The 72,089-nt window shown below is 41.3% G+C and overlaps 1 protein-coding gene and 1 gene segment (V, D, J or C); one reads left to right on the top strand and one right to left on the bottom strand.

Moving 5' to 3' along the window:
- Positions 1-14,654: 14,654 nt before the first annotated feature.
- Positions 14,655-54,112, top strand: Stard3nl (STARD3 N-terminal like). The gene is made up of 9 exons (XM_041645713.1): positions 14,655-14,754; positions 38,312-38,594; positions 41,919-41,996; positions 42,490-42,567; positions 44,550-44,603; positions 44,703-44,820; positions 47,549-47,644; positions 52,678-52,751; positions 53,646-54,112. Exons 2-8 carry the CDS (start codon positions 38,370-38,372, stop codon positions 52,734-52,736), a joined length of 708 nt encoding a protein of 235 aa, XP_041501647.1. The 5' UTR covers positions 14,655-14,754; positions 38,312-38,369; the 3' UTR covers positions 52,737-52,751; positions 53,646-54,112.
- A 4,308-nt stretch (positions 54,113-58,420) lies between these two features.
- LOC121443963 overlaps positions 58,421-72,089 on the bottom strand; it is a 17,905-nt gene continuing 4,236 nt past the window's right edge. Inside the window, 6 exon segments of the C gene segment in view lie at positions 58,421-58,982; positions 60,762-60,806; positions 61,752-61,799; positions 65,174-65,221; positions 67,903-68,232; positions 69,976-70,031. Of these exon segments, the coding sequence occupies positions 58,840-58,982; positions 60,762-60,806; positions 61,752-61,799; positions 65,174-65,221; positions 67,903-68,232; positions 69,976-70,031 (670 nt within the window).

Raw genomic sequence — 72,089 nt, 5'->3', positions numbered from 1 at the left:
CATGTTAAGAAGGTAAGACCACAGTTACAAATCAGAAGAGAATTTTTAAACTACAGATATTCCAAATGACTAGTATTTAGAATAACACAAAATTCTTACAATAGAATAAAATTTTCAGGGACCAGCCTTGACAAAAATACTTCTTGCCAGGGTAGAGGCACTGGGATTTAGAAAATATTAGTACAGAATATGAAGATGCGAATGAAAATAATAAAATGGAGAATCATATAAGATAGTATCGGGACGGAATTTCAGTGAGTACTGAGATTTGCCCACGTTTAATTTCCAACTGCTTAAAATACCCCTGATCCCAAAAGGTAGGAGTAAGACGAAAAACTACATTAACAGGATACAAGGAAATTAACATACCAACTGAAGGTCACACGCTACTCTCACAGGTAAACATTCTGTTGCTAGAACAAAACAAGCCATGCTCACACCCTAGACCAAAACTTTCTGTAGTCCAATCACTCCGTGGATGGAATCCAAAGTTATCTCCTTAAGGGAACTGGGACTTAGTTGGATCCTTGTTTGATTAGGAGCACGCCAACCTGTCTATTCCCCGAGTACAAGGTCTGTCTATTAGCCACACCTGTTGACAATAACCTTGAGAGAGCAGAGCTCTCCAGGTACACCTAGGTGGAACCTTTGTTTGCACAGAAACACAATAACCTTGAAGGAATAGAAGTAAGTTCCAATTCTCTGTCCTTTGATTAACATGGAAATAGGCTCACATTTTTGGGCCTCCACAAAAAAATGAACAGTTCAATCACAAAACAGGAAGATGACATTTTGCAGAGAAGGAAATGCAAATGGCAAATGGCTGTGTGAAAAGTAAAAGATGGTCATGCCATTAGCCAGTGGGAGTAGGAGTTTAAGCCAGAGAATCACTGCATACTTGTCAGAATGTATAAAATAAAAATAATAACATTTAATGCACAATGGAACCTGGTCACTCATATGCTGGTTGGGATATGGAGAAACTGGATTGCTCATACTCTGTTGATGGGAATGAAAACGTGTAGCCCGTTCAGACAACAATTTGACAATTTGTTTTAGAAATCAGCCATGCAGCTACCTTTTAACCAAGCAAATTCCAGATCATTTAAAGTCAAAGAAATAATGTGCACACAAAGTCATTATATCATTCTTTAAAGTAGTTTTATTCGTAACATCACGTGGAACCAAAACAGATGTCCAGCTATGACTAATAAGCCAGAGGATAATCATATAATAGAAAACTGATTGGGAGTATACAAAAACAAACTTTTGCCATGTGCAGAAACTTGAAAGAATCCCCAGAACAGGAGACTCAATGTTATGACCATAATCCTTCTAAATTAATATATATTCCATGCAAATATAAACATAGAAATAGTGGGCTTTCCATTTGAGAAACTGATTACGCATTTATATGGAAATAAGTAAATGCCAAAGGAACAGAAAAAATAATTTTGAAAAAAGAAGACACATTTAGAATTAACTATTCCAGCTATAATTTCCTACTTCAAAGTTATGCTGAAGAGTCACAGATAGTGAGACACTGATATAAATGTGTGTATAAATAGATATATATTATATATATATATGCATTTATATGTACCCCCCACACATATATAAAAGTAGACACAATGATCAAAGGAGTAGAGGAGGCATTTTTCCAAACTAGACCTCCAATGAGAGATAGTTAACTGATTTTCAATGAAGATAGCTGCACAATTCAATATTGTAAAAAAATATTTTCAATAAATAATGATGGATATTTAAATTTCTGTATATAAGTAAAAAATACCTCAATCTAGAAAGTCTCTTGGGAAAATAAATCTTCTTGACCTAAGGTTCAGCAAAGATACCTTAAATAGCTATACAAAATCTAGAAACAACAACAGATAAATAGATTGTATTACAAAATAAAATAAAAATAAAAGATGATAGGGATATAATCAAAGCACTGTTTAGTTAAAAATCATTCATCAAAAATGAAATGAAAATCCCAGAAAAGATTATTCGCAAAGCCTGAACTTAGCAAAGAATTTCTGTTGAGAATATATAGAGAATGTTTGTAATTCAGTAGTGAGACCATGTTTCCTATTGTGGAGGGAGCAGTTTAATGTCAAAACTATACCCATTCTGCCAAATGACCTACAAGCCCACTGTAATTCTGTAGAAAACACAAAGGGCTTGTTCTATGAATGCAGTTTGGTGAGCTGAATAGGCTATTATGGAAATGCAGATGGACAGCAAACAAATTGCTCATGAGAGAAGGAAGCCAAAGATCCTTCTGCTTTCTCAGTTAATAAGAAAAATTCTCATTTCAAAGCAATAAACTTTGTAAAAGACCAACAGGATATTGTAGAAAATATAAAACAGACACACATGTATGAAGAAACTCCATGAATGGTGAAGAAACCATTGTTTAGGCTGACAAGCCATCTTCAGGAAAATAGAGCTCTTTTTTATGCTTTAATTTTAAGTTGATAAAAGTCTGAGTTAAACCAAAGCAAAATGTAGAAGATGTACCTATAAAACCTTAGAAACAGAAGAAAAAAGATTATTTTATAAAAGAATAAGGAAGAACTCTATTCAACAACAAACAAAAGCATAGAGAAAAAAGAAAGAACTAATATTAAAAGAACTAATATTAAAAAAGAAAGAACTGCATTAAAAGAAGTCACAGTGAGAAAATGACAGCAATGAGACAAAGATGGCCAACAAGTTTTAAGAATGTTACAAATATTGTAACTACAGAAGTTTGTCTAAAAGTATACCAATCACATATGAACAAGGATAAATGTGGTGCAGAAAACTCTGGTCAATAGACAAAGTGGTCAAGAAATACAAATTTCCTGAAAGAGGAAGGAAAACAGGTGCTCATTAGCTATCAGCGAAATACATAATAAAATTAATAAACTACTGTTGAGACCGGAGGCAAGGCTCTGAGAGTACTTAGAGTTGTTGCTCTTCCAGAGGAGCTGAGTTCCAAGCACTTACACTGCGAGGCTCACAGCCTCCTACAAGCCCAGCTACATTGTAGCTGCCACAAGGATTCTGACACCCTCTTCAGCCTTCTCAGACACCCACATACACATGCAAACACTTACCCAGACACATATATACACAAGCATTAAAAAAGGAAAGTAACTGCCATTATCCACAGAAAGACAAAAACTGTAAAACCTCTCCAACAGAATGTGAGGAAAAGTGAGTCTTCATCCGCAGAAGGTTATTGGGATAGATTGGTGCATAGTGCAATAATAACTAGGGAAAAGAAGTTTGCCTACATATCCCCTTTAATCTATCATTGTTTGTTTTTCTGAAGCTTTTGCATTTTTGTACCATGCATAAGTATATAAAAGGCACATTCTTCTGTCTCTCTAGCACTATGCTCATAATAATAAATCCTAAGAGTCACTGAAAGTGTGAAGTTGTGGTGCAGTCGTACAATGGAAAACTAAACTATGCAAGACTTAAAATTAATGCAACATGGTATTGGAGAGATGGCTCAATGGTTAAAAACACTAGCTATTCTTCCAGAAGACCAGGGTTCAATTCCCAGCACCCACATGGCAGCTTACAACTGTCTGTAACTCCAGTTTCAGGGTATTTAAACCCTCATCACCAATGTCCATCAAATAAAATTAAGTAAATTATAATTTTTTAAAAAATTAGTGGAACAGGGCTTACTTTTTTTTTCTAATATTTATTTATTATGTATACAATATTCTGTCTATGTGTATGCCTGCTGGCCAGAAGAAGGCACCAGACCTCATTGCAGATGGTTGTGAGCTACCATGTGGTTGCTGGGAATTGAACTCAGGACCTTTGGAAGAGCAGGCAATGCTCTTAACCTCTGAGCCATCTCTCCAGCCCCCAACAGGGCTTACTTTTGTCAGTAAAAATGAATCTTAAACACTCTGTTGAGTAACAGAAGCAAAGTATAAGCAGTACTTTATACTACATTCAAAACAACATAATATTTAAATTTTGTTTATAGATACCAATGAAAGAAAAAATAAAAGAGCAGAAAAAGAAAGAATGCAGTTTAAGTGTCTACATTGATTGGCCCTGCAAAGGAGGAAAGGGAATAATGGGAGGGAGGAGCGGGCAATGAATTCAGAAACGCACTAATGCTGTTGTCCTTGGTCTTGCTGTTGGTAAAGAATGTGGACACCTTATAACTGTACTTGAAGCAAACAGACTATATAATCTCCACTGTAAACACGCTCTATTTCTCCATATCTAAAGAATTAGAGACAGCAACTAACTCTATGGAAAGAAAGTGTTTAGATTTAAAATTAATACAGGAAAGAAAGTGTAGAAATTCTGTCAGTCCCGTGCAGGAGAAGCTATGCTGTAGCTTGGCAACAAGACAATTGTTTTCTGACACAGAAACCAAAAGAAAATACAAAGAGGTTCACAGCCCTGACTCTACAGGCTGTTGAGCTCTGGGACTGTAAGGAGGCCCAGGGAAGAGCAAGAGAACACACTCATCCACCAGAGAACAAAACGTGTTAACACACTCACTCCTGGCTTCATACCGGGAAGTGGTGTTGCTCACAAAGAGGCTCACAAGTGTGTCTGGGTGTGATGTGGAGGGGAATGCCCAACAAACTATGACTGACCAAAGCAGCAAGGAGCTCGAACTTTGAGGAAGCTCCGGGCAGAAGAAAATGATGTAGAAACAGCCCCACAAGCAGGAATAGAAAGCAGCTGCTGGCTGTATCTGCTCTGGGTGTTATGTAAATCTAGTTCACACTGAAATGCCATGAGGTCCCAATGGAGTGAAGCTGCAATCTGAGAGTGGGAGATGAGAGAATGAGCAACTGATAGATAAGGCAGGCAGGCAGGCAAACATAGTTTAGCCAAGAGTTTGTCCATTTTGTTAATCTTTTAAAAAATCTTAATTGTCTTAGCTTCTATGTGGTTTTCTATTACAAAATTTAATTATTTATTTTCTAATGTTTATTGCTTTCTTCCTCTGTAAATTTTGACATAGGTTATTATCTTTTCTGGTTTCCTGAGGCTTAAAGTTAGACTGTTGGCTTGAGGTGTTAAGATTCTTCTAATTTCTCTTTTCATGAAGCATCCAGGGCTCCTGCCATTGTTTTCCTATTGCTGTACTAGAACACAATTACCAGGAGCAACCTGGGGAGGAAGGGGTTCTTAAGTTCAGAGGTTATAATCCATCATCAAGGGAAGCCAGGCCAGAACTCAAGGCAGGAACCTGGAAATAGTCACTGAGGCAGAGCCATAGACTCTATTGCAGATGCTGTTTACTGGCTTGATCCTCAAAGTTCGCTTCGCCTGTTTTCTAACACACATAATGCCACCTCCTCCACCACCCACAATGGGCTGCCCCTCCCATATCAACCACTAATTAAGAAAATCTATCCATTCAGCACACGATTGTAGCTATTACTCAAATATTTTAATTTGCTCAAACCTTTTTTTTTTTTATGAGCTAGCATAAGGACTACGCTGGAGATTGTTCAATATGCCCTTGACAATAATGTATATTCTTGTGGTGGTGAACTGTATTTCCTGGGTATGTCTATGGCCAGTTGATATGTAAGTGTTTAAGTTGTCTGTTCCCTGTTGGCTCCTCATTGCTCTATTTCCTGCTAGAAGCAGATTATTGAAGGTTCCCACTCTAACCGTGTTGTCATTTACTTGTGAAAATTTTAGTTTCATTTAAAAATCTTTTCCAGTTTCACAAGATTCTTCATGTTTCATGATTTTTGTTTGTTTCTATAGATGCTCTGAGTTTTCTATGTGCATTTTAAACCTACCAATTCAAGAGCATATGTCAAAAGCTTTTGACTATTATTTTGTTGGCTGCTGTTAGTTATTCATATGTTTTGGAACTTAACTTTTCGCAGGTTCATTTGTCTGGTTTTTGTTTGTTTGTTTTGTTTTTGTTTTTATGTTTTATCGAGACAAGGTTTCTCTGTAGCTTTGGTGCCTGTCCTGGAACTAGCTCTCGTAGACAGGCTGGCCTCGAACTCACAGAGATCTTCCTGCCTCTGCCTCCTGAGTGATGGGATTAAAGATATGCGCACCACCGCCCAGTTTTTATATAATCAATGTAATACTAAAAAGTGTTAATGATACCTTTTTTTCAGAAATAGCTAAAAAAATCTTAAAATTCATATGGAGTGTCAAGAAATCATAAATAACTAACACTCTGTTCAAACCAACACACAAGCACCACAGAATTAAAGATCTATGTTTCCTGACTTAAACATTATAAAGCTGGAGTAATTAAAGCTGATACTGCAGAAAGAAGGGAGGCATTTGGACCAAAAGAACAGTAAAGATCTGAGAAAAAACACCTATGAGGCTTGCATTCCAATGATCATGGACAAAAGCCACAAACTATACTAGGAAAAGGTTACAGTGCTTAAGGCATAGCAAGAAATCAAATACCAGCATGCAAAACAATAAATGCGAGTGTTTACAATGCATATTAAAACTAACAGCAGATTAAAAGTGGAAACATTAGAGATAAAACTGGCATAGGTACAAATTTTTTGACATCAGATTTTGCAAATTTTTTTGTTCTATACCAAAACCATAGGAAATAAAAGCAAAAAAAAAAAATGGGACTACTTAAAAATGCTCATCAAAGGAAAATATAAACAGGGTGAATAAACATCCTGTGAAGGAGAAAATATTTGCAAATCATATTCCTTTTTAGGGTCTAGTGCCCAAATGCACAAAGAACTCCTGCAACTCAGCAACGAGTAAAAACAACTCAATGTGGTTGATACGGCAAAGGATTTGGAGGGATTGCTCTACCAAGAAGTACACAGATGAATGAGAGCATCTGTCTTATTTTTTGTTTTACCCATTGCTGTGGATAAATACAGATGCAGTTTAAGGGAGAAAGCATTTATTCTTACTCCCAGTTCAACAGTGTAGTTCACCAGGGAGGGAAATCAATGTGCCTAGATCTGGAAGCAGCCGGGCACATGACATCTGCAACTAGGAAGAAGACAATAGTGATGGCATGCTGGTGCTTGGCTCCCTTTCTCAGCTTCTATGGTCTAGGATTACAGCCAGAGAATTTCTGCCTCAACTAATGTAACCAAAATAATCACCCATGGGCATACCCATCTCCTGTCTCCAAGGTTACTCTCACTTCTGTAAGGTTGAAAACATGTATCACAGCATATCGAAGATTCTCAACAGAATTACTCATTGCAGAAATGAAAATCAAAAAATCAAAACTAGAATGAGATATTACCTCCCCTGAAAAAGCCCCATTATTGAGATGTGAAAAACTGGAATTCCTGTGCTCTGTTGATATGAATGTAAAATTATCTGTCAGGGAAGTGTATGGAGGTTATTGTTTTAAAAATCCCAATATATCTACCATAGGATTTAACAACCCCACTTCTGTGTAAATACACAAAAGAATTGAAAGCAGGATCTTCAAGCAATATTCTCATACCCATGTTTATCACAGTACCATTGTCAAGATGTGGAACCTCAAATAAAGTCCAAAAACAACATTATAAAGCAAAAATGTGCATATATGTATACAATACAGTGCAATTCAGCCTTAAGAAATAAACCCTGTGATGTCTTTACAACATGAGTGGACATTGACAACACTGAATAACATATATAAACCAACCATAAATAAACGAGTACTACATAATCCCACTGATAAGAGTTATCTTAGAGAAAAAGCCATAGAAACAGAAGCCCTGGGCTGGAAGAAGAGATAAGAGTGCTGTTCAGTAGATAGCTTCTACAAATAAGATGAGAAAGCTCTAGAAGTTAATTGGACCACAATTTAATTATCATTAGTACCAATTAACTATACGCTTAAAATAAGAGAAAGTTACATTTTATGTATTTCTCTTTATTACAAAAACAATGTGAAACCCTGTGGCCACTCTGAAAAAAAAAAGATTGCATTAAAGCAACACCACCCTTGCTTTCTACCTGCTTCCGATGCCATCTCTCTCTTCTCTGTGTTCTGCCAGCTTCAGGTTCAAGGGGTCAGAAATCACTGCCAGACTGGGGACAGGAACTAGGTAGAAAAGGTCATCTTTTCTTTAATAATCTGTTATTGACTTGCATCGGTCCCTGACTTCATCCCAGAAGGCGGTAAAGTGCTGATCAATAGACAAACCTGTTCATTCCAATTGTAAGCACAGAGCTGTGGATGATAACTAAGAGTTAGCTAGGAGTCGGCAAAGGGCATAGAGATGACAAGACAAGGCTGTCCACTCTCTCCATACCTCTTCAATATAGTGCTTGACGTTCTAGCAATATCAATAAGACAACATAAGGAGATTAAGGGAATTCAAATTGGAAAGGAAGAAGTCAAACTTTTGTTATTTGCAGATGATATGATAGTGTACATAAGCGACCCCAAAAACTCTACCAAAGAACTCCTAGAGCTGATAAACACCTTCAGTAATGTGGCAGGATACAAGATCAACTAAAAAAAAAATCATTAACCCTCCTATACACAAAGAACAAAGAAGCAGAGAGGGAAATCAGAAAAACATCACCTTTCATGATAGCCACAAATAGCATAAAGTGTCTTGGGGGTAACTCTAACCAAGGAAGTGAAAAATCTATTTGACAAGAAGTTTAAGTCTTTAAAGAAAGAGACTGAAGAGCATACCAGAAAATGGAAGGATCTCCCTTGCTCTTGAATTGCTAGGATCAACATAGTAAAAATGGCAATTCTACCAAAAGCAATCTATAGATTCAATGCAATCCCCATCAAAATCCCAACAAAATTCTTCACAGACCTTGAGAGACAATCATCAACTTTATATGGAAAAACAAAAAACCCAGGATGGCCAAAACAATCCTATACAATAAAAGTACTTCCGGAGGCATTCCCATCTCTTGATTCCTGTCCGCTTCTTCTCGGTGGCATCCTTGGAGCTGGCATAGACCATGTCGTTCTTAAGGCGTACACTCTCAGGGGCCCAGAAGATGAACTCCTGGTCCTCCTTGCTTTCTTTGGTCTTGTAGATTGCATCGAAGAGAACACAGCAGCAGTCCTTGCCTGGCAGTATCTTGACAAAAATGGTGTAGGTGTCGTCCACCGTACACCTCACAACTCCTACCGGGATCTCTTTGCCGTCCTCCAGCATGATGTTCTTGTCTTCACTCAAGCAGAAGATCCCCACATTGTTGTACTTCTTCACTTCTGGTAGTGAGCACTTGCACACTTCCATGTTGTTGAGCACCTGGATGATACCATCAGATACAGCCTCAGCAGGGGCCTGTTTCAGGAAGCAAGAGGGAGGAGACAGGGAGAGCTACAGAAGAAAATGAACAGCTGCAGCTGCTACTGGATCTGACTCTCTCCTAAACTTCTAAACAGACAAAAAAAGCAACAACAAAACCCTCAAACAAAAGAAAAAAGAAGAAAGAAAGAAAGAAAGAAAGAAAGGAGGGAGGGAGGAAAGGCGGATGGGTAGAAAGAAAGAAAGAAAGGAAGGAAGGAGGGAAGGAGGGAGGGAAGGAGGGAGGAAGGGAAGGCGGGTGGATGGAAGGAAAGAAAGAAAGAAAGAAAGAAAGAAAGACAGTAACTCTATCAGCTCCAGCTTGTGAAAACGGGTTTACCAGGAACAAGCGCCAAGCATTTAATGCTGTGTGTGTGTGTGTGTGTGTATGTGGGGGGGGGGAGGGTATGATTTATCTGCTTTCCAATGAACATTATAGAGAACATAATTTGTGGAGAAAACTTTGCACCAACGCAGGGCTGTCAAAAACTAGGGATCACTAACAATTTAGTCGAATTCTGTCATCACAGCAAGAACAACAGACAACAGATGCTTACAGTAAAACTAAAACTTTCCAATAAGAGAAAAAAAGCAATGAAGGTAACTTTTTTTGACAACAGTTCACGACAATGGTAAGCATCACTTTCCTGGATATTCTGCCATTATTTTGGCCCTTTCTCTCACACCACCACCAGAGCCTTCAGAAGCCTCTTCCTGCCAATGTAAACATTGTGTGAAAACTTTGTAAGTATAGCTGGGAAGAATAGACCCATGACCTCTGCGTGACTCCCCGGTACTTTGCAAGGCAAAGGCCTAATTTGACATGTGGAATTGGTGGTCTAACCAACCTTGGCTAGCAGTGGGTCCACATGTAAGGGAGATGCAGTGGCTCGCTACCCAGATCTCCAGCTCAGTATCATGGATGGTGAGTCATAGTGGCAGAAGGGTGCCTCCTTCCTGGCCGTTTTGACTCACTCAGTGGAGCAGGAGAGAATTCTCATTGGAGTTGTGGTCCTGAGTTACATGAGAGACCACATTGAACTAAATAGTTTCACCAAAATGCAACTGGATCCCTCATGTTTGGAGAGAACAGGATGGAAATGACCAAATTCACTGACTGTTTGGGTTGGCAACATTCTACAAAGTTCTAACATTAGCCATGGGCTCATAAATCATATTTTCTTTGTCTTTTCAACTTCTTAGAGACAATTTGCTACATGTGAATAAGATGCCTTCCACTTTAGTTTATTCTTCAAATGATGGTATCTCCTCGGATTCTGCCTGGGTTCTCCCTTCCCAATTTATACACTCTCCGTGGGTGAAAAAGATGTGTGCTGTTTGAATGTGACACAGTCTTTTTTGGATCTAGCTGAGCTTACCTTGGGGAACTTTGGTGCTGGGCAGTCACAGTCACCGACACCACAACATGGTCACCAACAAGAACTCAAGTCAACAACTTAACACGTTCACTTTCTTTTTTTTTATATGAATTAACAATTTTATTAATTTTTTATTTTTTTAATTTATTTATTTATTAAAGATTTCTGTCTCTTCTCTGCCACCGCCTCCCATTTCCCTCCCCCTCCCCCAATTAAGTCCCCCCCCCTCAGCCAGAAGAGCAATCAGGGTTCCCTGCCCTGTGGGAAGTCCAAGGAACCCCCACCTCCATCCAGGTCTAGTAAGTTGAGCATCCAAACTGCCTAGGCTCCCACAAAGCCAGTATGTGCAGTAGGATCAGAAACCCATTGCCATTGTTCTTGAGTTCTCAGTAGTCCTCATTGTCCGCTATGTTCAGAGGGTCCGGTTTTATCCCAGGCTTTTTCAGACCCAGGCCAGCTGGCCTTGGTGAGTTCCCAATAGAACATCCCCATTGTCTCAGTGTGTGGGTGCACCCCTCGCGGTCCTGAGTTCCTTGCTCGTGCTCTCTCTCCTTCTGCTCCTGATTTGGACCTTGAGATTTATGTCCGGTGCTCCAATGTGGGTCTCTGTCTTTCAATGTGTCGTCCTTGTTAAGAAAAATAAGGAAGCATGTACAAGAATAAATAAGCAATTATGTAAATGGTAATTTATAATAAAGATAATGGTATATAAATAAATGCTTATTTCTATATTTGCTTCTATGAGTTTTATGGCTTTAGCTCTTACACTTAGGTCATTTCTCATTTTGAGTTAATTTTTATATGTGAAATGAAACAGAGGTCCAATTATACATATGCTTGCCCAGTTTTCCCAGCACTGTTTGTGGAAGGGATTTTTGTTCAGTTGCCACTTGCATTATTTGGCTATAAAGAAGTGTAATAAGTTTTGAGATAATGAACTTAAAAAGATGTGTGATTAGGTTACTATCTCAGAGTCAGTCCAGTGTCACTGGACCTGTTACTTTGAGCATGTGGTGCACTTTTTGGTAACAGTACATGGCAGAGCAAACTGCTTCCTTTGTAACACAACATAAAGAATCTGTTACCTTTGCCCAAACGCAGTAATCCTGCCTGGAGTCCTTTTGTGAATGCCCCTTTCATATGCAATCAAAATTCTAGACAGCTCTCACATGAATTGATTTGCAGAATTCAATGTCTGTTTAAAATAAAAAAATTCAGGTATTGGCATTAGAGTGTCAAGGTCCCAGGTCTGTTTGACTTCTAGAGAAAGGGGGAAAGACTGCACTCTGGAGAGAAAACTTCCAGCCAGGAGCAAGATTTCCCACAGGTTGTCTTACTGCAGTTAAATCCAATAAATAAAAGAGCCCACATTCCTAACCCACTCTCCTTCTCAAGATGGACAGTTGTATAAGTTCCTTTTTATCTAGGAAATGCAAGTTAAACCGGGCAGTGGTGGTGTACGCCTTTAATCCCCAGCTTTCCGGGAGGCAGAGGCAGGTGGATCTCTGTGAGTCTGAGGCCAGCCTGGTCTACAAGAGCTAGTTCTAGGAAAAAAAAAGAAATGCAAGTTAAAGCCACATTGCGATGTCCATAACTATATGTGTACATACGTGTAAAAGATGAAAAGAAGTATAAACAAATACAACTGAAAATACTATCTTTGGAAAACTTTGGGCAATCAGATTTTTTTCCTTGTTTATGAACATGGAAATTGATGAAGCAAAAAAGTTACTGGGAGATATCCATTACTCTTAAGCACATCTGTTATTCTGAGGCACAGTGATATGACACTTCACATCATACCAAGATCAAATGCAGAGCTATAGGCACCAATGATCTGGTACAAGAATATCCATATCAGCATCATTAGTAATCACTTCAAACTTTAAATAACCCAATATTGAGAAACAGTAGAATGAACAAAATTTGAAATTATAAACAAAACTGAGAATGTTAAAGTACTACAATATTCTTTTAACATATATCAATATTACAAATATTGCTTTTCTCCTTATTGCTTAAAGTATAAGACAAAACAAACAAGGAAGGAAAGATCTATCGTGGCTCACATTTAGAGCACAATCCAACATGGCAAAGAAGGCCTGGTAGCAAGGGTGTGAGGCCTGTGGTCAGAGGCACCCACAGTCTGGAAACACACCAAGGTGAATGCGACTGCTTGGTTCCATTTTATTTGTTTGGGGACACCAGAACATGAATGTTGCTCCCCACATTCAGGGTGGGTTTCCCATTTCAATTAATGCAACCTAAAAACTTTCCCAAACATGCCCAGAAGTCTGGCTCCTAGGTGATTTTAGATCCTGGGAAGTTGATAATCAATACAGCTATCAAGGTAAAAGACACACTTGGAGTATGTACTATGTCTGAAAAGTCCAAGATCGGGAAAACTATTCACAGTGGTAATACTCTCAGAACAGTGTGTACTGTTAAATTACTAGGAAGAAGACTTCTTATGCATTGTAGCAATTCCACAAGCTGCTTTACCTTGTCACCCAAATGATTTCGCACAAAATCCCTGCAGTTAGTTTGTTTCTATACACACACCTTGTCCTTTTTTTTCATGTCTTTCAACTTAGGTTAAAAAAAAATCAAAATAGGACCTCCCACCTCCTTCCAGGTCTAGTAAGGTGACTGGGCAGGGAACCCAGTCTGCTCTTCAGGCTGATGAGAGAAGGGGAGTTGATTGGGGGAGGGGGGATATGGGAGGTGGTGGCGGGAAGAGACAGAAATCTTTAATAAATAAATAAATAAAATAAAATAAAATAAATATCCTTAGAAATAAAACCAGAAAAGGCACAAGCAAACTGCTATAGGAATTAAAAAGATATTGAACTTTGAAAAAAAAATCAAAATATGCCTGTTGTGTCTCTTCAAAGGGACACTACAAAGGATTATTTCAATTCCATGGGTGGAAACGGAGGCTGTAGCAGCACAGGGGACCTCATCAGAGGCGCCTACTGCTAGGACTGAAGGTGTATGCATCCTGAGACCCAGTGTGTTCTCTTGTTGGTGTCTCCACCAAAACCAGTACTTGGACAAAACTGGGAAAATGCATCCACACATGTTTAAGGTAGCATTTCTCCTACTAGCAATAAAAGAAATATACTTTATGTCTGAGGGCACAGAAGTGGCAAATTATACATATTGGTTCTAAGGACTATTGTAGAGCATTTAAAAAAAATGAGGCACACTTAAGGATAAATGAAGATCAGGACGTGAGTGTTAAATATTTTCACAAGTCAAAGCCCAGGAGCTAGGACCCATCACATAAAGATAGAGCTTTTAGTTAGTTCATAAACACAGGTTCCACCCAACTTGTAATGTTCAAAAGTTTTGCATGTATATAAATTCAGTTCTGTACTTTAAATATTATAAAATCAATTAAAATAGCTTTATAAGAGTATTTTAATTATCAGTATTATTTTTTAATAAACTGAGAATCTTCAGAACTGATGGGGCATTTTATCTTCCTTTACATCTTTACATTTTTGAAGGATGCAGCCGTGACATCTAATGGGCAAAATATAATCATCACTTTGTTCCCAATTTTGTGTATAACAATGATCAGGAAGAAAAGCTTTACGGAGTGGGAGAGCAGAAAAAAAGGCTTTCTATGTAAGTCTGGGCGATTTGAAACTTATTTGTGGCGTCCTAAGTCAGGTACTTGGTAGACAGATCGAACCAAGCTGGCAGGGCCTGAAATCCACCCTCAGGATTACTTTTCACCGGCTGCAGTCTAATCCTTATAAAGCGACTAAAAGAAGCTGTCTCCAGAATCCAACGGGAAGATAAAATCTGCTACAACCTCTCAGCTGTGATTTGGATAGCCTAAAGGGCTCTGGAAGCTCGGCCAGTTCCACACCCGCCCCTGCCTCCTTCCTGAGCCGTCTACTGGTGACGACAAGACTGACAATTCTTCAAACCAGTCCGCCGTCTGCTGCACCTCCTCTCTATGCCGGCGAGCGGCAGCGTCTGTGTGCGTGGTCAGCGTGTTGACGTCACCGGCGGGTCCCGCCCTGCAGCCCCGCCCCAGCCCGGCGGGCCTGGACCGCGGAGCCGGGTCTGCAGGCCAGCGGGCGGCTCGCGCCGCAGAGGAGGTAGGCTGTTTTCCTGAGCTCTGCTCGGCAGGTCGTAGAGGTTCGGGGTTCGCAGGACTCCCCACGCCTGGCCAGGACCGTGCGACCTGTGGGTGCAAATGCGGCGGAGTGCGGGAGGATCCTGGGCCCCGAGCCCACTCTCACACTCTCCAGGAGGCGTGCGGTCCAGCCTCGGCCCGTGCCGTGCACCCCCGTTAAGACCGGGATGACAGGCTACAACAGGCTGGCAGGTTACTGTCACCAGCCTTGGGCCTGCCTCCCAAAAAACCCTGAGATAACAAAACGAAACGAAATTTAAAGCATGAGTCACGAATGTTTTAGCTCTCCGCTTTGCTCACTCATCCTCATTCTGCTTTTTCTTTCCTTTTTTTTTTTTTTAAAATCTCGGTATAGTTCTTTCTCTTCTTCTTTTGGTTGGAACATGAGTGGACATCGTGGAACTTTTCTTAGTGTTCTCTTAATAGGGCAGTTGTAAAGGCATTTGGCTCTTTTCATAGATGGAATCACTGGATCCATCACTTGACCCAATACTAGATTGGGTAAGGTTAGTAAGACTGGACACAGTGACAGGTCTGTCGGACTTCTCAGTACACTAGAGTTTCTCCAGCATGTCCCGTCTGTTGTCTTTGTTTAAGGGTCCTAAACGGAATTCTCATCTTTGCTTCATTTGACCACCATCGTCTTCAGAGCAGGATTTGATGAAAAAGAACAATTTTTATTGTGTAATGGCTGTATTTATGGATCAGTAAAATGCTGGATAAACATGCCCGTGAAGGGACAGTGTATACCGTGCTTCCCTTTATTTCCACTCCCTGAAATCCATACATATGTACTAATTTGTATTGTTAGGAAGAATCCATTTTTCTTTGAAATCTTCCTGTTTCAAACATGGACCTTGAAAAGTTACATCATCAAATGCACCAAAGAAAGGAAATGAAAACTGCCTCAAGGACTTATCTTCTTAGGCTAGCGATTATCATTTGGATTTAATCACTAGCTAATTAGTATGATGAATATCTGTCTGTGCCATGTGCTGTTTTAGGTGTTGGAAATTGAGGATTGAACACTAGATAAGGCTCTGGCGCTCAGATTCCTTAGATTTTCATGAAGATAGAATATACATGCGAATAGAATCTTGGTTTTAGATAGGAGCGAATGCTAGACTATCAAGCAGTAGGACACGTTGGTGTGGCTGCGGTGTGATCCAGGAAAATGCCCCTGAAGAGGTGATGGTCTAGATGAAACCTGAATGCTTGGAGTGAGTCATGGGGATATCAGGAAGTTGTCAGTTACAAGGCAGAGGCTGGGAAGGAAGAGTTGGCATAGTGACAGGGGAGTCGTATGGCTCTAAAAGGAATCAGTGGGTGAGTGGACCTTGGTTGGAGGTGGTGCTGTAAAAGGAACAGGAATCTGAGGCCTGAGTGGAGGTGCTCAGACTCTTAGCAGCTTTCTTTTTATTTTGATTATGGAGAATTCATTTTGTATTTTTCTCTTTGGAGGGTCCTCTTAATGAAGAATGGCCCTCTTTTCCCTAGTCCTGTATCCCACAGTTACTTTTTTTTTCTGTTGTTGCTGTGTGCAGGACTCAAACACTCTGCATATCTTCAGCTTTTATCTCCTTCCTCCTAGTCTAGTTGTCAGTCATTTCCAATACAGTCTTGTGTGTTTGTGCGTGTGTGTGTGTGTGTAGTTTTTCGAGACAGGGTTTCTTTGTAGCTTTGGAACTAGCTCTTATAGATCAAGCTGGCCTCGAACTCCCAGAGAACCGCCTGCCTCTGCCTCCTGAGTGATGGGATTAAAGGCGTGCACCGTCACTGCCTGGCTTCCCACACAGTCTTTATCTGCTTCCCATTTAGAAAGCGCTGGCAGGCAGTCCTGCTCTGTCCAAACATATGCTACGAAAGTGTAAAAGTAAGTAGGTTAGCCTTTCCCATTAAAACTTGTATTAACGACTAAGGTTTGCTCTGTCTTTATTTAGTTCCTGCGGTTTTCTGGGCACGTAGCATGCATTCTGTTCCTTCAGACTTATTGCAAATACGAAACTTTTCATCAGTGATGGAAACATTCAGTAAGTCACCTCAGCTAGACTGATGAGGTCATTAGCTTTACTCCAGTCCGCTCCACATGCTCTCCGCTCTCCACCAAGCCTGTAACAGGGTCTGCGGGTTGCTGACATGTCTGTCACTGTAGAGCTCACGTAATGGACCCTTTCCGTGGAGAGGGGCTCTGGAACCGAGGTACGCAGTCTTGCCCACACTAGACGTGTACAGTGGCCAAGCATACCAATTGCTCACCTCCAGATTTTCATGCCAGTATTTTATTCTGTTCTTTTTCCTTCTTGGAAATCCCTTAGCAAAGAGTGTCTGCCTATATCAAAGTCAGTATCTAGAAAGCATTGTTCCTAAACTCATAGAAGGCAGTTTAAAGGCTAGGACAGTGCTTTTCCTTGCAATAAAATAATCTTCTTTTTAATTTTCTTCCCTTTTCTGAGGAAGTATATGTTAGCATTTTACATGAGCCCTTCCTTTTTGTTAGATTATCACTCGTGAGTGACTCCCAGACAGGGGTACATAGGGCTTGTGAGTGACTCCCAGACAGGGGTACATAGGGCTTGTGAGTGACCCCAGACAGTGGTACATAGAGCTTGTGAGTGACTCCCAGATAGTGGTGCATATCGCTTGTGAGTGACTCCCAGACAGGGGTACATAGGGCTTGTGAGTGGCTCCGAATACAGCGGTATATAATTGTAACACCAACTATATGCAGAGCTCTGGAAGGAGAAATCCCAAGCTGTAGGCCAGCCTGGACAATTTAGCAAGACTCTGTCTCCTGATTAAAATAACAGGGTAGGATTGTAGCTCAGGGAAAGAATACTTGAACAGCCCTGGATTTAAACCACAGTATATCACAATTTTTTAAATTCAAGTTTTAATTTCAGAGATAATTGAAAGAGATAAAAGTTGCTAATAGCCGGGTGGTGGTGGCACATGCCTTTAATTCCAGTGCTCAGGAGGCAGGCAGATCTCTGTGAGTTCAAGGCCAGTCTGGTCTACAAGAGCTAGAGCTAGAGCTAGTTCCAGGACAGGCTCCAAAACTACACAGAAATCCTGTCTCGGAAACAAACAAACAAACAAACAAACAAAAAGTTGCTAGTAGCTTCCCAGCCTGATCTTATTCTTAGATATGAGGTAATGTGGCACATAGTTTGCTGGTTCATTATTTCTGGTTCCAAGTAGAGGTTTTCCCATGACTGAGGAAGTAAGTACTTGGGTTAGCTCAGTGATGTAATTCTTCTCACGCTACTTTTAAAAAGTAGAAACCAGTTTATAAACTTTATGTGGTTGAGAAACCAGTTTGTTACACGATTGAGAAATAGTGTCGTGTGGTCCTACATTTGAAAAAGAGCTGTGAGGTCCTCTTACTTGATGAGCTACATTAGATGAATAACAATATTATAAAAAATAAAATCAGTAGTTTAATTTGCTTTCTGGCTACCCTTTTGACCTGTAATCATAATGGAAATTGAGTTTAATGGCTTTAGAATAATATTAATAGAATTGGCATCTTTCTTAAATGTCAGAAGATATTTACATTTATGCAAAAGAATTTTTTTGTACTCTAACCCAAAATAATCAAAACTGGATTTTAGACAAGTCTCAGTGTTTGTAAGGATACTCCTGCATCCGGTGCTCATATTCTTAGAGATCTAGGCTGTTAGAATCAGAGCCCACGTTGTAGGCATCCAGCCTGTGCCCCAAACACGGATCCTGATGGCTTCAGTGCCACTGTCCATGCAGTGACTTTTGCAGTGTAGAGTCCTCTAGGTTGATTTGCGCCTTCATTGCCATCTTTGAGGGAGGTGCTGGTAAGAGTTTCTTGGCTTTGATTCCACAGAGCTGTCTTCCTGTTCCAGCTTGAGTCTGATTTCTGTAGTCTCCAGCCAGTCCCTTTTGAGAAACTTAAATCTTTAGGTGTAAATGTTTAGGTGTTGAGAGCACATTGCTCCTGAAAAAGTCATGGTAAAATAGTTACAGTCATTAATATGGTTAATATAGGTGGAGAGCTGAGGTCCAGAGAGAGTGGCCTAGGGACTCTGGGCTACTTCCCTGGGCCTGGTGAACACGTAATGGCTTTTGTTGCACTTTAGAACTCTGGGCAAGCTCTTCGCTCAGGACTTGCTGATAGTTCCCTATCTTTGTGAACAGACTGACATAATGGAAGATAGTTCTTTTCCTATGAATGGAGAGCAAAGCCTCCGTTCTCACCCAGATCTTTGACTCTGGTTGTTGAAGTCTGGGGGGTCTTCTCTGTCAGGAACGTGGTAGGGCTGCTTTTGTCCTTTGAGTTTGAAAACTCTCTTCTGTTTTCTTTGGTTTCTCATAGTCTTCCCCTCCCCCGAATGTTTTCTGACTAGTTCATCTTCACTTTATTAAATGCATGATTTGGCTTAGACCCTTTTAAGTAGAAGCAGTTACAGATTTCTGTATCCTGTGTCGCCCAGAACAAAAGACTTTGAATATTGTTTATTGTTTAGTATAGTATACTCTTATTTTTGTTTTAGAAAAATATATTCCATAATTCTTTGACTTAAACATTTCCTGTTTGTCAATTTGATGACACAGAATCAGATAATTCCAGTAACATTTTTCTTTTTAAATATTCTTTAAAACTTTGATTTTTAATTGTGTGTGTGTGGGGGGGTAGGGTGTGGGCATATGCACCTGTGAGTTCAGGCACCTGCAGAGTCCAGAAGAGAGCATCAGTTCCCCTGGAGCTGGAGTTGAAGTGCTTGTTAGCCACACCCAGCAGCACCCAATTCAGGTCTCCTGCAAGGACATTATATGCTCTTAATTGCTGTGCCCCACTTCAGCTCCCAGTGAGAGCCTTCTGTTCCTGCCCTGTTGTAAATTCATCAAAGGTAACAGCAGCTCTTGAAGTGTTAGAACTTTCTCCAGCACAGGTGAAATCACCAAGCCAGGACTTGCTTTGGCATTGTTGCTAGTAATTAGCCGAGATTTTCTGTGTCAAGAGCTGTGTCATGGGGCTATGGGGCAAGGCTTTGTTATGGGGCTAGCCTTTGCATTGCATGAGGCCCACGGCCATCTCTAGTCTCTACCCATAGACAGACAACCACATGGCAAATGCCCCAGGGCTGGGAGCACATTCTACTCCCTAATGCCCTATCCCATAGGGTACCTCTGTTGTCTTTAATTCATTCTCCAAACGTCCCTCTGAGTTAGGTTGCAGTATTTTTGTCCCTATCTTGAAAAACATATATAAAAACATAAAAAGGGTAAGTGACTTGGCCAAGGTGGCAATGCTGGGATGTAAAATGAGGCAGGGCTCTTACTCTACTGTTATGCAGCACAGCCCCTCTGACTTACTACTGTCATTAATCTAAAGATCCCGTAAGTCAGAAGAAAAATTAAGTGCCAGCAAGAGCCAGCTAATGCCAGAAGTAAACACCCTGAGTGGGCGGCAAACTGGGGAGATGGAGAATATTGCCAGTTGCTGAGTTTTCAAGAGAAACTAGAAACCTGGGTTGTTTCATTAGTGAAAATGTTCATCTCTGCATATTGACAGTTGATTCCCTGTTTAGCAAGTGTGTAAGCCAGCAAGTAAACACAGCCTCCACGGTTAGTCTGAGGACCTTTTGGGGGTACATGGTAGTGCTTTGCTGACCTAAGGGGCTGTGCATCCACTACATGATGGAAGTCGGGTACATGCTGAGTGGGGGGCACAGGTGGCAGTGCGGATAGGTGAGTAGGCGTTGTTTGGTGTTCTTTTAAGGCAAGGGAGTGTGGACAGGAAAGCTGGTCATCTAACATGCTCTGCCCCGCGTCTGCTCTGGTGCAGACTAAACTGCCCGCTTTTAGCTGGGACAGGTATTGTTCATAACTTCATCTTTCATGACTTACACTTGCCCCAGTGATTAAATAAACATCTCGCGGGCTCTGAGAACACCTGGACTCTGGAATTGAGTGCTTCCATCCTGGAGAAATGAACCACAGCCGTACTTCACCTTGTGGAGAGTCTCTTACCTGGAGTTCTTGTTTACCTTTCTTTGAACAAGGAAGTTCTCTGCCAACGTTTTAGAAACACTGACCTCTTGGTGGCCTTTGGTGTTTGCCCTGCTGATCCCGCTCTCAGCGCAGCCGTATGGGCAACGAGCATTCAGCCCCAGGCTGTCTTTCACAGCTCTCTCTGACTGGTGTACACACTTCTTGTTTCCCTCGGGTCCCTCACCTGGGCTCCCCCGACAGAGGATGACTCGCTGCTGCTAGACATGCTTGTGCTTCATCCGTTTTAAGTTTCCACTTCACTGATACTTTCAACAGCTTTTCAGGTCATTCAGAGCCTTGTTTCCTCTAAGGTTAGCCTTTTCTTGATGGCATTTCTGGTCAAAAATGGCAGATTCTCAGCCTTCTTTCTATTATATCTGTTTTATTCTTTGTTTTCGAACTACTTGTATAAGTTTACACGAGGCTAGAGACAGAGTCTTTTCTATCTGACTTTACCTTACAGCACCCAGCACAATGTTGTGCATGCAGCAGGTGCAGTGAGCATGCCCGTCTGTGTGGCTGGTATGTCCCAGACATACATGCAGCCGGTGCAGTGAATCTGCCCGTCTGTGTGGCTGGTATGTCCCAAACATACATGCAGCCGGTGCAGTGAATCTGCCCGTCTGTGTGGCTGGTAGATCCTAGACATACATGCAGCAGATGCAGTGAGCATGTCCGTCTGTGTGGCTGGTATGTCCCAGGCATACATGCAGCCGGTGCAGTGAATCTGCCCGTCTGTGTGGCTGGTAGGTCCCAGACATACATGCAGCAGGTGTAACAGAAAACAAGAGAGCAGCCTGCCACCTTGTGCTAATACATGCTGTAGAATGGGTGTATCTTGAGCACGTTGTGACAAGTAAAAGACACTCCACACAATAGACAGCACTTCAGTCATACGAAATACTCAAAACAGATCGTGTTGTCAGGGCAGGGCAAAGGGGAGGAAGAGGGAGCTGCTGTGTACTTGCTATGAAATTTCCGTTGACAGTGCTGAAAATATTTTGGAACTAGAGGTGAAAATTGTACAACATTGAGAATATGTTCAATGCCTCTGACTTGCACACTCAATTTTTATAATTTTATATTATGTAAAGTCCACCCCAGTGTCAAAAGAGAGGCTATTTAGCTCATTGTTTTGGAGGATGGAAACCCATGGTCAGGCAGTCCAGAGCTCTGCCTCTGGCAAGGGTCCCTGAGTGTCTCAACATAGCAGAGGAATAGATAGGATAAAGCTCTGTGCAGAGATCACATGGTCAGACAGAAGACCCACGGCCTACAACTTCTCTTTTGCAACCTCGTGCTTTTTCCAGAACCAACCAGTCCCCGGGGACTGTGGTAATGCATTTCTCCAGTGAGCCAATCCCCACCAGGCCCTGCCTCTTACTGCTTTCACCACCTGTTGCATGGCTCTCCGCATTGAAAACCAAGATGCTAGCACCTGAGCCTTTGTGGGAGGCCCTCAGAAGCCCTTGGGATCAGGAGAGTGTTTTGAGGAGGTGACACTTGAGCTTCCTTGAGCAGTGGATAGGCTGTTGATAGTTAAGTGTTAGGCAGAATGGGCCTTCTAGGGGCTGAGGTATGGCAAAGGTGCAATGCCAAACCTGTACGAGGAACTCAGAGTTGTAAGCTCAGCTGGAGTGTTAGGAAAGGGAAGCTTTGTTTCTGAGCAGAGGGAGGGAGGAGTGCTGGGAAATTAGAAAGGCCAGGTTGTTGGTTGAGTGCTGATTGAGAAGAGGTTGGGGAGAACTGATAGGGGTTGTTTTTCACTAGTGAGGATGCCAGCAGCAGAGTCAATCTTAGCATGCTTTTTTATTAGAGCTGTAAATAAGACCTTACTGATGGTTTGTGCCTATTCTTAGATATTTGAGAGTATTTATAGATGGTGTGTATATATCGTAAGACCTTACTGATGGTTAGCAACTATTCTTAGATATTTGAGAGTGTTTATAGATGATGTGTATATGTTGGTAAGACCTTACTGATGGTTAGGGCCTATTCTTAGATATTTGAGAGTGTTTATAGGTGATGTGTATATGTTGGTAAGACCTTACTGATGGTTAGGGCCTATTCTTAGATATTTGAGAGTGTTTATAGGTGATGTGTATATGTTGGTAAGACCTTACTGATGGTTAGTGCCTATTCCTAAATACTTGGGAGTGTTTATAGGTGATGTGTATATGTTGGTAAGACCTCACTGATGGTTAGTTCCTACTAGATATTTGGGAGTGTTTATAGGTGATGTGTATATGTTGGTAAGACCTTACTGATGATTAGTTCCTACTAGATATTTGGGAGTGTTTATAGGTGATGTGTATATGTTGGTAAGACCTTACTAATGGTTAGTGCCTACTAGATATTTGGGAGTGTTTATAGATGATGTGTATATGTCAGGATCTTTGTTTAGTCACAAAATTTTGATTTTGTAATTGATTGTTTCTAAAATTACAAGATTAAACTTTCTGAGAACATTGCTACTTTAAAGTCTTTACAGACACCTAGTAAGGTTTTAGAGGTCATGCTACAGCCCAGCGTGGTGGAGCATGCTTGTCATTCCTGCACTAGGATTCTTGGCTCAAGGTTATCCTCTGATGCATATCAGGCTCGAAGCCAACCTGAGCTACACGAGACCCTGTATCAGAATGAATGAGAGAGGGGACCGAATGGAGGGAGGAAGGAAGAGAAAAAGAGGGAGGGAAGCAGGGAAGTGTTTTCAGCTCACTGCTTTCTTGGAATCTCAGCCTGGAGTTGCATTGTATCTCTGGCATTGTTTGTTCTTTCATGTGATTTCATTTTCTGAGGCACAAATTAGCCTGATAAAGATGATCCTGGAAATTGTACCTGATTCTTGTCATTTGAAGACCTAGTTTCTGTGTAAGTATGAAAAAAATCTAATGAAAAAAAGAGAAAGTAATACTTTTTTAAAAAAAATTCTAGGTATCAGTTTAAATCTAGCTATCTAGGTATTTCAAGATTGATATCTCTCGCTCACATTCACTACTATTGCAACTGCACGTATTTATCTGTGGTAGAGATTAGAAGATTATTTTGGAAAATGTGGCCATTGTGTGTGCAAAATGCATTGTAGGAAATAGCACACGCCAATTCTGCCTGTAAATACTTCGTCAGTGATGGAAATGGCTCATTCTTTATTGACATGCTCTAGTTGGTAAAGGTGATCTCAAGTGACTTCAGGGGAATTTGATATTGTGGTTTCCCAAGTATTTTTCCTTGAGTACTTCTTTTTTTTTTTCTTTTTTTATTGAGAAAAGGAAAAAAAAAAAAAACAAGTTTCCACCTCCTCCCATCCTCCCATTTCCCTCCCCCTCCTGCCACCCTACGCCCCCTCCTCCCACCTTTCTCCCCCTCCCCCCACTCCTTTCCCCCTCCCTCTCCAGTCCAAAGAGCAGTCAGGGTTTTCTGCCCTGTAGTAAGACCTAGGACCTCCCACCTCCGTCCATATCTAGGAAGGTGAACATCCAAACTGGCTGGGCTCCCACAAAGCCTTCACAATACATAGGATCAAACCCCCTTGCCATTGTCCTTTGCGTCTCATCAGCCCTCATTGTTCGCCATGTTCAGAGAGTCCAGTTTTATCCCGTGCTTTTTCAGTCACAGTCCAGCTGGTCTTGGTGAGCTCTCAATAGATCAGCTCCACTGTCTCAGTGGGTGGGTGCATCCCTCGTGGTCCCGACTTCTTTGCTCATGTTCTCCCTACTTCTGCTCCTCATTGGGACTTTGGGAGCTCAGTCCAGTGCTCCAGTGTGGGTCTCTGTCTCTATCTCCATATATCACCAGATGAAGGTTCTATGATGATATGCAAGATATTCGTCAGTATTGCTCAAGGATAGGGTCATTTCAGGTTCCCTATACTCTACTGCCCAGGGAACTAACTGGGGACCTCAGCTTGGGCACCTGGGAGCCCCTCTAGGGTCAGGTCTCTTGCCAACCCTAAAGTGGTTCTCTTAACTAAGAATTGTGGTTCCGTGCTCCCCTGTCCAACCTTCCTTTATCCCAATCCTCCTGCTTTCCCAAGGCCCGACCTCCTTCCCTTCTAACTTTTCTCTCCCCATCTCCCCTTACCCCCAACCCACCCCACCCCAAGATCCCAATTTTCTCCCCGGCAATTTTGTCTACTTCCCTTAGCCAAGAGGATAACTATATGTTTTTCCTTGGGTCCCCTTCTTACTTAGCTTCTTTAGATTCACCTATTGTAGACTCCGTGACCCTTATTTATGGCTAGAAACCAATTATGAGTGAGTACATCCCATGTTCATCTTTTTGGGTCTGGGATACCTCACTCAGGATAGTGTTTTCTATTTCCATCCATTTGCATGCAAAATTCGAGAAGTCATTGTTTTTTACCGCTGAGTAGTACTCTAATGTGTAGATATTCCATAGTTTCTTCATCCATTCTTCCATTGAAGGGCATCTAGGTTGTTTCCAGGTTCTGGCTATTACAAATAATACTGCTATGAACATAGTTGAACAAATGCTTTTGTCATATGATAGGGCATCTCTTGGGTATATTCCCAAGAGTGGTATTGCTGGGTCCAGGGGTAGGTTGATCCCAAATTTCCTAAGAAACCGAAACACTGACTTCCATAGTGGCTGCACAAGATTACATTCCCACCAGCAATGGATGAGGGTACCCCTTCCTCCACAGCCTCTCCAGCAAAGGTTATCCTTGGTGTTTTTGACTTTAGCCATTCTCACAGGTGTAAGATGATATCTCAAAGTTGTTTTGATTTGCATTTCCCTGATTGCTAAGGAAGTTGAGCATGACCTTAAGTGTCTTTTGGCCATTTGAACTTCTTCTGTTGAGAATTCTCTGTTCAGATCAGTGCCCCATTTTTTAATTGGGTTAATTCGCATTTTAAAGTCTAGTTTCTTGAGTTCTCTATATATTTTGGAGATCAGACCTTTGTCTGTTGAGGGGTTGGTGAAGATCTTCTCCCAGTCAGTAGGTTGCCTTTGTGTCTTAGTGACAGTGTCCTTTGCTTTGCAGAAGCTTCTCAGTTTTAGTAGGTCCCATTTATTCAATGTTGCTCTTAATGTCTGTGCTTCTGGGGTTATACATAGGAAGCGATCTCCTGTGCCCATCTGTTGTAGGGTATTTCCCACTTTCTCTTCTATCCTTTTCAGTGTGTTCGGGCTGATATTGAGGTCTTTAATCCATTTGGACTTGAGTTTTGTGCACGGTGAAAGATGTGGGTCTATTTTCATTCTTCTACAGGTTGACATCTAGTTGTGCCAGCACCATTTGTTGAAGATGCTTTCTTTCTTCCATTGTATACTTTTAGCTCCTTTATCAAAAATGAGGTGTTCATAGGTTTGTGGGTTAAAATCCGGGTCTTCTATACGATTCCATTGGTCGACTTCTCTGTTTTTATGCCAGTACCACACTGTTTTCATTACTGTAGCTCTGTAATAGAGTTTGAAGTCAGGGAATAGTAATGCCTCCAGAAGATCCTTTATTGTATAGGATTGTTTTGGCTATCCTGGGTTTTTTGTTTTTCCATATAAAGTTGATTATTGTCCTCTCCAGATCTGTGAAGAATTTTGATGGGATCTTGATGGGGATTGCATTGAATCTATAAATTGCCTTAGGTAGAATTGCCATTTTTACTATGTTGATCCTCCCAATCCAAGAGCAAGGGAGGTCCATCCATTTTTTGGTATCCTCTTCAATTTCTTTCTTCAATGCCTTAAAGTTCTTGTCAAATAGATCTTTCACTTCCTTGGTTAGATTTACCCCAAGATATTTAATGCTGTTTGTGGCTATCGTGAATGGTGAAGCTTCCCTGATTTCCCTCTCTGCTTCCATATCCTTTGTGTATAAGAGGGCGACTGATTTTTTGGAGTTGATCTTGTATCCTGCCACATTACTAAAGCTGTTTATCAGCTGTAAAAGTTCTTTGGTGGAATTTTGGGGGTCGCTTAAGTACACTATCATATCATCTGCGAATAACGAAAGTTTAACTTCTTCCTTTCCAATTCGAATCCCCTTGATCCCATTATGTTGTCTTATTGCTATTGCTAGAACTTCAAGTACTATATTGAAGAGGTATGGCGAGAGTGGACATCCTTGTCGTGATCCTGAGTTAAGCGGGATGGCTTTGAGTTTCTCTCCGTTTAATTTGATGTTAGCTGTCGGCTTGCTGTATATAGCTTTTATTATATTTAGGTATGACCCTTGTATCCCTAATCTCTCCAAGACTTTTAACATAAATGGATGTTGAATTTTGTCGAATGCTTTTTCAGCATCTTATGAGATGATCATATGGTTATTTTCCTTCAGTTTATTTATATGCTGGATTACATTGATAGATTTTCGTATGTTGAACCAGCCCTGCATCTCAGGAATGAAGCCTACTTGATCATAATGGATAATTTTCCTAATGTGTTCTTGGATTCGGTTTGCCAGTATTTTGTTGAGGATTTTTGCGTCGATGTTCATGAGTGAGATTGGCCTGTAATTCTCTTTCCTGGTTGAGTCTTTGTGTGGTTTTGGTATCAGAGTAACTGTAGCTTCATAAAAGGAATTAGGTAATGACCCTTCTGTTTCTATATTGTGGAATACATTAAGGAGTATGGGTATTAGCTCTTCTTGGAAGTTCTGGTAGAATTCCGCATTGAAACCATCTGGTCCTGGGCTTTTTTTGGTAGGGAGGTTTTTGATAACAGCTTCTAATTCTTCGCGACCAACAGGTCTGTTTAGGTTGTTCACCTGGTCCTGGTGTAACTTTGGTATATGGTATTTATCTAAAAAAGTGTCCATTTCTTTTACATTTTCCAGTTTTGTGGCATATAGGCTTTTGTAATAAGATCTGATGATTCTCTGAATTTCCTCTGTGTCTGTGGTTATGTCCCCCTTTTCATTTCTGATCTTATTAATTTGCGTATTCTCTCTCTGCCGTTTGATTAGTTTGGATAGGGGTTTATCAATCTTGTTGATTTTCTCCAGGAACCAGCTTTTTGTTTCATTGATTCTTTGGATTGTTTTCTGTGTTTCTATTTTGTTGATTTCAGCCCTCAGTTTGATTATTTCCAATCTTCTACTCCTCCTAGGTGAGTCTGCTTCTTTTTTTTCTAGAGCTTTCAGGTGGGCTGTTAAGTCTTCAATATGTGCTTTCTCTGTTTTCTTTAAGTGGGCACTTAGTGCGATGAACTTTCCTCTTAGCACTGCTTTCATAGTGTCCCATAAGTTCGAGTATGTTGTTTCTTTATTTTCATTGAATTCAAGGAAGACTTTAATTTCTTTCTTTATTTCTTCCTTAATCCAGGTATGGTTCAGTAGATGACTGTTGAGTTTCCATGAGTTTGTAGGCTTTCTGGGGGTAGCATTGTTGTTGAATTCTAACTTTAATCCATGGTGATCTGATAAGACGCAGGTGGTTACTAATATTTTTTTGTAACTGTGTAAGTTAGCTTTGTTACCGAGTATGTGGCCAATTTTCGAGAAGGTTCCATGAGCTGCAGAGAAGAAGGTATATTCTTTCCTCTTCGGGTGGAATAATCTATAGATGTCTGTTAAGTCCATTTGCTTCATTACCTCCATTAATTCTCTAATTTCTCTGTTAGGTTTCTGTTTGATTGAGCTGTCCATTGGTGAGAGAGGAGTGTTGAAGTCTCCTACTATTAGTGTGTGTGGTTTGATGGCTGCCTTGAGTTTTAGTAATGTTTCTTTTACATACATGGGTGCTTTTATATTAGGGGCATAGATATTCAGGATTGAGACTTCATCCTGATGAATTGTTCCTGTTATGAGTATAAAATGTCCCTCTCCATCTCTTCTGATTGATTTAAGTTTGAAGTCAACTTTGTTAGAAATTAGTATGGCCACACCTGCTTGTTTCTTAGGTCCATTTGCTTGATAAGCCTTTTCCCAGCCCTTTACTCTGAGTAGGTGCCTGTCTTTGTGGTTGAGGTGTATTTCTTGTAGACAGCAGAATGTTGGATCCTGTTTTCGTATCCAATCCCTTAGCCTGTGCCTTTTTATAGGTGAGTTGAGCCCATTGACATTAAGTGATATTAATGACCAGTGGTTGTTAACTCCGGTCACTTTTTTAGTAGTAGGGTTTGTGTGTTTCCCTTCTTTGAGTTGCGCTGGTGAAAGGTCTCTAGATGACTGAGTTATTGTGGGCATTGTTGGACTCCTTGGTTAGTGATTTTCCTTCTATAATTTTCTGTAAGGCTGGATTTGTGGCTACGTATTGTTTAAATTTGTTTTTATCCTGGAAAATTTTGTTTTCTCCATTTATAGTGAACGAAAGCTTGGCTGGATATAGTAGTGTGGGCTTGCATCCATGATCTCTTAGTTTTTGCAGTACATCTATCCAGGACCTTCTGGCTTTCATGGTTTCCATAGAGAAGTCAGGTATAAGTCTGATAGGTTTACCTTTATAAGTAACTTGGCCTTTTTCCTTTGCGGCTCTTAATATTCTTTCTTTATTCTGTATATTTTGTGTTTTGATTATTATATGGCGAGGGGATTTTTTTTTTGATCCAGCCTATTTGGTGTTCTGTATGCTTCTTGAACCTTCATAGGTTCCTCTTTCTTCAGGTTGGGAAAGTTTTCTTCTATAATTTTATTAAGTATATTTTCTGTACCGTTGAGCTGCACTTCTTCTCCTTCTTCTACTCCAATTTTTCTTAGGTTTGGTCTTTTTATTGTGTCCCAAATTTCCTGAATGTTTTGTGATGAGAATTTGTTGGTTTTGCTGTTTTCTTTTATCAGTGTGTTTATTTTTTCTATGGTATCTTCAGTGTCTGATATCTCTCTTCTATCTCTTGTAATCTGTTGTTAGTACTTGTCTCTGTCATTCCTGTTCGTTTACCCAGATTTTCCATCTCCATTCTTCCCTCGGTTTGTGCTTTCTTCATTGCTTCCATTTCATTCTTCATGTCTTGAACCGCTTCCCTAACCTGTTTGATTGCTTTTTCTTGTTTCTCTTGGTTTTCTTGCGTGTCTTTGAGCGATTTATTCATTTCCTCTACCTTTTTGTTTGTAATCTCTAATTGTTTATGGCAGTTTTTCACCTCCTGTTTAAGGTCCTCTATTATTTTCATATAGTTCACTTTTGAGTCGATTTCTTCTATTTCTTCTGGAGTAGGGTGTACAATTCTTCTTATTTCGGGATCCCTGGTTTCTGGTGGTGTCATGTTGCCTTTCAGGTTGTTGGAGGAATTCTTGTATTGGCGCCTACCCATCTCTTCCTTCAAATGGAGCCAGGTGAGGCCTGGTCTCTTGGTCCAGTCTTTGCTGTGATTGACTCTCTGGGTATATCTCTTCAGTGTAGAAGCAGGAACTGTTCCTGTCCCGATGGGATTCCTCAGCAACTAAACAGGGCCGCCATTAGCCCAATGATCCAGGGCCAACAGGATGAATGGAGCGGGGGTGGGGGTGGGGGGTGGTATCCAGGCGCGCGCAGGAAGCCTGGCGCCGGAGCTGAAGGTGCCTGGCTCCCTTACAGGGGACCCTGAGGCCTGCCCGGTAGGGAGGCACTCACCGCTCTGGGTGGGTCGCCTTAGTTTAGGAGCTTAAGACTGTAGTTGAGCACTGGTCCTAGCATACAGCAGGGCAGGGTTGGGGAGGGGTGCTGGGGGTGCTGGGTCGTGCGAAAGAAAGACAGCCCTGCAGAAGGAGCTGGGGGAGGGGGTTTGTGCTCTCTTCCGGGACAGTCCGCCCCTGGATAGCACACACTCACCCGTCCTGATGGGATTCCTCAGCAACTAAACAGGGCCGCCGGTAGCCCAATGATCCAGGGCCAACCTCCTTGAGTACTTCTTATGTCAGAGACACCAAAGATGCAGTGGATTGATTTGCTGTAAGTTAGAGTGACATGTTCAGCAGTTCTTACTGTACCTTCAGAGAGAATCCTGTGATATTAAGTAAATAGGAACTCATCTGTCTCTAAAGAGACTTGTAGAGTGGATGGCTACTTACTAGGCTGCTTCTGAAATTAAGCTGTTGTTTATATGTATAGAAAAGATAGGTCTGGGAAACATGAAGACTGTGGGAAACCCAGTCTCAATTCTGGTCTTTGAGATGCAAGATAATTGCTACAAGAGGTTCAATTTTTAAAGTAATGCTTTTATTATTTGAGAATTTCATGCAATGTATTTTGATCATCTTCATCTCCTTCCCCAACTCTTCTCAGATCCTCCCACTTCCCTCCCCAGCTTCTTGCCCCTCACCCTCAACATGATACCTCTGTGATGGCTAACTACTCCTGAGTGTGATGCCTGCCCTGGAGTGTGGTTGATATAGCAAATGTCACACCATGAAAGAAATGAATTTTCTTTCCCTAAAAAGCAATCAGATGCTAAAAGATCATCAAATAAGGATGGAACCGCATGCCCACGTCCCCCCTCTAAACTGGGATTTTATCTTGATTAAGCTTGTGTAGCATTAGTGCATATTTTCACAATCACTGTGAGTTTATATTTGTATCTTCCCTCTTCTGTCTGGAAAGACTTTCCTTGAAGTTATCACCTTTGTTCTTAAAGTCTTTCTGCTCTTTTGTCCATAATGATCCCCCCAGCCTTGAGGGGAAGAGTGAGATAAAGATGTCACATTTAGGGCTTGTGTTGGTTTGCTTCTGTAACTGGACACATGATAGAGTATTAGAAAGGCCTGTACTATGAAGACCCTGTTCTGGTTATCCTGGAGTAAGTAACTGAAAGCGGCTTCTGAAAAAGGTGAGGAAGAGATCAAATAACAGTCTTGTTCCCAGAGCTCTTCTCCAGAGAGGCTTTGGCTGAAGCAGCTATGAGGTATGGCTGTAACATTCCACCCACATGGCTTAGCAGTGCTAGAGTGACTACCGAGCGTTGACCCCTGCAGGGTAGGTGAGCTGACAAGTCTTAGATGCCACCCAACAGGACCTTGGCCACTTTGTGACATCCTGCCAGTTTGTCTGTGGAAGAAGAAAGGCACGTAGGCTGATGTCTTCCAGCCGTAGCCCACCAGCATCCCCAGTGACACCAGTATTGCCGTGAGTTTGCATTGGAAGTTTCTCCTTTCTTGAGTCATCCCCTTTTTTGATTTCTCTTTTAACTACATATAGGTTCTACTGGCAGCAGGGATCTATGGTTCAGCATTTTGAACTTTTTAAATGTCTCTGCTATTACATTTTCATGATGACCAGGGCTTGCTCACTAACATGGAAACTCTTAGCAAATTCACATAGGACCTAACCCAAAATTGTCTTCTGTTCTGCAAATAAGTTTACTTCATTAGTTCTTATTTTTTCTCATCTTTATAGTTCGAAGAGAGAATTATGGAACCTTAACTTCTAGTTCCCTCTATCCAGTAATATATGTATCTAGCCAGTATCTCTTCCCTGAACTTCCTCCTCATGGCTTACTTTTATTTGATCTGAATAAATATCCTCTACTTTATGCATCCAAACAGAATGGATGCTCTGTCCCCAGTTGTCCTCCCTGTCTTCTCCATCTCAGTACACAGCAGTTCTTTTATGTTCCCTTCTGGTTCTCATTTCAGTCCATCCTTTATGTCCAACCGCCAGATAGTTCTTACCACCTCTGCTGCCATGGCCTAGTCTCCTAACTCCATATGTTTGTTTTTTTTTTTATGAGTTACTGCCATATTGTATCTGCTGAGAGGACCCTGGATTCTGCTTCCTTCACAGTGTACATACTTACTATACACACTGGTCATAATTGGCTTCTGGAGAACCCCTTCTATCTTATTTGGAGTGGAAGTCTTCATAGTAGTACCTGTGGTCCCACATGCCCATGCCTTGTTTCCCTTCCCAGTTCTCATCCCCTTGTGCTATCTCCCATGCTTCAGCTGCTCTGACGTGTTGGCCACACTTCTTCCTTGGTGGCCAACCACACCCAGGGCCTTTCCTCTACATATCTTCATCCTGATTTCTGCCAGGTACTTCTCCCTTATCTTTTTCTAGTATTGCTAGGTGAACTTACTCAGTGATGTCTTCATGGCCAGTTTCAGATCACAATGTTCCCAAACCCTTATCTTTTCCTTGCATCTGTGATCTCTAGGAGGTGAGTCCTTCCAGAGTAGGCTATGGTCTGGGCTTGTTAGTCACTGAAATCCAGTGTTCAGAGGTTGGCCTGCTGGTGCTCTGGTATGCAAGTGTATTTGAGGAATGGGTGAAGTGTTCTTGGAAACATCTGGATTTTTCATGCATTATCTATCTGAAATTTATAGTATAGATTTGTATTTTGGTTCTCAGTTTAGGCCTATTTCATAAATGATGAAAATACTATCACATTCTTATCCAGTCTTTGTATCTTAATACTTGCCTCAGCATATTTGTTAACTAAAAGTTCAGTAATATTTTTAATATTGCTAAAGGAATATTTTGTGGTCAATTATATTTTTATGTACCATCTGTAGAACAGTGTAGATACCGTAACTCCATCGTCAAAGGTGCTTTCAGCCTATATGTTGTGGAACTACTCTGAGGTAGTTTGCATGTATGATGATGCTTAGCCTCTGGGCGTCAACACGTGTATCCTCTAAGAATGAGGACATTCAAAATATTGACCAATTCTGCAACTTCTTTTGTAGCCTTTCCTTTTTTTATTGTTCTTAAAAAATGATATTTTCTTTAAAACTCATAAAAACGTGTGTGTGTGTGTGTGTGTGTGTGTGTGTGTGTGTGTGTGTGACCACCATGCTCTAGTGTGCATGTGGAGTCAGAAGACAGCTTTGTGGAGCCTTTTTTCTTTCTCTACCTGTCTGAGGACCCTAGTGACTGAGCTCAGGCTCTTGTGCTTGGGCTGCACGTGCTTTTATCCACTGAGCCACCTCACAGACCCTGGTTGTTTTGAAAATTGTTATTTAAGCCAGGTCTTTCATCACTTTTTATGTCTGCTCTTTATGTCCTTTTCATTTTGAAGAGTATTCACCCTGCTGTCTTTACTGTTTTGTTTTGTTGACTGGGTGTTTTTTTTTTTTTTGGCCTCTGATTAATTACTTTCTTATAATTGATTGCTTCCTCATAACTACATTCAGGTTAAATATTTATAGTGGGGAGTATGCTGTAATGTTTATTGCGACGCAATAAATGATATCATGTGAGCTTGTTCCAGTACCAGTCCAGGTGCTGACTGCAGGTCTCCCTCTATAAAGGCGTATTGTCCCCCAACAGAGCTGAACTTACTCAAGAGGTAATACTTTGAAGCTCTCTCTCATAACTTTAATACTTGGTAGCATATACTAATGTTTCTTGCCTACAGAACACCTGCACTGAAATTATAAACCGGCTTTTCTAGTTTTCTTCCTCCTATATGTTTATCTGATCTCCTGTCTACTCTTAGCTGTTTTTACAGTAGAGCCGCAACCTACTAAGATTTAGATTTTCTTTTCCAGCGTGAATTCCAACCATGCTGTTATTAGTCAGACTTACATCAATGTTCACACTGTCTCCAGTTGAACAGTAGGTGGTCTTACAAGATAGCTGCACAAATTTTTTTGAATAATCATGAGATTTTGTTTTTTCTATTTTCTAAGAAATCTGTATTATAAAAAATTGTAAAAGTGTTCACAGACTCTAATAGGTGCATAGAAATTCTTTATTATTTCAGTTGGCATACAAAATACTCGATTTTATGATTATACCGCCATACGTTGTTGATCTTCCTCTCCCAGCCCTTTTTGTAGCTCCTGATGCCACACTCATGGTTTGTATTCTCTATGTTTATGTTTGAGCCCATTCTCCTTCTTGAATTAGTTTTTTTTTACATGATATAATTTAGAGGTTGAAATTTATATTTTTTCCAGTTTTATATGGTTGTCCTAGCATACTTTTCTGAAAACAAGCTTTATTTCTTCATTCCATTGCTTTGATATCTTCATCAACAGTCAAATGCCAATATATATGTGCATCTGTATGTGGCCCAACTATATCTCATAATCTATTATTCATTTATCCTTAGCATAGTGACATACTGTTCTGACTGCTGAAGCTTTATGGAAAACCTTTAAGAGACACAGCATTCTAGTTTGGTTCTATTTCAAGATTTCCTTAGGCATTATCATCTTTGCATTTTTTTTTATAAAAACATCTTTAAATTTTTTTATTTTTTGAGATTATATCCCTTTTCTTTCCTACCTTTAAACCTTCCCTTCTTGCTCTTTTTCAAATTTATGATTTTTCATTAGTTTTTGTTACATGTGTATATATACATATTTCTAGATGCATAAACATATGTTGTATTTGTATTTCTAAATCCATAAACACAACCTGCTCAGTCTGTATAATATTATTTGTATGTATATTTCCAGGGGTCACCACTTTGTTTTGGATACCCAGTTGGTTACTGTTCCCTGGGGAAGATTAGTCTCCTGCTCTCAGCAGTCTTTAGTTTTCTATATTTCCTTGTGTAGGGTTGATTCCTCATGGGCTTTCCCCATCCATGCTATCCATGTTGGCATGTCCATTGTTATTGTCCTTATTCGCCTCAAGGTAGTCAGAGTCATTAGACTTTGTGGCTGTAGCTTCTGACTTTCATGGGGGACACCATCTCATAGCAATTCCTTGATCCTCAGCCTCTTACAATCTTTCTTGCTCCTCTTTAGCATTGGTCCTTGAGAGTGTTTTGTATCCACTGGGACTGGGCCCACAACTCTGCATTGTAATTGGTTGTGGTTTTCAGCAGTGGTCTCCATCTGTTGCAAAGAGATGTTTCCTTGGTGAGGGGTGCACTTGTGTGCTGGCGTTGTGTCTTTATCAGATAGGACCACCATGTTTAACGCATGTATTAACAGAATAACCTGGGGGAAAATATAGATGCTCACATGGTTTTGCTGTCCCCTGAATCAGAATAGCCATTTGAAACTGACATTTGTCATTTTTAACCTGTTCACAGTTTACAGACATTGACACTGTCACTTCATGTCTCAGCCAGATCTCCCTTGAGAAGAAACCATTAACCCTTCCTGGGAAAAAAAGAATGCAGTAAAGCAAAGCAAATATTTCAGCTTTGTAGACCATCGATTTTCTTCTGCAGATGTTTGATATTCATTCCTGGTGTTACAGTATCCAAGACAGTACATATAGAATAGCAGAATTCTAGTAAAACTTTCAGAAATGTGATTTGGCTGACTTAATGAGAGCAAAAATAGCGAGTATAGAGACTTTAAATATGTGGATATGGTCTGCCTTGTCTCTTATGCTCCTTCACCTTTCATGACAAGAAAATGCCTATGGTTTACGTGGTCCAAGGAGATGGCAGACAGGGCAAACCTAGCCGTAACATAGTGTGAAATCAAGGTGTGGGAAACAGAGTTGCTTAGCTGTGAATTTGACCTGTGAACTTCAGAATGAATAAAGGTTGTTTTAAGTTTTATATAATTAACCTGCTCAGCCAATAGTAGAATGTTGTTGACCCTACTGACATGGAAAATACACAAATATTTCAAATTTTAAAGCATTCTCAGAATGTTTTTGCTGATTTGCCGATTCTGAGGTGAACTAATATCACCCAGTTTGGAGCGCTTTGGAGATTCTTGGCCGATTCTATTCTGAATCCTAACAGCATGACGTGTGGTCATAGTTCCTCCTGTTTTAAACAAACTGTGTACAAAGTACATTTGAAAACTGAGGCAAACATAAAAGGAGAAAAATAAAATCTCCTCACTTATATATATATCAAATTTTCTAGATTTTGATATGTCATGAATACATCTTTTAAGAAATTAATTTTATACTCATGTATATACACATGTATGTGCTTCATTTAGCATTAGAGTTTTATTATAGTTATTACAATCTTAGCACTGTCCTAACTTATTATAAAGGCTTGATAAAGGACCCCTTTGAATGAGTCTTCCATGGCTATTCCAGGAATATCCTTATCTGCTTGTTCCTTTTCTGTTAGATAGCAGGTTAATTTTCTGATGGAAACTACTACAAATATTTATTTTATGATTAAAAATTTTAATGGCAATTTTATTGAAAGGCTACACATACATGTCTGTGAATGTAAAACTATCAAGTGAACACAGGGTCAAAAGGTAGAACTTTACCAAGTTCCCTAGACACACTCCTGCTTTGAGCGTCCAGTCACCAGCTCTTCCTTGGAGGCAGCTACTAACTGACCTCCCATACAGTACATTAGCTTTCCATTAAATGTCTGTGGTTTGGTTAATTTCCTTTAAACCTCTGAAAGTAGAGTTACTATAGCAAGAAGTATATGTAAGATACCAGTTCATATTATTAAATTGCTTTGAAAAGCAGCGTTATATCATGCCAGCATGTGATATAAATGTGTGGAGAAGACATCTGTGCCTGAGCATGGGAAAGTGGAGAACAGTGACAGGTGGAAGGGGAGAGAATGCGGGAAGCAAGTTAGACGGAATGAGACCACACTGCCTGGGGGAATCTTAGCCGTCTGTTTAAGTTCTCTTTCTTCCTAAAAATGACCGTGGCTTGAATGCTGCCTGTCATTCGTGTGATAGTTAGGAAAGTGAGCATATGAATTTGGAAAAAAGGTACCTTTCAGCTTTCTGTCCACATTCATGGTCAAAGCACAACATGAGTATCAGCGGGGCCTAAAGCACGAGCGTAGTCCTTCCCTGGAAGCTGGGGTGCTCAGCCGTGCAGCCACCCACTGTTTCCATCCCGTGACCTCACCCCATCTCTGAGGACTCTGCTCATTTAGATGACTCCTGCAGTCTGATTCCAGAATGAGTCACTCCAGGTCTTGGGGAACCCCGACGTGGAATCATAACTTATGTAATTATCAATCTGGTGTTTGTATAGTGTTTGACTTTGGGGGATATAAATCCTACCTTCCTAAGAAGATGTCCAGAAAAACATACTTGTTTATGAAGAGGTGATGGGGAAATTCCAAAGTTAATGATGTCTTTATGTAGAAAACAATTCCTCACTGGGAACTATGTTATAGTTCGTTTCTGTGTTCCGCTTCCACCATCTGGCCCATGGATGATGACAAGACCATGGCGTTTTATCTACTGGTGTGGCAAAGAGCTGGCTCCAGGGTCCGGAAAATGCTTAGCGTTTGTGCTTAATACCCCGACTTCATCATTTCCTACTGTAACCTTGTTTTCTCCTTTATTGACATTCTTTTCTTTCTTTTTTTTATTTTTTAAATATTTATTTATTTATTATGTATACAATATTCTGTTGTGTGTCTGCCTGCAGGCCAGAAGAGAACATCAGATCTCATTTCAGATGGTTGTGAGCCACCATGTGGTTGCTGGGAATTGAACTCAGGACCTTTGGAAGAGCAGTCAATGCTCTTAACCACTGAGCCATCTCTCCAGCCCCTTGACATTCTTTTCTAAAGCAGCCACTTAGTAATATGGCGTACAAGTGTTGCTTCTTATTTTACTTCCTCTTTTTTTCTCTCTCCGAACATAAGTGTCTTATGACAAAGCACCGTGGCTCAGTTTCACTGAATCTCCCAGGGGTGAGGGTAGCCTGCTTGTATGACCCCAGTATGGGTTTAATATGGATTTTCTCTTTTGTCCTCTGCAGGTTGCTTCCCACTAGGGATGGTGGAGTTGAATGGAGACTCCTTCAATGCTCCTCCAGGATGAACCACCTGCCAGAAGACATGGAAAATGCTCTGACTGGGAGCCAGAGCTCACACGCTTCTCTGCGTGACATCCATTCCATCAACCCCGCGCAGCTCATGGCTAGGATTGAGTCCTATGAAGGAAGGGAAAAGAAGGGGATATCTGATGTCAGGAGGACTTTCTGCCTGTTTGTCACCTTTGACCTCTTATTTGTAGCATTACTGTGGATAATAGAGTTAAATGTAAGTTGATTTTGTTCATAACTTCCTATTTCCAAAGATAGAAAAATTTACATTTTTTCCCTCATCTTTTTTGTCTTATTTAGTGAATTCCATCTTTTTTCAAATGATACAGTGTAACCTGGCTCCAGCGGACTTAATCTTTTCTTTTTAGTGTTACTGTAAACACACCTGGTGAACTTCAAGTTCACTTCCTCTGGGATTATGAAATTTGAATTCCTGCTGCTTATCTTAGTAATAGAGAGCTGGAAGCCGCACAACCTGTAGGACAGATTCAGCTGTCTGTCTGTAGGAAGCTTCGCTGGGACACAGCTCTGCTCGTTGTACAGAGGCCTGTTATCCACGTCTGTGCTCTGGCTTGAGTAGTGGAGGAAAACCTGACTTCAAAGGCAGAAATGACCATTTCCTGGGCCTTTTACATGAAAATTTACCAGATCTTCCTCTTAAAATCAAATCGAAATGTTGGGCGTGGAGAGATGGCTCAGTGGTTAGGAGCACTGACTGTTCCTCCAGAGGACCCAGGTTCTATTCTAAGCACCAACATGATGGCTCACACATCTGTTAACTCCAGTCCCAGGGGATCCAATGCCCTCTCCTGGCCTCTAAGGGCACTAGGCAAACACATGGTGCAAAAACATATATTCTGGCAACAAAACACCCATATACATAAGATAATTTTTAATATTAAAATATAAGTATAAAATGCTTCTGAAATATGCATTCTTTATTATGTCTGCTCTTTAATTCACTTGTTTAAGATTTTGCAAAAGAGATTACTTCTTCATATTTTATTGAACAAATTCTAGAATAATTTGGAGAACTATGTAATTATGTTGCCCATTAATTATCAAATATACATATAATGCAAATTTTAACATATATTGTTTTAAATTCGCTAGTCCTGCATTAATAAAATTAAAACAAACAGGTCAGAGTTATTGTACTACCACACTTGTGTAAACCAGATGCTGTTATTCTTACAGCCTTGGGTCTGTCTGCTTGTGTCGCCCACTCCTCACCCGAGCCCTTCTGGAAGATGTGCCTCTGTGCACACACCGTCTCCCTTATTTGTCAGTGGTTCATTTCATTCCTCCCAGTCTGGCCGCCTGCTTTCACACCGGAACAGACTACGACCCACCTTAAGACCACTATAGTAGTATTCCTTCTGCATAAACTGATTAATTTCCTGTATCCTCTTGGAGATTGTGAGAACCTATCATGCTGGTGTCAGTGTAACTGTCACCATTATTCTGTCTGTCCTGCCACTGTCTTGAATCTGTGTGTTGTGATTCTTTGTTGTTGTTGTCTTTTACACACTGGCAAGCTCCTGAAGACGGACATTGTTTTACTTTCTGAAGTATTTCCTGTATCTGAAACAATGCTGGGCAGGCAGTAGGTTCCTGGCAGATACTCTGTGAATGAGTGAAGCTCGCTGTAGCAGTGGAGAGCAGCTGGATTGAACCAGAGGCAGGTTGGCAGCAAGCACACAGTCAGAAGCGGTGGCGGACTTGTTGAAAGTCCATTTGTATCCACCCCGGTGTTTAAGACCACTTGTTAATGGAACTCAGAACAGTATAGACACACTGTCCCTTGCCCAAGGTGCTTGGCCTCAGAAGTGCTTCAGACTCCAGATTTTGAGGGTATTAGAATATTTACATAGATATAGCAGGATATCTTGGGAATGAGACCCAATGTAACAACAAATTTACTTATTTATACTTTATTCACATAGTCTGATGACCAGGCTATACCCTTTAGTGGACATGAAGTTGAACTGTAACTCTTCACATGAGGTCAGATGTGGAAGTTCCCACTTGTAGGATGTGTGTACTCTAGGCATCCTCAGGTTTTGAAGCAGTTCAGTTTTCAGATGTGTGGGTAAGGGATACTCAGTTTATTCTAGAAAGATGATTGGAAAGGGATTTGAACTGTAGCTGGTCTTCCTGAGAATCCTGAGCCAAAGATTGTTAAATGAAAATTTAAAGTACAAGTTTGGATTACAGACATAAACAGTAAGAATTCCACTTGTAGGCAGAGAGTCAAGGATAAAGTGCACCCGGATAGCAAAGAAAAGCTTTTTCCCTTGACAAGTGTGCACCCAGGAAACAGAAGCAGGAGGGAGATGTTTGTGTTTGAGAACCTTCTTTGCTTGGGCCGCTGGAAGTAACTATTCTTTCAGTATTCTGGGCGGCAACTTTCTGTAGTTTGCAGAGCACAGCGTGAGGGTAGGTGACTACTTGCGTATGATCTCCTTTCTTCTACGCTTCACGTGTGCAGATCAGTAGCCCATTAGGTCTATAACTGACCAATACTTGTCACTCAGAGCCCTAAACGCCTTGTGAGTTGTAAGGCATGGCATAGTGATCATGTTTTGCCTCTGTTTTTGTAGCAAATGCAAGTCAGTGAAATAGCTAAGGCCCCCTCTTTCTTTGTGACCATTTATTTTTATTCCAAGTTGAACAATTTTGGAACCTTGTAAAACAGTTCTTCATTAATTCCCCTTCTTACCCAGTTGCCTGTTTAATTGTTCTATCCTTCTTTCAGACTCTCTGTCCTTAAGACTGCATTTGTAATCAAAAATTCATATTGACCAGCTGAACCACAGCTCAAGGCTGTAGAGACCCAGCCTGGGCTGCATAACTGGCCTGGAATATGTCTCCTACTTGATTATTACCTTAAATATGGCTCTGCATAGTTTGATCTATATAATTCTTTATTTGGCCATTTAAAATTCAATTTGGTAGTATGAATAACAAATAAAAAGTTTATCCTGTTGGATTTTATTGTCCTCATTCACTATAACTGTGTTATACATGATTGTAGATCAAATCTGTTCCTTATTTTATTTTATTTATTTATTTATTTATTGGTTTTTTTGAGACAGGGTTTCTCTGTGGCTTTGGAGCCTGTCCTGGAACTAGCTCTGTAGACCAGGCTGGTCTCGAACTCACAGAGATCCGCCTGTCTCTGCCTCCCGAGTGCTGGGATTAAAGGCGTGCGCCACCATCACCCGGCCCTGTTCCTTATTTTAATACAAGAAAATCTATGAGTGTCAAAGTTTTAAATGTCACGAGCAAATGAAAACAAAACTAGCGAGAAAATGTTGGCACATATGACCTGTGTCATGGCAACAGGCCTTGGGGATGGTCACTATGAGATTAGGGTCCCTGGCTCTTCCAAGAAATCTGTGAAGACAAATCAAATTGATAGAATTTATTTTTGTTTCATCTTTGGACATTTCTGGGTCCAGGGAGGTTTGCAGGGAAGTGTATAGAAACCTTACTGTTTGATTCCCACGCACTTCTCTCCTCATTTGGCTTCTTCTAGGTGAATGGAGGCATCGAGAACACACTGAAGAGGGAAGTGATTCATTATGACTACTACTCTTCTTACTTTGATATATTTGTGAGTACTTTTATATCTTAATTCAGATATAATAAAACGGACACCACGAGGCGAGGTCCCTTGAAATAGGCCGTAAATGCCATGCTATTTTTCCTTCCTTTGAGCACTGACCCTGTTTCTTTTCCCTGAATTACCTGCCCCTCAGTGTTCTCTGTCTCACCAAGAAGTTGATGGTGCAAGAAGAAACAAGGTAAATGAGAGACAAGGAAAGCCAGCAGCAGGAGCCTCCCCACACTTATCCTCCCCTTAACGGAAGTAGAACACACTGACAGGACCTGGTCCCCGGAAGGAAGAACAAGTCCCTCTCTCTTTTTTTCTGTCTTCCTATTTATATTGATAATAAGGACTTGATTTGAAACCTTGGCTAGAAGGATCTAGGGCCGCGGTTCCACACTTCCACGTGATGGTCTGGGAGCCATATCTCTCTGGGCTGTCCACAGCTGAGTCAGAAAAGAATAGTAAATTGTAACTTTTCTTATCATTTTCCCCTCAGCTCCTGGCAGTGTTTCGATTTAAAGTGCTGATACTTGGATATGCTGTATGCAGACTCCGCCATTGGTGGGCAATAGCGGTGAGTGTGTGGCATCGTGGGTCATCTCCAGGCCTGGTGGCCAGGCTGCTCCCAGCAGACTATTGAGAGGAGACAGGATTTTAAGGAGCTCTAATTTTACCAGTTTTTTCTAAATCCCCTTCTTCCCTCACTTTAGTAGGTTTAATTTGCAGGCCTTGCTGCAGTGAAGACAGTTGGTTCAGTTACTGACATGGTCTGTAGTTAGGAGTCTAGCAGCCAAGGAAGACCTACCGGCCAGGCTCCTCCTCCTCCTCCCTCTCAGCTTTCAGATAAGAGAGGAGGGCAGCGCTTCCAACTGAGATATGTGGAGAATGCCTTGCTTTTGATGATACCCCCCCCCACCCTCAATCCCCACCCGATGGTCTATATTAGTTACTTTTATCACTGAATTAATTAATTCAGTGTAAGTAATTGCTATATTGGTGTAAGCAACTTGAGAAGGGAAGAGTTTCTTTTGCTCACAGTTTGAGGTGGGAAGGCATACATGGAGTGCGAAGCTGCTGGTCACATGGCATCCATGGTCAGGAAGCGGAGAGATGGATGCAGTCTCTTCCCTTGCATTTAGCACAGAGACAGGGCGCATTCTTTTCATTCTCAGTTAATACAAAGAAACTGCATGTTAGAGTCAGTTGGCTGTCTGCATCATTTTTGACATGTCTATGGTGTCCTGAGTGGTGCTCATCCCTTTCCACACACCTAGTGAGGCCGGTGGAGGACAGGTGCCGAGCTGTTGAGCTCCTTAAACTAGAGGGCGCTCAGGAGCAAGGTGCAGTAGCAGTCTTCATTGGGCTGGTGTGTGTGGAAGCAATACTGCCCAGGCGATAGTCCTCAGGACAGCTCTGCCTGTGCCGCCTTCCACACCACAGGGTGCAGGGCAGACTCTCTGCCACTTGGAGTCTCATTTCCAGGACGCAGCTGACCTTTGTTTCAGCAGGTCTGAGTCCGATCTCTTAAGCTAACATCGTGGTGGTTTTGATCATTATACCTTTCCATTTTGCCAGAACATTCTGCATTTGGGACGTTCAGTTACAGAGTCTCCATGTAAAGTCATGTTTGCCAGACTGCCCGTCTGGGCATTTCTTATGGAGAGATGGGCACGGACTTGTGCAGGGCGTCACAATATAGCACCTGCTTTCATTTTCAGATAGATTTCCATTTAGATTCAAATGGTGCTGTGTTTCATCTCAGACTGTCTAAGGAATAGCCAAATTCTATTTTTGTTTCTGATTATTTGATTTATTTGTAGGAAGGGGAAATCAGCTAAGACAAGCAATCAGTATCAGTGTTCAAAGTAAATTATTGTCTGCTATTGAAGTGTTTCTCGCAGTGAATTACTTGGTGTGTGGGTCTGCTTAGTTCTTATAGACAAAGACTCAGTGTGTCCTGGCCTCCATCCTGCCCGGTCGCTCTCCTTAGGCTTCTCCCTGCTGAGGTCTCAGTTGGAACAGTGCTCAGCATGGCAGGGTTGCTCTGGGAGTCACAACTCTAAGCATGTCACCTATCCTTTCTGACGTGTACTAGAGTTGGACCTCGCACTGACAAGAAGTGTCCCAGTGTAGCGGCGTAAACGAATGCAGACAGAGTGTAAATATATATATATATATAGCTTTAATGTAGAAATAGACTTACAGAACCACCGTTCCCGCGGAGACCAGGAAAGCAGAAGCAAGCGCTCGGAGCTTGCTTGCCAAATTTATAGGCAGACATTAGCCCGAGGCGAACACGCCCCCTAAGGGGCGGGACTTATCCCTACATCCCAGCACATTAGTTGGGAAGTAAACATCCACCCAGATCGTGTCCCACAGGAAATCCACTTTCCCCAGAAGGGGTGTTTGAGAGAGCACAGATAATGTGGGAAGTAGCCGGGCTTAGCACAGTTGGCCGAGACACTGTCTGCCCCTGGCCCAGATTTCTTATTGAGGGAGGAACCCTCAGAGCAGGAAGTGCCCTGTTTCAGGAGTGTTATGTTGTGTGTCTTGCAGTTGACGACAGCAGTGACCAGTGCCTTTTTATTAGCAAAAGTGATCCTCTCAAAGGTATGTGTGGCCCTCCTTTCCTGCACCGTTGCCCTCTGCCATGGTGAAGCCATGTGTGAGCTGACGGTGACCCCTTTCCCTCACACTCCTGTTCTCCAGCTCTTCTCTCAAGGGGCGTTCGGCTACGTGCTCCCCATCATTTCCTTCATCCTCGCCTGGATTGAGACCTGGTTCCTGGATTTCAAAGTGCTGCCTCAAGAGGCAGAAGAAGAAAACAGTAAGTTTTTTCCCCTGTCAGCCTCCCAGGCTTGCACACACCACACTGTAGGGAACTGCTGTGACTTCTTACCATGAGGGATGCTTTGGGGACCAAACTGAGGCAGTTAGGCACCTGTTCCTCAGAGGCTGTGTCAGAACTGAGGGGAAGAGGGTGGGTAGGTGAGCACAGAGTGGCTGAGTGGCTCCTCTTTCTGGCTGCTGGACCAGGCTTCCCCTAGAAGGCATGGCCCTGGTCCAACAGACAATCATAAAATAACAAAAATAGTCCCTGCTTCCTTCCTACTCCCTGGGTGACTTTATCTTCACTCACTATAAGGGCCCTTGTAGGTCGCTAAGCTTTTATACAGAACAGAACTGTCCCTTTCAGGGGCAAAAAATGGTGAGCCAATTTTAAGTGAGTGGGAGCAGCAGTTTTAACAGAGCCAGTGGCTCTGTAAAGTGCTTTATTGCGGTGTATACAGTAGGCTTAGGATGGGCCACAGATAGAACAGACAGTTAAGTGCCTGGCAGTGGGACCATGGTGGTTCATTTAGAGTTCAGAGTAGACTCCTGCTATCCTCCTTTGAGTGACTGAGTGACATCTGGCACTATATTCTTCTAAAATCTAACCAAGTTATTACATAACCACATGGTATCTAGTGTCCTAGGGTGTTTAGGAGGAAGGTCAAATGGTCCATTGGGAGCTGTGTGGTTGGTTCCTGGCCTGGGTTCTTCTCTGTTGAAACTGTTAGTGGAGGGAGACACAGTGCTGTCTGCCCCTCTGGGAGAGAGTTTAGGTAGGCATGCTGTTTCAGATATATCCCTGTTGGACCCTTTCCCAGAATCTGGCTCAGTTTGCCCTAACAGGAAAAAAAAATCTTGTGTTTTATAGAAAATTAAACATAATTATAGCTCCAAAAGCAACAGGATCAAGAATCGCTTTACATGAACTTTGATTTGAAAAACTTTCTTCACTGAGAGAGGCAAACTGAATTCTAATTCAAGAGTGAATTTACAGAGTATACTAAACAGTGTAACAAGATTCTTCTGCTATTCTGTGTTCATTGTCCTAGCAGAGATGGGGAATATCGAGTTAGCATAGGGAGGCCAGTTTTTATTATCTACAAACACCAAACTGAACATTGTTGAAAGCGTGTCAAGTGCTCACATGACTGAAGTTTGAATGGTTTTGTGATTAAAGTTGTTTCACAGTATCTGGTAAAGCTGGACACAAAGGCTGGAGAGACAGCTCAGTGATTTAGGGGCCAGCTGACTCACATGGTAGACAGCAGGAACTGACTCTCACAAATGGTCTTCTGATTGGACACTGTGGCACAGGCTCACACCACACAGACACACATACACAAAAAATAAACATGAACAAAATTAGAACTAAAGCAAAGTCACCCAGTATTATCCTCACATAGAGTCTAGTCTATAATATATATATATATATATTAAATACACACACACACACACACACACACATACACACACATCTGTAGGTACAATATACCACATAGAAAGATGAGCAGGAATATTAGGTGCTGAGAAAGGACGATGCAGGTAAAGGACACATGACTCATGAAAGAGGATATAAAGATAGTTGTCTCTCTGGTTTTTAACTTTTTTCTTCTTTTCTGGTGGTGGATAAATGCGTTAAAATGTTACTGACATGGAAAGTGGCTGTCCTAACTGTATACCAGTTCATAGAGAGATACAGCGTTCAGTACCGGGCAAGTGTTGGTTGGGTGGCTACCTCATCTAACTGTGTGATGTTTTGTGAGTTTACTACAGTAAAGTGATTTTTACATTAAAAATGAAAACACATTCCATGAAGTTCAAAGCAGCATTTTCCATCACTGTAGTGGCACAGAGGACACATACCGGGCACCTGCTGTGGTGAGGTCCTTGCTACCACAGTTGCTAACGCTGATGCTGATTTGAGCAAGAAAGCTTCAAGGATGGATGGTCTCCCTCCTCATCTGAGGCTCTGTCACTCCACTCTTCAATGAGAAAAATTAAATAAAATAGACAGCAGGGCCAGAGCGATAGCTCCGCTGTTAGAGTGCGTCCTTCCTTACAGAGGACCTGAGTCTGGTTCCCAGCACCCAAGTAGGGTGACTCACAACTGACTAACTCCTGCTCCTAGGGACCAGATGCCCTCTTCTGGGCCTATGAATATCTGCACCCACATGACCGTACTCCAACATGGATGCAGACACACAAGCATCCTGGAGCATGTGCATGCACACACTCACATAATTAAAAAATACTGAAAAACTAAAATAAGTAAATAGCAATTTATTGTCTGCAGCACTCTCTACATGTTGGTGATAAAAGACCATGTGGGCTTCACAGTTGACATCTGCTGTTTCTCTAACCAAGTCTAGATGGTAGACCATTTGTCCATGCCGACTAGGTTTGCTTTCACTTTGTGAAATTAGAGTTAAAATTGGTGTTGATGTTTTTAGTGAAATAAGAATATTCGGGGGATTGAAGCTCTGAATACTGAACCCAGGAGTAATTGGAAATGATTATTAAAACTTTTTTCTTTAATCTTCACAGAGTTGCTGTGTAGTTTATTAATGAAATCTTTATTTGATGGTTGAAAGATTTTCAAAGTACCTTGTTTTGCTAATAGCTTATTTGATGTATTGAAATACCATTTTTATAACAGTTAATCTTGCCAGGAAGATACCAGGAAGGCTGTGTGGCTCTTAGCATCTGCATTTCTTCTCTCCCAGGACTCCTGCTCGTTCAGGATGCATCGGAGAGGGCTGTTCTCATCCCTGCAGGACTTTCTGATGGTCAGTTTTACTCCCCTCCTGAGTCTGAAGCAGGTAAAGAAAGCAGTCCCTCCCTTGCCATTTGTGTTTGGTTTGTCTTGAAGCCTCTCTAGTTTTCCTTCTTCTGCCTCCTACTCTGTCTATTTCCCAGTCAGTTCAGCAGATACTGAGCATGCACTGGTCTAAAACTAAGTAGGGAGCGTCTCCCAGGAGACCATTGGTGATCTAAAGAGAGGAGTCCTGGGATAGCATGCCTCCATCCCTAAACCAGCCTTCCTCTAGGGTTGCTCATGGCTGAGAGAGGCTCCATCTAAGTGCTCCTATCCAGAAGTGTCTCAGGACTGCCTCCCTCTCTCATGGCCGATACCTCACCATTCATAGGCTTTTGGTTGGCCTGTGTTCTCTGCATCATCTGCTTCAAGTCACACCATTTCTACTGGTTCCAAACAAATAGCATTTCTGGGCTTACTGTCTGTCACTTCTTCTCTTGTATAGCTACTGGGTTTGCTTCTCAATAACCAGCTGCCAGGGTGCTCTTAAAAATAAATAGCATTTTGCTATTAAGAGCACCCTGGCAGCTGGTTATTGAGAAGCAAACCCAGTAGCTATACAAGAGAAGAAGTGACAACTTCAGAATCTCCTAACACATTCTTATTACCGATGTCACTTACTATCCCCTGGTTTTTCCTTTTAATTCCCAACTAAATCTTGAAATGTTTATGCATCATACACTTCTCAGCTTGTGACATTAGTTTTTTTTTGTATTTCAATGATTAACTAATACTAAAATTTTCCACCGTTGATATACATTTAGCTACTACATTAATTGATGGATGATTTAAAGTAGGATTATGTTTAAAAAATAAACCTTATATTCACTTCTCTGCTAAATAAATAAATAAATAAATAAATAGCAATGGACTTAACTATAGTAGCAGCAACAGGCCCTGACCAAAAATGCACAAAGTCTAGAATAGAATAAATATTTTCCAAAGAAGGTGTGCAGAAAGCCAGTTCTGTGTAGAAGCATGCCCACACCCATAGTCTTTGTGAAAACTACAAACAAGGCCATGCTAAGGTACCAGTGTGCCCTGTTAATGTAAGTTTGTTTTTTTTTTTAAATGCCCTACATTTGCTGAGGACATGAAACAGGTCAAACCTGTATGAGAGGACAAAATGGTACCTGTAGAGAACAGCGTGGTGTTTCTTAGCAAAATTCAACTTAGAATTTATTATGCTATCACTCAGCCATTGCTTCTGGCTGTCTGACTAAGAGAAAGGAAAGCAAACTCTCGAGACACAGTGAGCCCCTGTAATCATAGCAGCCTTGTGTTTGGTGGCTATCAGCAGGCGAGCACGGAACATGTGGCATCCACGTTGAGACGTACTATAGCCTTAAAAAGGAGTTAAATTCTGACCCATGCCACAGCATCTATGAGCCTTGAGCAGACTATGTGGACTAAAATAAGCCAGATGCAAAAAGCTAACACTAGCCTGATTGTGGTTATCTGAGGGCAGATCCCAAGAGTCAGTAACAATGGCTGCCCACAATGGAGGAAGTTGTGCCATGAATTGCGCTGATGGTTACACAGTAATGTGACCCTTATGCCACTGCATGGGACACTTCAAAATGGTTAAAATTGTTATAGTGGGTGAGGTAAAAATGCCTACAATACTTGATTTTTATTGTTTTGTACAATATAAAAAGTGCCTGGAAAGTCCTGGCAACTTAAAACACTGGAGTGGTGTAGAACGGTACCCTCTCCAGCAGAGCAGGAGGGTGGGCAGGGAGGAAAGGCTGAGTGGAGATGCTCAGAGCTTCAGCTAGAGCTAGCATATTCAGAACAGAAGCAGCAAGATGCATGACAGCTTGGGGGCCTTGGAGCCCAGCCTTTCTGGAATGTTAGGAAGAGGAGAAGGCGGGCAAGAGGTGGGCAGGGAGTGAGAGAGGCCAACAGAGACAAATTTGGCCAGATATGACTATTAGAATCCTTTAGCCCTCAGAAGGACTCCAAATTAGGCTGTCACCCCTGTTATAGGGAATATAATCAATGCAGTTAAAACTCAGTCCCAGGGTTATTAATTAATAGATGTTTTAAACTTAATGGAGGTGTGTGTAACTTTCCATACTATACATAGATTCATCTTTTGTTTTTTTTTAAAATTTATTTATTTATTAAGGATTTCTGCCTCGTCCCCACAACCGCTTCCCATTTCCCTCCCCCTCCCCCGATCAAGTCCCCCCCCCTCATCTGCTCGAAGAGCAATCAGGGTTCCCTGACCTGTGGGAAGCCCAAGGACTGCCCACCTCTATCCAGGTCTCGTAAGGTGAGCATTCAAACTGCCTAGGCTCCCACAAAGCCAGTACGTGCAGTAGGATCAAAAATCCACTGCAATTGTTCTTGAATTCTCAGTATTCCTCATTGTCCGCTATGTTCAGCTAGTGTTAATGTGTAATTAAATGAAGTCCTTCCTCACCAAGCTTTCCAGGTAGACACTGGGCCTCTGTCTGTGGTGTCTGCCACCACCTAGTGGTCCCTTGGGGGATTACCATGAGGTTATGGCTAATGGTAATTTTAGGCCATTTTCTTACACCAATAAACTTTCTAGGCCTGGTTGCCCTCAGCTCCTCCCCACCCCTCGACTGTACGTCTTGCCCTAAGGTGGCTGTTGTTCTTCTTCCTGCCTTGATACTTTGTCTCCTGAACATTGGCTAGCGGTCATGCTGTGTGGTTTCTGCATTCAGCTGCCTTCTCAGTGTAAAGTCTTAGGAAGTGGTAGTACTCCAGCGTCTTTCTTATTCCTTTTGCCATGTGATGCTACACCGTTTAGTAGCCAGTGACACCTCAAGTTTTTCAGTTTGAGCAGTGTAAGTAATCAAATTGTGAGCAGCCCCATATGTGTTCGGAAATTTGAAATTTATTATTTTTCTTGGATGGATTTTTAAAAGATTTAGTGAACTGTATGGTAAATATCTCTAGAATGTTTCATGTGCTGCTCTTTGAATTCCTTCAGTTCTTATGCTCTTCAAGCAGTGGATGTTGGCTTAATTCTCTCTGAATCTTTGTGATGCTGTTTGCCCATTTTGGGGTTTGGTAGTCTATCGAGATGGAAGACGGCCCATTGTGCTTTATCTTACATGTCCCTCGTGATCCTGACACGTTTTCCTCAGTCCTGTTCCACATGATGGATATGTCTTTTCACTTTATATGTTTTTTTTTCATATTTTCAGTTACGTTATTTGATAATCCTGTACTTTTATATACGAAATTTTAAGAAAATGTTCACTTATTCTTTGAACACTTCCTATGTGTATAAGATGTATCTGCACTCCCTCGTTCTAGGTCCCTGTAAGCACCTCCAGCGCATCTGCTTCACAACTTGGTGTTCTCTTTTGTCTTTAACCCACTGAGTCCAGTCAGTGCTGTCTATATGTGTAGAGTGTTGGGGTGTGGGGGCTTTCCATCGGGGCATGGACAGCCTACCAGTGGTCAACCCTAAAGAGTGGCTCTCCTGCCCCAGCAGCTACTGCTCCTCTAGGGCAGGCCCATAGGTGCCCCTCTGCCCTCCACACGGGCACTTTTCACTTGTGTGACCTCATGCAGGTCACAGCAGTGCTAGGAGTTCCTGTGTGTGAAATTTCATGCTAGTGGGCAGAATTTCACTCCACCCCTCCCCATCCTCTGGCTCTTCCATTCTTGCTTTCCATTTGAAGTCTCTGCTCTCTGCCGTGCTTAGTGGTATCAGACACTCGACAGAAGTCAGGCTCAAGCTCCTGGACTAGGCCTCTCTCACACTGCAACCCACGAGGCTCCGCCTCCTTACCTCAGCCTTACTTTGCTCACTCTCCTTCTTAGACTCCCTCCGTGTTTACCAGAATGCTACATACTTCCATAAAAACGCAGAGCTGCCCTGCCCATCAAATCACAAGCACTGTCAGCATTCCCAGCTCATGGTGTTCTCTTCCAGCAGTGTGTGTAATTTTACACCACTCTGCCTCTCTGTCCTACAGTAAAAGCAAGATTCTGTTTGTGGAGCTATGAGTTAAAAACTAGTTACTATCATTTTACTGTGGACATTTTGAAATATTCAAAAATATGTAAGTGTTATATGGTTATTTTCTATTTTTCTCATTTGTATATATTCATTTGGCTTTTAAGTTTTGGCATATTCAAGCTTAGAATGTGCAAACTTTATTAACTGTTATGAATTTGCTTTTGCAATAATTTTCTTGCTAAAAATTACATATAAATTAGTTTTAAATGAGTGCAAGTTATTTCACTGAAATATAACTCAAGACAGGTAGCTGATTTCTGATCTTTAGAGAAAAAGTCTTGAGGATAAATAGTATTTTTATTTAGTATAGATCCAAAGGAAGGGATTTCAGAACTAGACTACTTGCTCAGCTGTTGAAAAACCTAAGGCTAAAAACCATCTGTTGAGAAGAGCTGCTCAGTAGTCCATGGACACGTGACCACCTGGCCGCACTTCTGAAGCATTAGGAGTCATCATTGTTCACGGTTCAACGCGTGCAGTGGTTTTTAAAAACATCTAGATTAAATATTATTTACACGTAAGAATGCATACACAGCGGGGCTAGAGAGACGCCTCGCTGGCTGCCATTCCAGAGGACCTGGATTCAATTTCCAGCACCCACAGAGCAGCTCCAAACCGTCTGTAACTCCAGTTCTCAGAGATCAAATACCTTGTTCAGGCATGCATGTGCTGCACAGACATATAAGCAGACAAAACCCCTGTATATATAAAATAAGGTTTAAAGGATACACGCAAGTCTTAACCAAGAGGGAGATAAAGGCTAACGACCAATAATAACTCTTGGTGTGTTAGTTCCCTTGACTAGTATGTAAGTGAATCTATTTCACCAAGCTACAGGTATAGGTGGTATTTGAAGTTTCCCTACAGAACCTAAGGTCAAACTTTAAAATGGCAATTTATTAATCTTAGTCTCTTGAGGATTAAGTGTGTATCTTTTACATGGAATTTTATGGCTTTATGTCTACATTATAGTGAAAAAATTGTAATATTAATACGAAACCCTGTTTTTCCTTTTCTTTCCCACCTCCTAGGATCTGAAGAAGAAGCTGAGGAAAAACAGGACAGCGAGAAACCGCTTTTAGAACTATGAGTTCTGCTCAATGAAGTAAGCGTTCATAAGTGAAATTGTTCCAGCAAAGTGTTTAAGTGTGGATATTTCCTTTGGATGGACTTGAAGGAAGCGTCTCAGGGTGTGCAGCCACGCAGGGCCAGGCTTGTTCTGCTTGTGCGTGTGTAACAGCTACACTTTCCTCACGCGGAGGCCTTCACACTCTGTGCTGTGACCGCATAGTTTGAGAGATCCCCAGAGACCCAACGTTTCTAAGAAAATGAGCATTGACTTAACCAGCATGTCAGCGCCAGGTGCTGGCTTGATGCAACCACCACTTACTAGTGTCTTCAGGTCCACTGTCCTGTGAGGTATGGGATTGCTGGTACCTCCATGTCACACTGTAGGGTGGAGAGCGTGAGTGAGGAGCTCATCTGCGGTGGCACAGCATGAAGTGGGGACCTGAACTCGGGTCCACCTGCTTGTACCCTGGAGACTTGTGCAGTCTCCTACGGGGCTGCCTCTCAAGGGTGTTAGTGTTTCTGATAGGAAAGCTGTGAGCTCCTGCCTGGCCATTGGTGAGTGTCTTCAACATCCTGCCTGCAAGGACAGTAAGCAGCAAGCCAAAGGCAGCAGCACTTCTGGCCATAGCCACCAGGGAAGAAGCAGACAGTGGTTCTCGAAGCCAGGGCAGCAGATAGGTTTTTGGCTCAGGCCGTACAGCAGCAGACGAGCCCTGTGTCCCTGTCAGTGTCAGCACCCAGCACAGCAGAGCAGCTGGACACACAGGCAATAATCAGCCTTTTGTGAAACCTTTACATTAAAGCCCTGTGTCGTCATGTTGTTGTTCTTTATGTGTCTGTCACCCTCAGTACAGACTTAGGAAACTGGTAGGCAGCATAGCACTTGGGTCCCATCACTGCTCAATATTTGTCTCCTTTCTCTCCCAAGTGTGAAGAACCCTCACTGCAAGCAGTCCAAGGACAGCAGGTGGAGATGGGGTTCCCTTGACAGTGCAATGCCGATCTGCTCACTGCTCTTGTGATGAGCTAATGGATTTATTCATGGCGATACCTCATGGACAGTGCTCCACCTCCACTCACATCATCCCTGCCTGCCACCGCTGGGTCGTGCTGTGCGCCTGCTCTCTTCTGTGAGTCTCGGTCTGACCCGATAATGAATGACTCAGTCTTGTGCTGCATCCGAATCAAAAGACTGCTTAATATATCGAAATAACGATTTTGTAGTAAGTGAGATACCTTTTTATTTCAATTCACACGATGTATTTTTTTTGTTTCATGTCTCAGATTTCTTTTGTATTTCTTTTTTAACTCCTTACATTTCACTTGTGTTTTTAAACTCATGCACATGTGCTCTTTATACAGTTTTAAAATAATAAATCCAACATACGAAATTGACTGTTTTGTTTTATCTCTATTATATATTTGGCCAGGAGTGGTAGGGTTACGAGAGGAAAAAGGTGAGGCCATTGTCCTGTGTTCTGTATGATCCTACTGGAATATCTTGTTCTGAGCTAGGGGTCTGATAGTCGACGTACACGGCTACCGGCAAAGGGCATGGATGCCTTTGCTGTCACTTTTCCTGGATTTTTACTTAGCTTCGTTTAATATGAATTAATTTACATTATCAGCTGTTTTTCCAATTTTACTTTCAACTTCCCAGAGGGGCAGACCGTGAGTCTCCATCATTGGCTGTGTCATCCTAGGAAAGTTAACTGAATGCCTCGGTGATGCTGAAGCTTGGCTGGAAACAGATTGGATGTACACTGTTCTGAGAGCATGCCCACCTCAGCAGTGCCCCAAGGAGTCTGGAGGGAGTCTGGGGTGCAGGAAGAAGGGTGCTCAGGGGTAGGGATAGTAGAAGGAACGCTCTAGGTCTCTTCTTGGGATAAGACCTCAGGAATTTGATGGAACAAACTTGACGACAATTTCTTGTGTCAGGAGTGGAGCAGTATATGCTTCTAGCTATAAGTCAGTATGGAGAACACCCCTAGAGTACTGACAGGAGCAGTAGATGTGGGCCGTCCTCTCCTGGGAACAGTGCAGCCATGCGAAGAAGCTGACTGATGAGACACCAGTGGGCAGCATATGTATGTGATTGAAATCAGAGACTAAGAGATCAGACACTGAGGTCCTGGAGAGGGCATCTCAGCTGCAGTCATGATTCCTTTGCGGCCTGCGTGTCCACTATGCATTCATCCCGTTTGTTCTCTGACCTCTCATTACTGCATACTGATATCCTACAGTTGGTCTTGATATCAGCTTCTGATATCACACACAGGTAAATGCATGCGTCTGCACACACACACACACACACCACGCACGCGCGCACACATACACACACACACACACACACTTGGGGAAGATGACTTTTTAAGTAGCACCGAGTTGACTTCCATTTTTTCGTTCATAAAGCACATTACTGTGTCCCACATCTTCATCAACCAGAATCAGAATGCACAGCTACACCTTCTATATTCTGACTAAAATAAACTAAAGCATCAGTATCTATAAATGAAGTGCCTCAGTGCCACAGCAGGAGGCTAAGCTGGTGTTGAAGCCACCGAGAACCGGCGGTGTTCCTTGGCATTCAAGGGGATGATCAGAGACCTATTGTATGGTCCTGGGCATCAGATTGCACCGAAGTGAATGAGCGCTGCCTATGCACCCCAGGAGTCTTGCTGCCCCTACTGTAATTCTTTAGTTTGACAGCCAGCCATCTCCCACATAGCGAGACTAGTTTTGTTTTTTGTTTGTTTGTTTTTTTTTTTTCCACTAGCCATGGCCTTTTGAAACCGAGCAGAACTGGCTGTGGTTTAACTGCCCGTATTTTCTCTTCTAACACCCTAGCTAACCTTTGTGTTGCCCCAGTCAGTGAGTAGGTGGGTTTGACTTTGAGCATTTTCCAGGAAGCAACCACATTGACCAAGCAGGTAGACAAAGATGCCTGAGAAAATGAAGCCATCAGCCACAGAGCAGCAGCCTGCACACCATCCACCTCCAGTGTTCCCCCTCCCCTGCACCTGGCACAGCTGAGACGTGAGAGCCCACGTGGACTCCGGAAGAAGGGTGCTGGGAGGTCTGAGACCACAGGAGGTACTGTCTCACAAAGCTACTGCCTCCTATTGTCAGTTTCCGGTCTCTGCATCTGCTCTTCCACTGCAGATACAGTTCCATGCCTGTAAAGCAGGCCCAGGAGCTCGGCCTGAAAAGGACTGATCAACTCAGGACTGTCAAGGAGTTGAACAAAATGCAATTTATGCCCTGGCAATGCTGACGCATGCATGGGCAACCCGTATATGGCAGTTCTGTTGAACTTGTCCATATTGGGTATCATGGTCTAAGTTGATGAGGACGACTGAGCAGGTCTTTTCCTCCATCGAGGAGTTAATGTAATTTAAATCTAATCTCTGAATCTTGTTCATGTATTGTTCCAAATGTGCAGTGGCTCTGTGTGCTTTCCAACAGAACCAGCTTTGTAGACTCACGCTGATTGTAAACAGTCTTTCCAACAGGAAAGTTAGATAGCATTTTAATTCAAATGTAGAAGCGCTAACTTTGCACGTGCCCATGACAAAAGGTGTGGAATACTCACTGAGCTTTCATCCAGCTACCGCATGGAGAACATTTTGTTTAGTAGCTCTGCTTACAGAAATGCAGGTATGGCTAACTGGTGCCATGCCTGCTGGTATTCCTGCATGGTAGTGTGGTAGAGAATGGGAAAAGGACCTGAATAGATACATGTAACAGACCCATAAACAGGTCATAAACAGACCTCAACCAGATGAGATGTTTGTCTTCAGAAAAAAAATCAATTGTTGCCTCAGTGAGACCTTGTTTTCTACTGGGAAGGTTAGCATAGCTCAAATCTGACAGGCCTCTTGTGGGTGTTCACATACACCTGGTCTCCAGAGCTGAGTGGGCTGACTGTCTATGAAGGGTGACTAGGCGGACCTTCTCAGTGTCACTAGAGAACTTGTATAAGACTCTTGGTCTATGATTGCACGTATGTGCAGCTGTGTGCATGTCCACATGGAGACATCCGCAGGTGTTGACTCTCAGTCGCTGTCTACCTTGTCTATTAAGACTGGGAGATGGTATCTCAGCTGTAGTCATGCTTTCTCTGTGGCTTGGGGGTCCACTCTGCCCTTGGCTTTTGGCTTTCCTCACTGTGAATTTTCTTTGTGAGAAAAAGAAATACAAACTGATAGTCCTTAGTACTGGAGAAAGTTCTGGGGTGTGTTGCCTAAAAGTTTTCACTTTGATTTGTAATTAGAACATGGAGTTTCTAAGATACTTGTATTTATAGTTGAGAAGCATTTGGCGTACTGCTTTCCTGTGCACAATGGTGTGTATAGAAAAACATAAAGACACGTGACAGCCAGGTTTTCCCAGCTGTGAGGTGGGTGTAGAACATTCAGCTAGTTCTTAAATGCCTGCCCCTGGGAGCTAGACACTGGATAATTATATACAAAATACTCGAAGTTCTGCAAGAAACGCTACTACTAAGACCAGACTTTGTGTGGACTATATGGATCTTCATTTTCTACTGAGTGCACATGGGTGCAGACTTCCGCTCCCGAATTTATTTTATCCCAACATGAGCTATTCAATACAGCAGCATGTTTGGTGGAAAGAAAGTCTGTGTAGGAGTTGGCCTTGCTTGGACAACCCAATGACAGGCTGGGCTTCAGCTCTGTAATTTTAAGACCAACATAAAACCAGGAGAGCAAAGGTAGACAGACAATAAATGTGGGATTTCCCTCTGTGTGCTGTGATTACCATTAATGAATAAAGGAACTGCTTTGTGCCTATGGCAGAGCTATAGGGGAACAGAGGTAGTCGGGGAAAACTAAACTGAATTCTGGGAGAAAGAAGGGCAGAGTCAAGGAGAAGTCCTGGAGCCACAGCCAGAAACAGACTCTGGGAACTTTCCAGTAAGCCACTGTCACATGGCCATACACAGATTAATGGAAATGGGTTAAATTAAGATGTAAGAGTTAGCCAATAAGAAGTTAGAGCTAATGGGCCAAGCAGTGATTTAAATCATTTGGTTTCTGCATAATTATTTTGAGGCTAATCAGCTGGGAACCAACAAGCTGCCTCCCTCCTTACAAGAGACAATTCCCTTGAGCAGTTCCTAGTCTGGTGAGGAAGGTTTTCCTGAGGAATACCTTGTTTCTGCTCTATAACCAAATGCTTTAGAAGGAAATAGTTGGGCTACTAAAGCCAGGCAGTCTGGGCTCAAACCTAGCTGCAGTTTTTATAAGCTGCATAGGCTGTAGGAGAATTTCTACCCATCTCTGCCTCACTTCCCCAACTCCGCTGTGGAGTTTGGGCCGCTGTCCTGGGAACAGTGTGAGGATTGGGAAGCATGATACTGTGAAACAGGGACAGAGTTGACCACATTGCTCACATCCTACTAGACCTTTTCCTGTTTCCATGGGAATGGCTTAAGCCAAATGAGCCAGGCTTAGTTTTCCCTGGGAGAACAATCATTTGGGCTTCTCCACTTGGCCGCAGCTCCTTGGACCCATAGCTCCAGAATATTGTCTCAGCCACCATCTTAGGGACAAACTTAGGAATATAGTTTTGGACCTTGTAATGAACAAGCATTGCATGTCATAACTAGATTGTCCTGTTGCTTTGCACCTTGAACTTTCAGTCACTGTCACAAATAAATGCACACATCATATCAAAGGTAGACATGATTTTTATTGTATTTAGCAAGCAAAGCACAGAGTTCAAGTTCAAATAAGGTTCTTCAGAGCATATGATGTAGAAGCTTTTAGGGCATTATCTGGTTGAAGGACATGAAGTGGGCTGACTAAAAGTTGCAGTTTGTCTACATTGGGCTTGTGATGCTCTGGGCTATTGGGTGGGTGGGGGCCACTGGGCATTGAGAGAAGATGGGTCAGGATGGCTGGGTGCTCTCATGGGCTACTATTTGTTGTAAAGTTGATCATTTCCCTCTCTGTTGAAAACATCTGTATAGTAAGGATACTAAATTCCTCATATGTGACCTTGAGGAGCTCAAAGCAGCAAGCACATCCAGCTAGACCCTCATAAGACATCGAGGGCAGAAAAAGGATGCAAAAAACTTGACCCTCCTGTTGCATCATCCATCATGAACTTTGACCATCACGATGCACTGCTGCTCTTCTACACAGATAGAAGATAACGAAGGCCAAGTGGACCACACTCTTGGAGAACAGGCTGAGGTAGGTGTAGAATGCCAAGGTATTGGTAACTTGAAGCTGCAGCTGATCTAAGAGAATCCTGTAGTTAGTTCCCATCTGCTCTTTTGACAGAATAGAACAGATAGGGGACTTTTTTTTCTGGTGACCTAAATTGAGTGACAACATCTAGCACTCTTACCAGAACCAGCAAGAGGACTCATCTTGGAAGTCAGATTGATAACAACCCCTGATAAGTTCACTTATAATCTTACTACTACTGAAAAGAGAAATTGCACTTGGGGTAGATGGATCCTTTTGAAGGTTAAATGGGGAATACGTTTAGAATTCTTCACTTTCGGTGTTTCTAAATAAAGCAAATAATATCCATCGTGTACAAAGCAAATTATAAACAATATTCTGACATCTTTGCCCATGAAACTTTAATATTTTCAATAAGTTGGTAGCTATTGGTGAAGGAATTATTTTCATTTCCATTTGCAGAGGGCACAGGAAGGTAGTTTGCCTAAAAGGCACTGAGGAAGTACAGCTCAAGTCTTAGTCCACAGAAGTGACTTTAAAGAACTCTTACATCTCCAAGTGTAACTGTTACCCCAGAAGTAGAATATAAACATGAATACAGAGCAGAGAGCATCTGCAGCGTTGTAGAAACTGCCTGCAGGGCTCTCAGGAGGCGCTGTTCATGGAAAAGCAGCACAGCAGGGTACACGGGAGGTTCTAGACTTCAGAAAAGCCTGAAGGAACTTGTCAATCCAGACTTCCCAAGACTCTCACCGGTCTCTCTCAAGACTCTCATTAGTTTATAATGGGCAATTGGAACCAAAATATTTTGTAGTTTTATAAGAAATATGTGTTGTCATCAATTAAAACAATGATGGAATTGGAAAACCACAGTAACCACTTAGTGAGTCAAGGCCATGTTTTTTTTTTTTTCTGCATAAGAGATCGCAAATACTGAATATTGCAAACTCTGTCCTTGTTCAGGTCCATTCCTCATGTGATACCTCAGATTCCTAGCTCATGGCTTTGAGAATATGGATGAACAGTCAGCCCTATAATAAATATATGAGTCTCCTTTTGGTGCATATGTAGGGATAAAGGACCCAGAAACTACTACTCACTATGCTTACTAAATATGATAACTATGCTGGACATGTGACATCTAGACACTCATTGAAATAACTGTGAATTTGAGGTATTATTCTCCATTGTCACATGAAGAAAATTTTGCTTACACAGTGGAAGTCATTCATACATATTTGTGCACACTGATCGTTAAAATGACTGGACCACTAGTCTGATAGGTGTCAGTCTGAAATCTATGTTCTTCCCAATTCATGTGATATTGCACCATAGGCAATTCCTTACACTGAATTAGAGGGAAAATACACAACTGAGTAATGATCAAATTGCCATTTGATGATCCGAGTTGGAACCCACCCCCCAGATATGGATTGGGACATGTCCAGAGGACTTCATGTTTGTTTACACAACTGAAAAATGGAGGAAACTATTACAGTGTATGAGAAAAGTAAATGAAGTATGCAACATATACACATAAACCCAAATCAAGGGCCTTTTTGTCTAAAATGAACTCTGTAAGTGCAGGAAATGTGATGAGTACTAGGAGGAAAAAAAAAAACCTAAAGAGTCTGTAGCCTCTAATCAAAGTCATACTGTATGAAGATCAGTTGTTGACTAGGAAGTAATGGGTCAAATTACACTATCACTCAGTTTATCATGCAATTCCAGTCATTATGACTTTCTTTAAATCAGAGAAGTTCAAAGTTACAAAGATTAAGGTCATGTTCTCTCTAATAAAATAAAGGTAAGCAAACAATAAGACATACCCTTTCTTCTTTCCAAGCAAGCTTCCAGATCAGTAGAATTATTAACTAGAAGAAATGAGAAAAAGTTCTAGTGAGTTACCATGGCTATTATTTGACATGTTTGTGTGTGTGTGTGTGTGTATTCCATGAATATATTATATTACCATTGGTTAATGAAGAAGCTGCTTTGATCTATGGCAGGGCAGAATATAGCAAGGCAGATAATCAAAGCAGAGATAGAGAAAGAAGATGGAGTTAGGCAGACGCCAAGTAGCTGCCAAAAGAGAAGGATACCGGGCCCTTACTGATCGGCCACAGCCTCATGGTGATATATAGGTTAATAGAAATGGATTGATTTAAGATATAAGAGCGAACTAGGAATACTCTTGAGTCATTGGCCAAACAGTGTTGTAATTAATATCGTTTCTGGGTGATTATTTGGGTCTGGGTGGCTGGGAAACAAAAAAGCAGTCTCAGTTTACAAAATGTGTGTGTGAGAGAGGGAGTGGGGGGAGAGAGATTAATCTCATCATATAGAAGTGATAATGAAAGCTCATACTTGTAGAGTGATTATTGCTATACCAGGCAATGTATTAAATGATACACATTCATTGTATTTAATTTCACAGTAGGACTTCAATGAGTTAAATTCTTAATGGCTCCATGTGGAAGAAAGAATTAGGCTTTAAAGATATAGTCAAAATCTTATATGACTTCTTTATGACAGTTTTTTGTTTGGGAAATAAATTCATTGTGCTTGTCTTGAAAACATAACAATCTAAGTTTGATCCTCATAACACATGTAAAAATGTTAGACTTGGGTACATTCTGGTAGTCACTGTACTATATAGGCAAAGAAAGAAGAGTTGCCTTAGGCTAACTGGCCAGGCAGTCTAGCTTAATTGTTTGTTTGCTTTTTAACATTAATCTGAAGATGGCCAGAAGGCAAGATGCTAGAGCATAGAAAAACAGTTTCTCATGAGACAAAGGCAAAAATAAATTAAAACTTACCATTTTCATGTCTCAGAACACTTTCTCTGGGATTAATAATTGTGAAAGCTAAAAGAAATTAAAGTGCTAGTTATTCATGCTTATTATTTGAAAGTGTGTGTATTAATACAAATGCAGTTTGCATTAATTGATGCAGAGACTGGAGAAGCCATATTAAAAAATATAAAGCTTGCAATTCCCAGAATAATTGATGTTACTCTGAAATTCCATAGAAAACAGTTGTCACCTGTTTTTGTACACAAAAATTTCAAAGTTAGTGAAGTGTACATAACTAATTTTTTTTTTTTTAGTTTTTCCGAGACAGGGTTTCTCTGTAGCTTTGGAGCCTGTCCTGGCACTAGCTCTTGTAGACCAGGCTGGCCTCGAACTCACAGAGATCCACCTTCCTCTGCCTCCCGAGTGCTGGGATTAAAGGCGTGCGCCACCACCGCCCGGCTTACGTAACTTATTTTTCACCACACCTGTGATACACTATTTCACTACTAATTGGAGTTAAGGCCAATTCTATAGGTGGAACTCTAGCTGGTACTGGAAACTAGCCAGCTTCCCAGCCTAGTGAAGTCATAAACCTTAGGAAAAGAATCTACTACCACCAATTTACTAGATCGGCACAATTTTTCTAAACATTATACCTACAAATAAGTGTAGCTCTTGCCCCTCACCAAAGAAGTTTCCTTTTTCACCAAATGAAGACCAAAACAGGACAGCTGGACACAGTGCAGAGAATGAACTGTGAAAACCCAGCCCTGATGTATACATTTACATCAACATCATAGTTCCTGCACCTACGACTAGGGGACATCCCGCAAGAGGAAGAAGACAGACTGTAGCCACAATACCAGGAAGTCTTCTGTGAAACAATCTGTCCCAGAAAGGGCTGCATAAACAAGATGGAAACAGCAACAATATCAGTGGACATGTTAATGTAGAAGGGAGAAAACTTGGGGTCCCACAAAGAACTACAGGAAGCTATTGACTTCTGAAAGGAGAATAAGCCTCTCTCAGGATGAAACTCCTTATTGATTGTCCAATGTAGAGTGGTCAGCTTTAAAACCAAAAACACACAAACAATAAAAATGGATTCCACAGGTTCTACTTAAATATTTTTGCAAATACACACAGACACAGACACACACACACACACAGACACACACATGCATACACACACACACACACACATACACACACATATTCCAAAAGAGGCTGTCAACTTTGAAGTCTGGGGCACTGGAGGAGATTGGGGGAGAATAACTGGAAGGTGCTGGAGGGAAGAAAGGTAAATGGGAAGTGAGATACAATTCCCTTTCAGGTAAAAGCATTAAAAATAATTTTGAAAGGAAGAAATTATCATCTGAGGGTTAATAAAGGACACGGAGATTATCATGTAAAACAACAAAACTGACTTACAAGGACAGATGCTGCATGATGTCTCTGAGTTGTAGAGGTTATGAATACATAAATATGAAGGAGGAATTGTGGATTCCAGCAAGAGTGGAGAAGAAGGGTTAGTGATGGTAACCAGGGGCAAGGAGGAGCAAAGTGAAAGTACACATGCATACTACTCAGCGGTAAAAAACAATGACTTCTCAAATTTTGCATGCAAATGGATGGAAATAGAAAATACTATCTTGAGTGAGGTAACCCAGACCCAAAAAGATGAACATGGGATGTACTCACTCATAATTGGTTTCTAGCCATAAATAACGGTCAGTGAGTCTATAATTTGATATCTTAAAGCAGCTAAATAAGAAGGTGAACCCAAAGAAAAACATATAGCTATCCTCCTGGGTAGGGGAAGTAGACAAGATTGCCAGGCAAAAAATCGGGATCTTAAGGGTGGGGTGGGAGGGGGGTAAGGGGAAATGGGGAGAGAAAAGTGAGAAGGGTAGGATGGGGAGAACTTGGGGCAACGAGATGATTGGGATAAAGGAAGGTTGGATAGGGGAGCAGGGAAGCACATATCTTAATTAAGGGAGCCATCTTAGGGTTGGGAAGAGACTTGGACCTAGAGGGGCTTCCAGGTGCCCAAGGCGAGGTCCCCAGTTAGTTCCTGGGGCAGCTGAAGATAGGGAACCTGAAATGATCCTATCCTATAGCCATACTGATGAATATTTTGCATATCACCATAGAACCTTCATCTGGGGATGGATGGAAATAGAGACAGAGACCCACACTGGAGCACTGGACTGAGCTCCCAAGGTCCCAATGAGGAACAGAAGGAGGGAGAAGATGAGCAAGGAAGTCGGGACCAAGAGGGGTGCACCCACCCACGGAGACAGTGGGGCTGATCTATTGGGAGCTCACCAAGGCCAGCTGGACTGTGACTGAAAAAGCATGGGATAAAACCGGACTCTCTGAATATGGCGGACAATGAGGGCTGCTGAGAAGCCAAGGACAATGGCACTGGGTTTTGATCCTACTACATGTTCTGGCTTTGTGGGAGCCTAGCCAGTTTGGATGCTCACCTTCCTAGACCAGGACGGAGGGGGGAGGACTTTGGACTTTCCACAGGGCAGGGAACCCTGACTGCTCTTCAGACTTGAGAGGGAGGGGGAGAGGAGTGGGGGGAGGGGGAGAGGAGTGGGGGGAGGGGGTGAGGAGTGGGAGGCTGGGAGGAGGCGGAAATTTTTTTTCTCAATAAAAAAAAAGAAAGAAAGTGGTGTCATGAAACCCATTGTTTGTACACTAACAAAAAGGGGGGTTCTGAATTGTGTGTAATTGCAGGTCATGGACTACAGCTACAATGCCTTTTGATACGTGGCACTTCATCTTTTTCTAGATGAGCAACCCTTTGCCCTCAAGCCCTGAATTTATTATCCTCCAAAATGAATTATCCTATAAGGAATACATTGTTTTCTCTTCATTTCTGTGCATATTTCTGTAGCCACATTCTGGGGATAGACAAGAGAAGCCTGTGTAGTTTGTTTTTTTAAGTGTCTGGTTTTCTGAATTGAAATTGAGGTGTTGGTTTTATTTATCAATGTTTATAAGCAATGCTAGAATAACTTGATATCACAGTTTTTTCAGTCATTAAATGATGAGCAAATGGGTGTGTAGTGGTGTGGTCGGATGGATGGTTAGATGGATGAATGGGTGGGTGGGTGGATGGTGGGGTGGTTGGGTGGTTGATTGAATGGATGGAAGGATGGAAGGATGGAAGGATGGATGGATGGACGGACGGACGGACAGATGGACGGACAGACGGATGGACGGACGGACTAGGGTCTTCTTTGTAGTTGTTCAGAGCATCTCACTGAACTCTCATTTGTTAATTTGCTACGTTAATATGATGTCAAGGGAATGACTGATTTCTATAAATGTCACTCAGTCTGTTCAGCAAAATTCAGTTGTTCTGTTTTTCTACTGAAAGCAAGGTGGATTCAAATGTTTAGATGATTAAGAGGAAGACAATATAAACTTACCATTTTCACTTTTCAAAGAAGCTTCTGTGGGATCAATGATGTTGGCAACTAAAGGGAAAAAAGCAAACATTAGTCAACTATGGCTATGACTTCACAATATATATGTGTGTGAATATATTCATATACCTATTTGTACACATTTGCATATTAAATATAATGTCAACAGAAAGACATCCATTATAATACGAGCCTTGCAATCCCAGAAACATTAATTGCACTGCATGTAATTCTGTGGGTGACATTCATATAAGATGTTTCTACATGTGAACACATTGAAGATTGCACCATTATCATAATCTCAATGTAAAACTTCCTAAAACTTCCCTCCCAGACCCACTTTTCTTGTGTACTCATAGGTACTAGAAAAGCTTCTGCTTCATAAGAGAGGATGTACAAATTCATGCTCAATAGAAAAATAAGCAAAATATTGGTTGACATGTGGGCTTGCATATACTTGACTTGATGTGTTGATGTGTAAACTGTGAGAAAAAAAAAAATCAAGCCTGGTCTATCCAGTAAATTCCAGGCCAGCCATGTCTACAGAGTAGGACCCTGTCAAAAAAAAAAAAGAAAGAAAGAAAGAAAAGAAAAGAAAAAGAGATAAAGGAAAACCTGCTAAGATTTCAATTCTTTTTACTATAATATCTGAAGGTCCCAGTGCAGTTATTTCTGGGGATGAACAGATAATCCAAGTTATATTACTAGTTTCCTTTGTGGAACTTGAGACAGGGGTACCTATGAGTTTTTTTTTTAAAGAAAACAAAAATAATGTGCTTGCTTATTTTAAATAGTATTAGAGAAGCACACACCCGTTCTTTAAGCTTATTTTTCTGCTAAAAGTGTTCTCATAGGTGTGGATTTCTTTTACTGTGGAATGTTACTGAAGAACAAGTTCTGTGTGCATTAAAATGGATTTGGGTGTGTTTGGCAAAAATGTAAATACAGTCATGTTTGTTTTCTGTCTTCAAGATTTGCTTTAATGGCTCTAAAAATCTATTTTTTATCCTTTTAGTAACTTTATTATCTAAAAAATAAATAAAATCTCTACCAGCATGAACTTATTGAGGTATGAAAGAATAAATAGGGTTACTAATAATATAAGAATATAATCTATGAGTTTCTAAACTCTCTCAGACTAAGGAGAGTGATCAGCTTCATGTCCTTTGATAATCATGTCATTATCTTTTTTTTATCAAGACAAACTACACAAAACAAAACGTCTTCTCAGAGACAGCATTAGAAGTTCTTTGCTGAAAGCTATTACCAAAAAAAAATGCCTTGATTTCTTTCCTGCATGAGGCATGAACCGCAAACACTTATTTCAGAGTCCATTGTAAGTAAATTATAATAATGGGAACCTCTCCTCTGCATGCATTCATCACCAATGGTTTTACCCTTCTTTATTTTTCCTTGACCACTAGAAAAGTCCCAACATAATTAAACCAATATAATGTCTATGCTAACTTCCAGTTTGTATATTTGTCTTGCCTTTATCTCTTTAAGCTGGAAACTGAACATGGGGACTCTCTCGTAATGATTTGCTACGCTGTGGCAAACAACAACTTCCTTCATTGCCACTAATTTGTTTTCTCTTCATAAAAACCCTACGCAAAGGTGGGCATCTTTACAGACTTCACTGGCAGCTGCTGAAATAAAATCTTCCAGAGGATGAAGACTTAGTGAGAACGTGTAACGGCTGAATGGCAAAGATGTCCCCATGTGTTGTCCTTTGTGTATTTCTCTACTAGATCAATAGGGTTTTGTCACCACATGGGAAAAATAATGGATTCTGCTTCTCTGTCATTCTGGGTCATTCAGTATGCTTTCAAGACTCAGGATAAGAACACACCCATATGGAAAGCTAGCTACTGTCCCATTACCTGTCTTTGCCTACTCACTCTTCTGCCTAGCTGTGTCTAGGACATGGCTCCTGAAAAATGCATAATTCTAAATGATGTGAAACAGAGTACGAGCTCTTCACTGAAGCCACTGGGTCACTACCTCATCCTATTCATCCACATCTCACTCAGAGCTGGCATGCAGGTGGCTGAGCAATTGTTTACCCAAATGGCAAGAGAACAACTCACCATGGAAAACAGAAACGTGTTGTATATGTGAGCCTCATCCACTCTTAAATTAGGAATGCTATCAACAGTGACATGTAAAGCAAAAATCAGAACTCTCAGGACTGCCATAAATCTTCAATGGCCAAATAGTTCTACTTTTTATTGAATACAAATGTTTTATATGAGCACTATCTTGTCAGTTAAAAACTAAATGAACTTAAAGACAAAATTTAGTGCATTTACATTGAATTTGGAAGTTTTGTTTATTTTACATGGTGGAACATTTCTGAAAGGTGTATATTGTTCTTGTGTCTGAATCAAGTACAGACAGCAAAAGTGGAAACAGCATTTCAACATTTCATGCCCTGAATGGCTAGATGCCGTTAGATATGTTGTTTCATTTAATTCATGCATCAATTCTAAAAAATATTTTGTTTAGTATTTACATATTTTACATAGTATAACTGAGGCTGAGTAAATTAAAAACAAACATTTTGCTATTTTTTCCTATAACATTCTGTGAGACATGCCTGGTTTTATGTTTATAATATATGTAGTAAGATTTAAGAAAGATTCATTTTTTATCAATACGTATTATAACAAAAGGATCATTCCCTTTTACATATGTTTTCTGGAAACACATTTACGTTAATGTATACATACCTTTATCTATGGGAGGAAAGAGAATCTCTTGATCAACTCCTCCCTTATTATTTTCATGTTTGACTATGCATCCATACTCCTTATTCATTGAATCTTCAGCGACAGTCAGCCAACTTAACTTCATGTATGTATCTTTAGTCTTCATGGTATTTCCCTCTTGAGATTCCAGAACCTTATCGCTACCCTTTTCTCTCCAATATACACTTATAACATCAGGGAAGAATTTCTCGAGGAGGCAAAGGTATGTCCCAGCCTTATGGAGATTCATTTCAGCAACAGAAGGGAGAAAAATGGTAGGCTTGGGGAAAATGTCTGAATCGAAGCGTTTGCCTGTAGGAAAATATAAAATATAAAAAGAGAATTACCAGGGAGATTCAACTGTTACATGGATTTGGCAGAATCTGGAACACTGTGCTAGGAAGACAAATTATGACTGAGTTAGCACCTACTGTAGACTTTTACCCTTCATTAGGTTGCAGAGATTTACTATTGTCCTCATTTTAGAGATACATGATTAGTAGAGCTTTTTGCATGTCTTCTAGAAGTCAGTTGTTGACTGGAGGGGCCTAATTGAAATATGTCTTTTGTTATTCCACAAGCCAACATGGATTCTTTGCTACATCTCCTGTGTTTTTTCAGATTAGATCACATTTTCAAGATGGATGAAGGAGTATTGAGAATAACTATATGATGTCTCTGAGGACTGGGATCTACACTCCCTAATGGCTAGGCTTCCCTCCCACTGTCCCTTAGACTGTCTGGCTAAATCACTCACCCATGCATTAGCAATTCAATTAACCCACCCTCCGCTTAGATGACTCTCAAATGTGCTTCTTTTGTATGATCTCACATATGAGATGTCGCGAGGCAAGTTGCCTGTTTTAGTGGCCGTTTCCTCCATTGTACAATAACATGCACTGAGTTGATCCCTTGCCTGTCCCTGTGCATCTCTGCCTAGTTCTGCACTCTTACTCTTTCTCTGTCACCCCACAGCATCTCATTTCTACATCTAAACTACTCTAGGCTTGAGAGCCGGACTGTTTTTAAACTTTCCCTTCCCAATGATTGACAGTGTCTAGAACTGTAGATTTGGGGACAAATCTACAACTTCTTTAACAATCTTACATGTTCTATTTGGCTTTAGAAAAAACTTTAACTTTTTGTTTCATCTAGAATTGAAGCATTACTAAGAAAAAATAGGAATATGTTTCTCAAATGTGTCTGAATATAAATTTATCTGATTTAAGAGACACTTGATTCATCTCTGGCATCCAAGTTTAAACTCTATGCTTCTCCTAGAATTTGTCAATACGATGTGGTTTACTATCTACTTGTCCAAATAAGCTTTCACTAATAGTCACATACGTTTGATTGTTACATGTAAGTATTACATAGTTTGTGTATGAGCATTTTATAGTTCACACATACATAAAGCTAAATCTTATTATGTTATTTGTACAATGTTCATATTCTTTAATAAAATTGTTTGTATCAAAAATTCTTGTAAAATTTCTATGGCCATATCCATCATGTTCATTTCTCCTTGGTACGCCTACTATTTTCTGGTTTGGTTGTCTTTTTTCTTCCCTCTAACCCTGGAAAGAGTAAAATCACTGACAAGTGTTGTTCTTGGGCTGAAGATTTTCTGCTAAAAACTCCAGAGTGACTCAACACAGACAAAACAACTTTAAAGTTCCTGATTCTTGAGGTTCAGTTGGCAACATAGGTGTATGACAGATTGTGTCTCTGAGCAAATCAAATTACACTTTGAGGAGTACTGCTTAAAATACCTTCTATAGAAAAGTAGCTTTATATAGTAGCAATATTAGTGAATAGTCTTCACAGAATTCTAACTTCTACTTATGTGTATGCATTTTAAATACAGGATCGCATTTTGCTGGCCAACAAAGAAAGAAGAAATTCCTTACAAAGTAGCTTTATTTCTATTTTCAATAACTCATAACTGCGAAGTTGTGGCCGGATACGGTTGATAAATTGTTTTTCAATTTCTAAAAATGAGAAAAATCTCGTTGGTTACTCACTACTAAGTTAGCAGTAAAGCAGCTTCCTTACCTGAGGGAATTACTATGAGCTTTGTCCCTTTTGAAAATTTCTTGATCCATGTTGAGCTGTCACACTGCTCAGACCTTCTACAAAAACATGAGCCATCTCTTGAGCCGCAGTATGATGAGTCTTTTAGAAACTCTGTCTTACAAAGTTGACCTGGATTCCTTTGGAAAGTTTTCTGTTATCCAGGAGTTTTTAAGTTTCTGTGTGAACTGACCTCACAAACTGTTCTCTCTTCTGAGGCAACAGTTACTGGAAAGTACCAACAAACAATGGGAAGGCTAAAAGCAGAAGGAGGCTGGGCCATGCCACAAACTGACAGCTTTCCTATGTTAGCAGGAAACATTCTGAGAATTGACTCCCAGATGCTTAATATTGCTGAAACTGCTAAGGTAATTCATCAAATATGCCTCTATTCTCAGAAGTACCAAGGCTATGACTTCAGTAATTTGGGGACTTCTTAAGGGAGAAAGCTCTCCAGCCATGGCAATGGAAATGTAGCAAACCGAGGATGCTGAGCCAAGCCTTCCACACTCGAGGAAGTCACACGATCTCTTGCCAACATGATTTATTATCAGGGTGGTGGCAACTAGGAAATGGTTTCTTTGATGATTTCTTGATCTCCCTCATACAGGAAAATAAAATTATACAATTCTATCTTCCATAAAATTATAAATCCTTTATTTACACTGGAAAGAGGAAATTAATACCCAGTGCTCTGTAATTCTGTTGGGGGAATCCTAAAGGCAGTTCTGTGATCTTCTGAAACTCACCTCTGGAGGAGAGGAATGGCTAGAAACCCCTGGAGCACAAGAGAAGCTCCTAAAAGGCCTACCTGGCCACCATGTCATCTCCAGGTCCAGCAGCCCACGTTTAAGTTACATGAGCAGACATGAACTCTGTCCCTAAAGATGGAGGTTGGTAATCAGAACAACCATCCATGAACAGTCCACTCACAGTCACCAATGCAGATGGGAGGACAAAACTGTAGAAGAAATTATGTCGTGATTATGGTATTAAATGTAAATGTTTAAAATTTTAGTTTTACGCATGTCAGTATTTTGCCTGCATATATGTTTTGCATAGCACGTGCATGCTCAGTGCCAATAGAAGCCAGAAGAGGGCATGAATGCCCTGGAACTGGAGTTACAGTCAGTTGTGGGCCTTTGTGTGAGTGCTGGGAGCCAAACCCAGGACCTCTGCTAGAACTGGGGAGATAGGCTGCAAGGAGAATTTACATCCATCTCAACTTTAGACTTCTGACCACCCAGCCAAAGAAATTTGCTTTAGACTTTGTTTTGCTTTTAAGTTTTTCCATTAAATGAACAACTTAAAGATGACATAACATGTCCTTGTACCATTTTAATGTGCATTAAAAACAAACCTGTGTATTTTAGACAGCCGCATATATTTAGTTTTCTAAATAATTACCTGCACTAATATGGTGCTAACAATCCAGAACATCAGTCGAATGCCTCAATTGTCGAATGAGGGATTAGTACGGGCATTACAAAACTTTATGTGTGTTATTTGATGAGCCCTCTTAATAGTTCATTAAGGTTAATATTGTTTTGTTCTCCATTGAAATTTAGGAAAATTAATTAAAGATATGTAATTTAACCAAAGTCACACAATGTCAGGGAGTGTGTATGTAACAAAGATTGATTTAGTAAGCACTAAGAAATAAAAGAAAATAAAGATAAATTGAACATACCTAGCCAACTCTTGTCTTCCCAAACAACACCATCATGTACAGAACCCTCCAGAAAAGCTGCCCATTCCTCAGGTAGGACACCACACTACTCATCTCTGGTACTCCAACTCCCACCACCAGAAGACATTGTCTGCTCCCCAAATTCTAAAGACAACACCCCTGACAACTATGGCATCCCATTATTTCCATGCCAGCTTAAGCAGAACACCACCTGGTGAGGTCAGAGGTAGTGTACCTCCCAACTGTGCTGGCATCAGTACAGCTTCCTTACTCATAAATCCGTATGGAGTGCCTCCATTGCTGACCTTCAGCATCATCTGTTATAAAACCAACGAAGCCAAGGGAATATCAAGCATAGATCTAAACACCCACTCACAGTGAAGGCAGGCCAGAAACTTACACCAAA

The sequence above is a fragment of the Microtus oregoni genome, unplaced genomic scaffold (genome assembly GCF_018167655.1).
Source record: "Microtus oregoni isolate MIOR12 unplaced genomic scaffold, Mior012 000115F_ref0000277, whole genome shotgun sequence".
Taxonomy (NCBI): Eukaryota; Metazoa; Chordata; class Mammalia; order Rodentia; family Cricetidae; genus Microtus; species Microtus oregoni.
This window is presented reverse-complemented; position numbering and strand designations above follow the sequence as displayed.

Bases quoted from the DNA above. Each gene is read 5' to 3' on its own strand.
- Stard3nl (XM_041645713.1), top strand. From the start codon at position 38,370: ATGAACCACCTGCCAGAAGACATGGAAAATGCTCTGACTGGGAGCCAG. The intron at 42,568-44,549 runs GTGAGTGTGTGG...TGTGTCTTGCAG, and splicing joins GCCATTGGTGGGCAATAGCG to TTGACGACAGCAGTGACCAG. The intron at 47,645-52,677 runs GTAAAGAAAGCA...CCCACCTCCTAG, and splicing joins CCCTCCTGAGTCTGAAGCAG to GATCTGAAGAAGAAGCTGAG.